Source organism: Coregonus clupeaformis, chromosome 29 (genome assembly GCF_020615455.1).
Source record: "Coregonus clupeaformis isolate EN_2021a chromosome 29, ASM2061545v1, whole genome shotgun sequence".
NCBI lineage: Eukaryota > Metazoa > Chordata > Actinopteri > Salmoniformes > Salmonidae > Coregonus > Coregonus clupeaformis.
The window spans coordinates 54,014,328-54,086,416 of NC_059220.1; the positions used below are offsets into that span (position 1 = coordinate 54,014,328).

Sequence of the window (72,089 nt, forward strand, 5' to 3'; positions counted from 1 at the left end):
CCCCTAGTACCCAGTTTCAAGAGTCTGTTGACGTCTCCCGAGTCCCCAGTGTTTACCATCGGTTCAAGGCAGTGTTCAGCAAGGCCCGGGCTACTGCCTTACCGCCTCATCGCACTTATGACTGTGCCATTGATCTACTCCCTGGGTGCTGCCCTCCTAGAGGTCGGATCTTTTCCTTGTCCTCCCCGAGCACGCAGCTATGGACACCTACATTAAGGAGTCCTTGGCAGCCGGCCTCATCTATGCCTCTACTTCCCCGGCTGGGGCGGGCTTCTTTTTGTTGAAAAGAAAGACGGGGGTCTGAGGCCTTGTATTGATTACCAGGGACTCAACAAGATCACGGTTCGGAATCGATACCCTCTTCCTCTCATGGCCACTGCTTTTGAGCTGCTTCAAGGGGCTTCCATTTTTACTAAGCTGGATCTCCGCAATGCTTACCATCTCGTGCGGATCCGGCCAGGTGACGAATGGAATACGGCGTTCAACACGCCCACGGGACACTATGAATATCGGGTGATGCCGTTCGGGCTCACCAATGCCCCCGCAGTATTCCAAGCCCTGATTAATGATGTTCTCCGGGATATGCTTAATCTGTTCGTCTTCGTGTACCTGGACGATATCCTCATCTTCTCGAGGTCACTGAAGGAACATGAGGGGCATGTTAGCCGGGTTCTCCAGAGGCTCCTTGACAATCACCTCTACGTTAAGCCTGAGAAGTGTGAATTTCATGTTTCTCAGACTCAGTTTCTCGGGTTTATTGTCACTCCCGGGCACCTAGAGATGGATCCCAAGAAGGTCAAGGCGGTCCACGATTGGCCCACACCTGCCACGGTCAAGGAGGTTCAACGGTTCATTGGCTTTTCTAACTTCTATCGGAAGTTCATCAAGAATTTCAGCTCGGTGGTAGCCCCCTTGACGACGCTTACCAAGGGAGGAGGGACCAAGATTCACTGGGGTCCGGAAGCAGCAGGGGCCTTCGAGGATCTCAAGCGCCGCTTCACTTCTGCTCCGATTCTGGTGACCCCTGACCCAGAGGAGACCTTTCGTGGTGGAGGTGGACGCCTCAGAGGTGGGGGGTGGGAGCCGTCCTGTCACAGAGGGGTGCGGATGGGAGATTACACCCTTGTGCCTTCATGTCTCGCCGCCTGTCTGAGGCCGAGCGCAACTACCACGTGGGGGATCTAGAGTTGCTTGCGGTAAAACTGGCCTTGGAAGAGTGGCGCCATTGGCTTGAGGGGGCTCAGCACCCTTTCCAGGTTCTCACAGACCACAAGAACCTGGAATATCTCCAACAGGCTAAGCGGATGAACCCTCGGCAAGCACGATGGTCCCTTTTCTTTAATCGATTCCAGTTCCTCCTGACTTACCGACCTGGCACCAAGAACGTCAAGCCGGATGCTCTGTCTCGAGTCTATTCTCCCGAGGTACAAGAGAAGCCCTTGGCATCGATTATTCCGAGGTCTAGGATCGTCGCACCTCTTCAGTGGGAACTAGAAAGAGGGGTACGAGAAGCTCTTGCCCATGAGCCCGATCCAGGCGGTGGTCCTGCCGGTCGCCTGTCGTTCCTCTCTCGGTTCGGGCCCGCGTCTTGCAGTGGGGTCATGAGTCGCCCTTGACATGCCATCCTGGCAGTGCTCGCACACTGGAGTTCCTCCGACGGCGGTTTTGGTGGCCGTCCATCAAGAAGGACGTGCAGGTCTATGTTGAGGCCTGCCCTGTGTGCAACCAGGGAAAGTCGACACGCCAGCGACCCCAGGGACTGCTCCATCCCTTACCTGTTCCTCGAAGGCCATGGTCACACCTTTCTCTGGACTTTGTTACGGGACTTCCTCTATCCCAGGGCAACACCGTCATCCTTGTGGTGGTAGACCGTTTCTCTAAGGCTGCCCGGTTTATTCCCTGCCCAAGCTGCCCTCGGCTAAGGAGACTGCTGAGCTCCTCATGAACCATGTCTTCCGGATATTTGGCATTCCCCTGGACGTGGTCTCTGACCGAGGTCCCCAATCTCGTCCCGGTTTTGGGGGGCCTTCTGCAGGCTTATTGGGGCCACAGCCAGCCTATCGTCAGGATTCCATCCAGAGTCTAATGGCCAAACGGAACGGATTAATCAGGATCTGGAGACCACCCTGCGGTGTATGGCGGCCAGTAATCCCACGTCTTGGGCCACCTATATCATTTGGGCTGAATATGCCCACAACACCCTCCAGTCCTCAGCCACCGGATTGTCCCCCTTCGAATGCCAGTTCGGTTACAACCCCTCCATTATTTCCAGAGGAAGAGGCGCAAGTTGGTGTTCCCTCGGCCCAGCGCTTTGTCCAACGCTGTAGGCGGACCTGGAAGAAGGCCAGGTGTACCCTCCTTCGGACCTCCCAGAGATACCAAAGTCAGGCTAATCGCCACCGCCGGACGATCCCCTAGTTTCCGAGCTGGTCAGAGAGTTTGGTTGGCCACTAAGAACTTGCCCCTCCGGGTCGAATCCAAGAAGCTTTCCCAGAGATACATCGGCCCTTTCCGCATTGCTAGAAAGGTTAACCCTGTTTCGTGTCGTTTAGTTCTGCCTCGCTCCCTTAGAGTTAACCCCACTTTCCATGTTTCACTCCTTAAACCTGTCTTGTCTTCTCCTTTTGCCCCCCACACAGACCCCCGCCACCTCCCAGGATCATAGACGGCCAGCCAGCCTACACAGTCCGCCGGATACTGGACTCCCGGAGGGTCCAGAACTCTCTGCAGTATCTGGTGGACTGGGAGGGCTACGGGCCAGAGGAGCGCTCCTGGGTTCCAGCCAGGGACATCCTGGACCCAGGGTTGATCCGAGATTTTTCGCACCCTGGGGCCAGGGTGTTCTGGAAGGAACGTCAGGAGTCGTTCCTAGAGGAGGGGGTCCTGTCAGCTTCCTGCTTCCCTGTTTGTCTCCTGGCCTCTAGAGGTCAGCTGTGTTCCCCTTTGCCTTAGTTCTTCCTCATGTGTCCTAATTAGCTTATCCAGGTCACCTGTGCCTTGTTTCCCCCTTGTGTATTTTAGCTGTGTGTTTTCCCCTTGTTTGTCACTTGGTTATTGCGTCCTGACTGTGTGTCTCCTGCTTTGTCTCACCGTGTCTGTCCTAGTAAGTTTTTGAAGTTATCTTTAGTTTGTTTTTCTCCCCTCGTGGAGTTGTTTTGTTTTGCCTCCTGTTTTGTGAACATTAAATCTACTTGCCTGGAGTATTGCCTTGGGTGTTTCATTTGGGTCCTACAACATCTCCTCTGTGGCTAAGGGGTAGTACCCCCAGCTCTACACTTCTGAGACCGGAGTTCTAACCCGGATTGTGACACAAACAAACATCGATACATCAAGCGGTAGTAGCTAGTACTCCGGGGACGACGAACGCCGAAGCCTGCCCGAGCAAGGAGGAGGAGCAGTCTCGGCGGAATTCGTGACAGTACCCCCCCCCTTGACGCGCGGCTCCAGCCGTGCACTGACCCCGGGCTCGGGGACGGCCAGGAGGACGCGGAGCAGGGCGTGTGGGATGACTACGGTGGAACTCAGTCAGGGGGGATGGATCTAAAATGTCCCTCCTAGGCACCCAGCACCGTTCCTCCGGGCCGTACCCCTCCCACTCCACGAGATATTGTAGACCCCCCATCCGACGTCTCGAATCCACGATGGACCGGACCGAGTACGCCGGAGCCCCCTCGATGTCCAGTAGGGGCGGAGGAGTCTCTCTTATCTCATAGTCCTGGAGTGGACCAGCTACCACCGGCCTGAGGAGAGACACATGGAACGAGGGGTTAATGTGATAATCATTAGGCAGTTGTAACTTGTAGCAAACCTCGTTCAATCTCCTCAGGACTTTGAATGGCCCCACAAACCGCCGACCCAGCTTCCGGCAGGGCAGGCGAAGGGGCAGATTTCGAGTCGAGAGCCAGTCTCGATCTCCAGTGGCGTATACTGGACCCTCACTGCGGTGGAGATCGGCGCTCGCCTTCTGCCGACGGATGGCCCGCTGCAGATGGACGTGTGCAGCGTTCCACGTCTCCTCCGAGCGCCGAAACCACTCATCCACCGCAGGAGCCTCGATCTGGCTCTGATGCCATGGTGCCAGAACCAGCTGAAACCCTAACACACACTGGAAAGGGGTCAGGTTAGTAGAGGAGTGGCGAAGAGAGTTCTGAGCCATCTCTGCCCAGGGGATATACCCCGACCACTCCTCCTGCCGGCCCTGGCAATATGATCTCAGAAACCTACCCACATCCTGGTTCACTCTCTCCACCTGCCCATTACTCTCAGGGTGGAACCCCGAGGTAAGGCTAACCGAGACCCCCAGGCGTTCCATGAACGCCCTCCAGACTCTAGAGGTGAATTGGGGACCCCGATCAGACACTATATCCTCGGGAACCCCGTAGTGCCGGAAGACGTGGGTAAACAAAGCCTCAGCAGTCTGTAGGGCAGTAGGGAGACCCGGCATTGGGATGAGACGACAGGCCTTAGAGAACCGATCCACAACGACCAGAATAGTGGTATTCCCCTGAGAGGGGGGAAGGTCCGTAACAAAGTCCACCGAGAGGTGAGACCACGGCCGTTGTGGAACGGGCAGGGGTTGTAACTTCCCCCTGGGCAGGTGTCTAGGCGCCTTACACTGAGCGCACACCAAGCAGGAGGAGACATAAACCCTCACGTCCCTAGCCAATGTTGGCCACCAGTACTTCACACTAAGGCAGTGCACTGTCCGGCCAATACCTGGATGTCCAGAGGAGGGTGACGTATGAGCCCAATAAATGAGACGATCACGGACCTCGAGCGGCACGTACGTCCGACCCACTGGACACTCTGGGGGAGTAGGGTCAGTGCGTAACGCCCGCTCAATTTCCGTATCGACCTCCCATACCAACGGTGCCACCAGACAAGACTCCGGCAGTATGGGAGTGGGCTCAACGGACCTCTCCTCTGTGTCATACCGCCTGGACAGGGCGTCTGCCTTACTGTTCTGGGACCCTGGGATGTAGGTTATCTTAAACACGAACCGGGTCAGAAACATGTTCCACTTAGCCTGACGAGGGTTCAATCTCCTAGCTGCCCGGATGTACTCCAGGTTACGGTGATCAGTCAGAATGAGAAAAGGGTGTTGAGCCCCCTCAAGCCAATGCCTCCACACCTTTAGAGCTTGAACCACGGCTAACAGCTCCCTGTCCCCTATGTCAGGATAAAAAGCGCAGGGACGGAGCTTAGGAGGCGTGCCTGAGCGTTGAGACAATACTGCCCCAATACCGGCCTCTGACGCGTCCACCTCCACTTGGAATGCTAAAGCGGGGTCCGGATGCGCCAGCACCAGAGCCGAGGTGAACAGGTCCTTCAGTTTATCAAACGCCCTGTCCGCCTCAGCCGACCACTGCAAACGCACCGGGCCCCCCTTCAGCAGGGAAGTGATGGGAGCTGCTACCTGTCCAAAACCCCGGATAAACCTCCGGTAGTAATTGGCAAAACCCAAAAACCGTTGCACCTCTTTAACAGTGGTTGGAGTCTGCCAATTACGCACGGCTGACACACGGTCAATCTCCATCTCCACCCCTGACGCGGACAACCGATGACCCAAGAAGGAGATGGACTCCTGGAAAAACAGACATTTCTATGCCTTGACATACAAGTCATGCTCCAACAGCCTACCCAACACTCGGCGTACCAGGGCTACATGCTCGGCTCGTGTAGAAGAGTACACTAGAATGTCGTCAATGTACACTACCACACCTTGCCCATGCAAGTCCCGGAAGATCTCGTCCACAAAGGATTGGAAGACTGAAGGAGCATTCATTAACCCGTATGGCATGATGAGATACTCATAATGACCCGAGGTGGTACTAAATGCTGTCTTCCATTCATCTCCCTCCCTAATGCGCACCAAGTTGTAAGCGCTCCTGAGATCCAGTTTTGTGAAGAAACGCGCTCCGCGTAATGATTCCGTCATACTCGCAATCAGAGGAAGAGGATAACTGTATTTAACAGTGATCTGATTGAGATTACGGTAATCAATACACGGGCGCAACCCTCCATCCTTTTTCTTCACAAAAAAGAAACTCGTGGATACAGGGGAAGTGGAGGGCCGTATGTATCTCTGTCTCAGAGACTCGGCTATGTATGTCTCCAAAGCCGCCGTCTCCTCTTGAGACAAGGGATACACATGGCTCCGCGGAAGTGCCGCACCCGCCAGGAGGTCTATCGCACAATCTCCCTGTCTATGAGGTGGCAATCGCGTCGCCCTAGTCTTGCTGAACACGAGTGCCAAATCCTCATACTCAGGGGGAATGTGCATTGCGGGCACCTGGTTCGGACTCTCCACCGTGGTCGCCCCTACAGAAACACCTAAACATCGCCCGACACACTGGTCAGACCACTCCTTGAGAGCCCTCTGTTGTCACGAAATGGTGGGGTCATGGGCGATTAACCAAGGAAGCCCCAGTACCACGGGATACGCAGGAGAGTCGATCAGATACAACTGAATAATCTCTTCATGACCCCCCTGCGTCCTCATCTTAAGTGGCGCTGTGACCTCCCTAATCAACCCAGATCCCAACGGACGGCTATCTAGGGCATGGATAGGAAAGGGTGCATCTACGGGCAGGAGGGGAATCCCTAACCTCACACAAAAATTACGATCAATGAAATTCCCAGCTGCGCCTGAATCGACTAGCGCCTTATGCTGGGACTGAGATGCAACCTGAGGAAATACTACAGGTATACAAAAGTGAACAACAGAGAGCTCTGGGTGAGTTGGGCGCCTACTCACCTGGAATGACTCCCCAGTGCGCAACCTGTTGCCTCGAACCCCTGGAGACCCTCCCCAGCACCTAGCCGCAGTGTGTCCTCTACGACCACAGTTGGTGCAGGGGACAGCCTCCCTCGGAATCTCTCTCCTCCTCTCTCTAGCGCCAGCACCCCCGAGCTCCATAGGGCTCGGCTCGGAGGTGCTGGGAGATGGAATGGACGGCCCCAACTCTGGACGTCCGCGGGTGGCCAGCAGGGTATCCAGACTGATTGACATGTCCACCAACTGGTCGAAGGTTAGATTGGTGTCCCTGCAGGCCAACTCTCGTCGAACGTCCTCACGCAGGCTGCACCGATAGTGGTCGATGAGGGCCCTCTCATTCCACCCCGCATCCGCCTCTAGAGTCCAGGGCGAACTCCTGTGCGCTCATCTTCCCCTGTCGAAGGTGGAACAGACGCTCCCCCGCCGCTTTACCCTCAGGGGGATGATCGAAAACAGCCCTGAAGCGGCGGGAGAACTGCGCGTAGCTGATGGTGGCGGCGTCTATTCCCCTCCATTCGGCATTGGCCCACTCCAACGCCTTGCCGGAGAGACAGGAGATGAGGGTGAAAACGCTCTCGTATCCCGAGGGCGCCGGGTGTATGGTTGCCAGGTAGAGTTCCACTTGAAGGAGGAACCCCTGACACCCGGCTGCGGTGCCATCATATGCCCTCGGGAGCGAGAGCCGAATCCCACTGGACTCCGGAGCTGGTATGGTGGGGCTGGCCGATGGTGGTGGTAAGGTAGGAGGAGGTGTGGGCAAGCCTCCTCTCTCCCATCGGCGCAGGGTGTTCATTACTTCTTGCATGGCGGATCCGAGTTGCTGGATCCTGGCGTCCTGGCAGCTGACCCGATCCTCCAGCGACTCGGTTCCAGCCGCTGCTCCTGCTGACTCCATAGTGTAAAGGTGTGTGTTATTCTGTCACGGTACTGATGTGGATGCGGTGGTGAAGTCAGGCGCAGGACACAGAGGATAAGTCAAAACAACTTTACTGAAATACTTGAACAAATACAAAATAAATGGCCTCGAAACACCGGAGGCGAACTAATACGCAAAATGCGTAAAAACACTCACAAACAAAAGTACCGAACCTCGAAACGACAGGCGGACAATAACACACAACTACAAAACATAACACAGGGAAACTTATAGGTGACATAATCATGACAGAATACGAAACAGGTGCACTTAACTAGACATGACAAAACAAACATCGAAAACATCAAACTGTGGCAGCTAGTACTCCGGGGACGACGAACGCCGAAGCCTGCCCGAACAAGGAGGAGGAGCAGCCTCGGCGGTATTCGTGACACACTGAATAGCCTAGGGAATCATTGTACCATCTAAATCGCTGTGAAATATATTTTCAATAGCAAAAAATATTGTTTTTACAACTGTTTGAATCTGGTGGACGAAAGTAAATGGCTCAAGCGCAAGTCATTCAAAACAAATAACCCCCCTACCCCTCCCCCTCATCCCATTTCCCCGCAACACGACGGAGACTCATGCTTGAGCCTTTTAATTTTGGTTTTGGTCCAACAGCTTCAAACATCTGTTAAAACAATATTTTTTGCTATTGAAAATATATTTCACAGCGATTTAAAAAGTCTAATGACACCTCTCTTTCAATAGTTAATTTCACATGCTCATCGGAAGGCAAGTGGAAAGACGATCAGAACAACTATATGATTCCCCAATGTATCCCAGGTAACTCATAATAAATATGTACCCTCCTTAAAGGGAAAGGAGAACATTTTGAAATGATCCTTTAAGATACAGCAAGGAGCCAATTTGTGTTTGTCTAAGTCTGTAAGTGTGAATGTACATGTGTTGTACAATATGAATACATGGATGTGAGTGTTCCTTAGTCAACTGTCACTGTCTGTGTGTGCCTCTTGTGTATCTCTGTCCCTCTCTGTCCCTAGTGTGTGGTCGCCATATAGTGAACCTCCCAGGGTTTGGAAAGATTGTTGGGGGAAAGCTAGCTCCAGCTGGATCCTTCCCCTGGCAGGTGTTGCTGAGCGCTAATGGTAGAGGTGGAGGGATAGTGATCGGGGACCGCTGGATCATGACTGCAGCACATGTCCTGAATGGAAATACCAGTGATGAAGTTAGGGTGAGGTGAGTGTGTTAAAGAAAATAGAAGCATGGGTCATCTTTTTGACTTGGCTGCTCATCTGGGTCTGTGCTTGATATTAGAGGTTTTCACAGGTCCAAAAAGTTGGACCCGTTATGAAATGGACCTGGGGCTTTCCCACCCAGACCTAATCAAATTTTTTTTTTTTATATAGAGACCCATTCCAAACGGACCTGAGTACAACCGTATAGACCTATTTTTTTATCTACTTTATTAACCGGAGCTGATAAAGCGTGAGGGGGGAGAGAGAGGTGCCACTCTAGCAGGCGGGGGAGGGTCTGTACTGTGAGCGAGTGACACTGGGAGCAGGGAGTGAGAGACAAGAGACAGCAACTAACCAAGCTGCAATAGCTAGGTTATTTATCATCAAATATGATTACGTAGTACCTGTCTTGACTGCATCAAACCGGGAGAATCAAGTTAAGCTAGCTAACGTTAGCTAGCTAGGCTAATTGAAGCTGCAGTGCAAATAACAACAACTCCATTCAGAATATTAAGTAGCAGCCTACCTGTTGGCTCTTGGTCGTTGTAGCCTATCCTTCTCCTTTAACTTTTATTTATGTCTAATTATATTTAATTCCATCTTCCATTGATTAGATATCTCCTAACTTTTGCCACACACAGAGGCTCTATGACTGTAGCCTATTGACACTTTAAAGACTTTGGATTGGTCAAGAACAAGCTACACGCGCCACGCTCCACTCTTGTGAAAAGCAAGAGCAGCAGTGTAAATTAAAAAATGTCTCTCTCTCTACTGCAGTAGTCACATTCGTATATGTACAGGTCCTTCCGGACAAGTCAGTTAAAATTACACATACCTGAGACCCGTGACAATCATATCATATCAGATCCGACCCAGACCCGTACACTAGTGGAGGCTCCTTAGAGGAGGAAGGGGAGGACCATCTTCTTCAGTGATTTTCAGAAGGAAAAAAAAGGAAAACTATACTAAATATAATCACGTCACCAAATAACTGATTAAAACATACTATTTTGCAATGAAGGTCTACAGTAGCCTCAACAGCACTCTGTAGGGTAGCACCATGGTGTAGCCGGAGGACAGCTAGCTTCCGTCCTCCTCTGGGTACATTGACTTCAATACAAAACCCAGGAGGCTCATGGTTCTCACCCCCTTCCATAGACTTACACAGTAATTATGACATCTTCCGGAGGACGTCCTCCAACCTATCAGAGCTCTTGCAGCATGAACTGACATGTTGTCCACCCAATCAAAGGATCAGAGAATGAATCTAGTACTGAAAGCATAAGATACAGCTAGCTAGCACTGCAGTGCATAAAATGTGGTGAGTAGTTGACTCAAAGAGGGAGAAAGACAATAGTTGAACAGTTTTTAACAAATTAATTTCTTCCAAAATGAAGGAGAAGCAAGAGAGAAAGAGAGAGATTTCATTTTTTTTTTTACCTTCACTTACTTAGCTTGCAAATGCAGCTAGCTAGTTTAGCCTACTCAAACACCCTGCTCAAACAGATGGATGCTATGTTAGCCAGCTGGCTGTGACTATCCAACACAACACTAGAACTCTTCAAAGTCAAGGTAAGCTTTTGGTTTTACATATTTATTGCCACCTGGGCCCACCAGTGTAAGTGTTAAACTGCTTACTGACTTTACACTGCAACGTTACTGCATTATTGTAGCAGGTTTAGTAACTCGTTAGTTCTATTAGCTATATTGACTATGATGTTACATTAGCTAATATGGTGACAACGATGTAGGCTGTGTGTAGCAGTTATGATATGGTTTGGCTTGGAAAGCTAATGTGTTGAGTTGTGCTGCCTTTGATACTGTGAACCATCAGATCCTCCTCTCCACCCTCTCCGAGCTGGGCATCTCCGGCGCGGCTCACTCTTGGATTGCGTCCTACCTGACCGGTCGCTCCTACCAAGTGGCGTGGCGAGAATCTGTCTCCGCACCACGTGCTCTCACCACTGGTGTCCCCCAGGCCCTCTCCTATTCTCGCTATACACCAAGTCACTTGGCTCTGTCATATCCTCACATGGCCTCTCCTATCATTGCTATGCAGACGACACACAACTAATCTTCTCCTTTCCCCCTTCTGATAACCAGGTGGCAAATCACATCTCTGCATGTCTGGCAGACATATCAGTGTGGATGACGGATCACCACCTCAAGCTGAACCTTGACAAGACGGAGCTGCTCTTCCTCCCGGGGAAGGACTGCCCGTTCCATGATCTTGCCATCACGGTTGACAACTCCGTTGTGTCCTCCTCCCAGAGTGCGAAGAGCCTTGGCGTGACCCTGGACAACACCCTGTCGTTCTCCGCTAACATCAAGGCGGTGACCCGATCCTGTAGGTTCATGCTCTACAACATTCGGAGAGTACGACCCTGCCTTACACAGGAAGCGGCACAGGTCCTAATCCAGGCACTTGTCATCTCCCGTCTGGATTACTGCAACTCGCTGTTGGCTGGGCTCCCTGCCTGTGCCATTAAACCCCTACAACTCATCCAGAATGCCGCAGCCCATCTGGTGTTCAACCTTCCCAAGTTCTCTCACGTCACCCCCGCTCCTCCGCACACTCCACTGGCTTCCAGTTGAAGCTTGCATCTGCTACAAGACCATGGTGCTTGCCTACGGAGCTGTGAGGGGAACGGCACCTCCGTACCTTCAGGCTCTGATCAGTCCCTTCACCCAAACGAGGGCATTGCGTTCATCCACCTCTGGCCTGCTGGCCCCCCTACCTCTGCGGAAGCACAGTTCCCGCTCAGCCCAGTCAAAACTGTTCGCTGCTCTGGCACCCCAATGGTGGAACAAGCTCCCTCACGACGCCAGGACAGCGGAGTCACTCACCACCTTCCGGAGACACTTGAAACCCCACCTCTTTAAGGAATACCTGGGATAGGATAAAGTAATCCTTCTACCCCCCTTACCCCCCCCCAAAAAAAAAAATACATATTGTAAAGTGGTTATCCCACTGGCTATAAGGTGAATGCACCAATTTGTAAGTCACTCTGGATAAGAGCGTCTGCTAAATGACGTAAATGTAAAAATGTAAATGTTGTGCACTGACGTCCACAAGCGACGAAGGGAAAAGATGAGAGGAGGAGAGCGCATAGATGCGAGAAGGAATACAACGTGGCAGTTATGAAAAGGTTGTATTTATTCCGCTGTTGAAAGACGTTTCTTAAACAGAAAAAAATTGGATAAACATATCTGAATTTGTCCAATAGAAACTCTTGTTTGCAACTGCTGGACTAATGATTACACCCTATATCAGCTAGATGCAGGCAAGAGTGTGCAAGGCGGTATTGAATGTGTCACTGTCTGTCCATGTGTCACATCACATTTTTATCTCGACCTGTGTACACGTACGTTGTAAACTTTCATTCATAGGCTAGGTTGTAGCAAGGGGCTCCCGAATGGTGCAGCGGTCTAAGGCACTGCATCTCAGAGCTAGAGGCGTCTCTACAGACCCTGGTTTGATTCCAGGCTGTATCACAATCCGGACGTGATTGGGAGTCCCATAGGGCGGCGCACAATTGGCCCAGCGTCGTCTGGGTTTGGTCGGGGTAGGCCGTCATTGTAAATAAGAATTTGTTCTTAACTGACTTGCCTAGTTAAATACATTTTTTTAAAAACTCAAGATGGGTATAGGGAAAATTAGAGTATGATGTAGTAGCCTAAACCTATCGCTGTTCCATTGAACTGGGTGAATGGAATATGAATGACAGTCATCCAATATGCTGTAATAGAAATAAGGCTGTGCTCATGAAAAATAAATGTGTCCTCCCTCACCTTAAACGGCACTGACCGCCACTGACACACACTATTTAGAGATCCGGACCCGCTCGTCTGACTGCTATTTAGGGAGAGTTAGAAAATGACTGTCTGACTGCTGATTAGGGACAGAAAATTACTGGGGGGGGTTGGTCCAACTCCAGGTGTCATAAAAAAAAGCACCCCCTCCCCCCCCATTGAATAAACTCAAAATAATGTTTACGACCACAATTATCAATAACTGTATTTATAAACGTGGATATTGACTTTTCCACTTCAGCTCGGTTTCAGATCTGGACAGAGAAACCATTTAAATAAACAATTTTCTGCCTTTTAAAATAATTGACAGGTTGCAGCATTGACTGATTGATGAAAGAATAACTGTGAAATACACTGAACAGAAATATAAATGCAACATGTTTCATGAGCTGAAATAAAAGATCCCAGAAATGTTACGCACAAAAAGCTTATATCTCTCAAATGTGTGCACAAATGTGTTTACATTGCTGTTAGTGAGCATTTCTCCTTTGCCAAGATAATCCATCCACCTGACAGGTGTGGCATATCCAAAAGCTGATTAAAAAGCATGATCATTGCACAGGTGCACCTTGTGCTGGGGACAATAAAAGGCCACTCTAAAATGTGCAGTTTTGTCACAACACAATGCCACAAATGTCTCAAGTTGGCATGCTGACTGCAGGAATGTCCACCAGAGCTGTTGCCAGAGAATTGAATATTAATTGCTCTACCATAAGCTGCCTCCAACATCGTTTTAGAAAATTTGGCAGTACGTCCAACCGGCCTCAAAACTGCAGACCACGTGTATGGTGTCGTGTGGGCGAGCGGTTTGCTGATGTCAGCGTTGTGAACAGAGTGCCCCATGGTCGTGGTGGGGATATGGTATGGGCAAAGATAAGCTACGTACAATGAACATAATTGTATTTTATCGATGGCAATTTGAATGCACAGAAATACCGTGACAAGATCCTGAGGCCCATTTTGAGGCCCATTTCTTTTAAGGTATCTGTGACCAACAGATGCATATCTGTATTCCCAGTCATGTGACATCCATAGATTAGGGCCTAATTTATTTATTTCAATTTACTGATTTCCTTATATGAACTGTAACTCAGTAAAATCTTTGAAATTGTTGCATGTTGCATTTATATTTTTGTTCAGTATAATTTGCATAAAGGAAGGGACCAGGAAATCTGGTCACAATGCAGACACAGTGGACGGATAACAGACACATTTTAATAACTGGTGTAGACACTTTTCTGGAAATATGGGCACAATTAGAATGTAGACAAGATCAGGACAAAGGACCCATGTTAGCACCAGGTATAAACATCCCTCCCTACCTTGTACCCAGTATCGAAGGCTTGGCTTGACCGTCTCCGAATGTCATTCAACTTTTTGGTGTTTTGTAACAGATGTCTCTTGCCGTTCATGCACACTTTGGATGCTGTAATTATATTTTGGATGAACGTGCTCAGGTAGCCTACAGGAGACTTTTGAAGTAGCCTAATCAGATTAAAACATTGTAACTGGTGTTTATGCCACACATAAAATGTAATACTTTTTAGAAGTTAAATTACAAATATTTAGGCCATATTGAAGCATTAGGTTCTAGGTGCACGAGGAATAGCCATTCGGATCGGAGTGGAGTCAGAGCGTTAATGACGCCCTCCAGCGATTTTTGAACTTTTACTGTTGAAAAGAGACATCCCAAGTATAAATACAGTAAAGTACACACACTAAAGGGTAAAAAAATTAGTTTTGCGCAAAATAGTGTTTTTTAGACACAACTGCATACTTCAAGGAGTAGGGCATTCAAGGAGTTGATGGGTCTGATGGGAATCCGTGATGTCATCGGCCTCCACCTTGCTTGAGGAACAATAGAGGAGCAATAGAGAACAAAAGAGGAAAGGCCACCACTTGTGCCATTTCATGACTTACCTGGACCACCTATTGAGATGTGACCTTTGTTAAATAAATCAGGTGTTATGTGGGCAGCTTGTCTCTCCCTTTTCTGTTTCCCTTCCTCCTTGTTTTGTCCCCTCTGTGTCTGTTGTATCTGTATGTGTGTTTGTCCCCTTTATGTGGGTGTGTCTGGAGTGGATCAGGGGGCGTGCTCAGGATCTGCCTCTCCTGTGCAGCTGCGGGTTGTTTCCAGTGATTCCTGCCTACGCAGCTGCATCCTATTCTCTAATCAACCTGCACTACTAATTCCGGGGCATGGCTCTCCACCGGCGCCAGATCGTTGTTCTTACCAGAGCGGTAACTTGGCTCACCAGTAAAGTTATTTTGTCTTTGTCTTCAGCCTGGCTCTCCACTCTCCTTAACCTGTCATTTGTTTTGTCTTTAGTTTCGGACATACCTCCCAACCTGCCTGCCTTCCTGCCTGTCGGCCTGCCTGCCTGCCTGCCTGCCCGCCTGCCTCAGCCTCTCCTTCCTCCGGAGCCGACTAGCCCACTCTGTTCCTTTACTTCAGTTGTTTTTGGACTAAGACAATTTTAACTTTTATGAAATATTTTTGTTTCTTCCACTCCCTTTGTCGTGTTTGTTTCTCTGAGTGCTGGGTTGAACCATAGCCTAACAGAACGATCTGGCCATGGACCCAACAGAGAGACAGCACGGGGCAAACGAAGACAGCTTCCAACAAGCTATCCAGGCTCAAGGAACGTTGCTAGGACAGCATGACCAACTGATTCGGACTCTTTTGGAAAATAATCATCAACTGCTGAACCAGGTGACTCAGTTAACTACACAAGTCTCTAAATTGTCTGTTATCAGTTCTCCATCTCTCTCTGACCCCCAGTTTGATGCACCCCAAGTTGGTTCCTCGGACATGATGCAGGCTTCGTTCCATCGGGAACCCCCTGTCACGTCGCCTGAACCGTTCAATGGAGAATTGGACAAGTGCCGGGGATTTTTGCTTCAGTGTGACTTGATTTTTCGGCAGAGACCACTGTCATTTTCTACTGATTCCTCTAAGGTACATTATGTTCTGGGGCTGTTAAGAGGGAGAGCTCTGGTTTGGGCTGAGGCTGTGTGCTCAAATCAAACTTTGACTGGATTGACTTTCGCTGATTTTTCTGCTAAATTGAAGACTGTTTTTGACCATCCTGACCATGTGGGTAATTCCTCCAAGATACTTTTTAATTTGAGGCAGGGTTCTAACAGTGTGGCTGAGTACTCTATTGAGTTCTGGACTTTGGCAGCGGACTCCAAGTGGAACAATGTGGCACTTCAAGGAGCATTTCTAAACGGTTTGAATGAAGCCATTAAGGATGAACTGGCTGCTCGTGACGAGCCACATGATTTACATTCTCTCGTTTCCCTGTCCATTAAGCTAGACAACCGGTTGCGGGAGAGGCGTCGGGAGAGAGGCGGTCAGCCGCATCTAGGAGGACGAGTTCCCCAGCCTTCAACCACTCGAGTCTCGCCTCCCGGAGCCGGCAGCTTCTTATTCCTGATTCCATCCCGAGCACAGAGGAGGAACCTATGCAAGTGGGTCGAGCTCGACTACCTCCAGCAGAACGGCAACGGCGCCTCCAGGCGGGTGAGTGCCTGTACTGTGGAGACGCCACACACATTCTGGCTACATGCCCTAAGCGGCCAAAAGACAAGGCTCGCTCGTAACGGTGGGGTCTACTTGCGAGCCCAGAGTTAGATCCTGAACCCATCATTCCCCGATTACAAGTACCTGTAACCTTACGTTTCCAGAGTCATTCCCTGCCACTCTCAGCTCTCATAGACTCAGGTGCAGAAGACAACTTTATTAGCCACCAGTTCGTTACACAAGCTCGTATCCCCATGGAGCCACTACCTACCCCCATTCGGGTCACAGCCCTTGATGGGCGCCTCCTCGCGGAGATAACTCATCAAACCAACCCCGTTTCCCTAGTGATTTCTGGCAATCATTGTGAAAGCATTCAGCTAAGAGTTATGTCTGGCTCAGCTACCTCCCTAATCCTTGGCTTCCCCTGGTTGGCTCTTCACAACCCACAAATTGATTGGACACGTCACACCATTCTCAGTTGGAGCACTAACTGCCATTCAGAGTGCCTTAGGTCAGCGGTTCCCCCCACTAAGTGTAACCCAACTCATCCCTCAGCTCCTCTTGATCTGTCATCTGTCCCCAAAGAATACCATGACTTAGCGGAGGTTTTCAGTAAGGACAAGGCTCTGTCTCTACCACCACATAGGCCTTATGATTGCCCTATTGAACTGCTTCCTGGTGCTCCCTTGCCCTCTAGTCGCTTATACAATCTGTCCCGACCGGAAAGAGAGGCAATGGAGCAGTACATTGGTGATTCTCTGGTCTCGGGCATAATCCGTCCCTCGTCGTCTCCTTTGGGTGCAGGTTTCTTTTTCGTGGAAAAGAAGGACAAGTCGTTACGCCCCTGTATCGATTTCAGGGGTTTAAACAACATAACTGTTAAAAACAAGTATCCCCTTCCACTCATCAACTCTGCTTTTGAACCTCTGCATGGCGCCACAGTTTTCTCCAAGCTCGACCTCAGGAACGCTTATCACCTTGTCCGGATCCGTAAGGGAGATGAGTGGAAAACCGCTTTCAACACTCCACTGGGACATTTTGAGTATTTGGTCATGCCCTTTGGGCTCTCAAACGCCCCTGCTGTTTTCCAAGCCATGGTGAACGATGTTCTTAGGGATTTTTTGAACCGTTTTGTCTTTGTATACCTGGATGATATTCTTGTTTTTTCCAAGTCACCCGAGGAGCATGAGTCACACGTCCGTCAAGTCCTTCAACGGCTCTTGGAAAACAAGCTGTATGTCAAAGCAGAGAAGTGTGAGTTCCACAAACAGTCTACATCGTTCCTTGGTTTCATCATTGAGAGCGGGCAGGTGAAGGCGGACCCCGAGAAGATCCGGGCAGTGACGGAATGGCCCATACCCACCACCCGTAAGCAACTTCAACGATTTTTGGGCTTTGCTAACTTCTACCGTAGGTTCATTAAGGGTTTTAGTAAAGTGGTGGCACCCCTTACTAGACTCACATCCCCAAAAGTCCCTTTTCTGTGGTCCCCTGAGGCGGAGCAGGCGGTAGGGGTTTTGAAGGAACTGTTTTCCACCTCCCCTGTGTTGATACACCCCAATACCTCTCTGCAGTTTGTTGTGGAGGTGGACGCGTCGGACTCAGGTGTGGGAGCCGTCCTCTCCCAGCGCTCCCCCCACTGACCAAAAGCTTCACCCCTGTGCTTTTTTCTCCAAAAAATTGTCACCCACAGAACGGAATTACGACGTTGGAAACCGAGAACTGCTGGCGGTCAAGCTAGCACTGGAAGAATGGCGGCACTGGCTGGATGGAGCTGAACTGCCGTTTGTGGTCTGGACAGACCACAAGAACTTGGCTTACATCCAAGCCACTAAGAGACTCAACTCACGCCAAGCCAGATGGGCCCTGTTTTTAGTAGGTTTAACTTTATTCTTACATACAGACCGGGGTCAAGAAATGTTAAACCAGATGCTTTGTCCCGCCAGTTTGCTGACCCTTCGGAGACCAGCGAGCCTGAGGCAGTCCTGCCTTCCTCATGCGTCGTGGCGGCTGTTCAGTGGGAGATCGAGTCTCTTGTGAAGACTGCACTTGCCACGGACCCGGGACCGGGTGATGGACCTCCCAACCTACTCTTTGTTCCCGAGACGGTCCGGTCTCAGGTGTTGCAGTGGATTCACACCTCCCGTTTGCTGGTCACCCTGGGATGAGACGCACGTTGACGCTGCTTAGGAGACATTTTTGGTGGCCTTCAATGGAAACGGACGTTCGGGCTTTTGTGGCAGCCTGTTCAACCTGTGCTCGGGCAAAGCCTCCCATCAGTCCCCTTCGGGGCTGCTGCTACCCCTCCCAGTTCCCAGCCGTCCCTGGTCCCACATAGCCATGGATTTTGTCACCGGCCTACCCAAGTCTGAAGGTAATGATACTATACTTACCATTGTGGACAGATTCTCTAAATCTGTTCACTATATAGCATTACCAAAATTACCGTCTGCCAGTGAGACAGCGGACCTCCTAGTCCAACATGTATTCCGTCCCCATGGAATACCTGTGGACATCGTATCTGATAGAGGCCCACAGTTTACTTCCCGTGTTTGGAAGGTTTTCTGTTCTGCTTTGGGTGCTTCCGTTAGTCTGTCCTCAGGGTTTCATCCCCAGACCAACGGTCAAACAGAAAGAGCCAATCAAGACCTCGAAGCAACCCTTCGTTGTGTGGCTGCTCAACATCCATCATCCTGGGCCAAACATCTGCCTTGGATAGAGTACGCCCACAACTCCCTCACCACCTCTGCCACTGGTCTTTCACCCTTCGAAGTTACCATGGGTTATCAACCCCCTCTGTTTCCTGCTCAGGAGAAGGAATTGGCTGTTCCTTCGGTTCAGGAGAACCTCCGCCGCTGCCAGAGAGTGTGGCGCGACGCTCGGGAAGCGTTGCTTCGGACCACCGACAGGAACAAGATGACAGCGGATAGGAGCAGGACTCCCGCACCTGTGTTTCATCCTGGTCAAGAGGTTTGGCTGTCGTCTAAGAACGTACCTCTTCGTACCAAATCACGCAAGCTGTCTCCTCGGTACCTGGGTCCGTTTGTGGTGGAGTCCATCATTAACTCCGCTGCGGTTCGTTTGAAGTTGCCTTCAGCCATGAAGATACACCCTACTTTCCACGTCTCCCAACTGAAACCTGTGTCCTCCAGCCTTTTGTGTCCGCCGGCTGTTCCACCTCCACCTGTTCGTCTCATTGACGACCATCCGGCCTACACCGTCAGTAGGCTACTGGACTCTCGGAGGCGGGGTAGGGGTCTCCAATACCTAGTCGATTGGGAAGGTTATGGACCAGAGGAGAGGTCTTGGGTCCCTAAGCGTTTGTGTTGGATCCTCAGTTGATCACGGACTTCCATCACGACAACCCTGACAGGCCTGGTGGGTCGCCAGGTGGCGACCATTGAGGGGGGGTACTGTTATGTGGGCAGCTTGTCTCTCCCTTTTCTGTTTCCCTTCCTCCTTGTTTTGTCCCCTCTGTGTCTGTTGTATCTGTATGTGTGTTTGTCCCCTTTATGTGGGTGTGTCTGGAGTGGATCAGGGGGCGTGCTCAGGATCTGCCTCTCCTGTGCAGCTGCGGGTTGTTTCCAGTGATTCCTGCCTACGCAGCTGCATCCTATTCTCTAATCAACCTGCACTACTAATTCCGGGGCATGGCTCTCCACCGGCGCCAGATCGTTGTTCTTACCAGAGCGGTAACTTGGCTCACCAGTAAAGTTATTTTGTCTTTGTCTTCAGCCTGGCTCTCCACTCTCCTTAACCTGTCATTTGTTTTGTCTTTAGTTTCGGACATACCTCCCAACCTGCCTGCCTTCCTGCCTGTCGGCCTGCCTGCCTGCCTGCCTGCCCGCCTGCCTCAGCCTCTCCTTCCTCCGGAGCCGACTAGCCCACTCTGTTCCTTTACTTCAGTTGTTTTTGGACTAAGACAATTTTAACTTTTATGAAATATTTTTGTTTCTTCCACTCCCTTTGTCGTGTTTGTTTCTCTGAGTGCTGGGTTGAACCATAGCCTAACATCAGGTGTTAAATGAGGTGAAAAGGATTGTTCCTCAAGCAAGGGGGGAAGCCGATGACATCACGACTTCCCATCAGACCCATCAACTCCTTGAATGCCCTACTCCTTGAATTTTGCAGTTGTGTAAAACATATATAATATTTTGCCCTTTAGTGTGTGTACTTTAATGTATTTATACTTGAGATATCACTTATCAACAGTAAAAGTAAAACAATCGCTGGAGGATGTCTTTAAGCTTTCCTGAATAACTGGGCCTGCTGGGAGCATATGTGGACAAATTATTATAGGACGACTTGGGAGAATGATGATCCACAACAGACAGCGCATCTCAGTATCAGAAGTATACTGACCTGCTACTGGCCTGCTAATGTGCCTTTCTAGACCTTTTAAACTGTTGAGAGTAGACCCACAACTGATCCAAATGGAATGAATGGAATGAAACATTCAAATCACAGGGCTTTTGCACCTTTATTCAAATTATATTTTCACTGCAGTTTACAGCCTAGAGTAGAATTTTGCACTGACTTGAAAACAATAATCAAATGATTCATTGCATTGTGGTGTTGCAGGCTAGTCTAGATAATTGTATCGTTCCTAAACAAGATCAATATGGAAACTTTTTGAGATGCTTGTCTCATGTCTTCATTGTTCGCACCTGGCCTCTCCGCTGCCTATCAGTAATTCTTCCTTGTTCTTGTGGATTTATCTTGAAAATTGGTGCAGCTTTGAAATATTTCATGTGTGGTATGATTGCTAGTAAGCATATTTCAGATCTGGACAAACGATCCACCTACCACGATTGTCACTATGAATAGTGGATAGAGGGTAGGATAGACAGTTAGACTGGTAGACTACAGTATATTGACCGGTGGTATAGTTAGCACATGGAAAAGTGTAATGCACAAGGGAAGTACCAAAACGCCTTTGGTAGGGGAGGCGCAATGCAAGGAAATTTGGCTAGGATGGAAGAAATTATATAGTAAAACCTGCAAAAGGCTGCATGTAAACCAGGGAAAAAACGCACGACTCTCCCCTGTGGTCAATAAAAAAACACACAACCTTCCCCAAAGCAAAAAAACGAAGTTAGACAACCATCCCCTATTTTGGACCACCCCCTCACCCCAGTAATTTCTTAACTGTCCCTTAAATGTAATTAATTTACCCTTTCCAAAGGTATATGTTGGAGAAAACAATGTTTAAAAACTCACCCAGTCTCCACCTCTTGAGGTCGCCTCTCTCCATCTTCACCCTGAATACAACAACGTAGAGTAGGACCATGACATCGCCCTGATCCATCTCCAACACCCAATCACATTCAATGCTCATATCATGCCACTGTGTCTGCCAGCAAAGGACGCTAAATACCCGACTGGGTGGAATGGGTAAGCCTAGGTTTTATTTCTAAAACATTCCGATACAAATATCTGCATGTTAACAATTTACTCAATATGTGGATATTTGCTGATTTTGTATTGATTGTTAAAATTGTTAAGTTGAACAGCATCTTATGTATATTACTTTCTTCTGTCTTTCTCTCTGCTTCAGCTTGGTGTCAGGATTTGGCCTCATGGAGCTTGATACATCTACCAATAACCTCATGTATGTTCCTCTACCTGTGGTGAACCAGACAATCTGTAGAAAGTCTATTGAAGGCAGAGATGAAAGTAAAGGAATTCCCAGTCTAACAGACAACATTTTTTGTGCTGGGAATACTAAGGGAGGCAAGGACTCCTGTCAGGGGGACAGTGGTGGTGCTTACATCCTGAAGGAGGGTGATCATTTCTGGATAGCAGGGATCGTCAGCTGGGGGATTAACTGTGGAGAGCCTGGAAGATATGGGGTCTACTCTCGTGTGGCTAACTACCTAGACTGGATCAAGAACACTATAAGGGACAGACAAAGTATGAGTGAGGAACAACCCACTGGGCACAGAGGTCAATTCAACGTCTGTCCCACGTTGGTTCAACTTAATTTCATTGAAATGACGTGGAAACAATGTTGATTTAACCAGTGTGTGCCCAGTGGGAAGCTCCTGTGTGCATATGTTTTCTTTTGTTTTTTGTTCTAAAATGGCATGTTTCTTTCCTCCCTTTAGACAGTGGGCGAAAATCATGTTTGTTTTGTTCACCACAACTCACTAGTCTAGTATTTGACCTTTCCCATGCTTTCTGTGTCCTTCCTTGCACAATGTTTCTGACTGCTCAACCTCTGTTTTTACCTCTCTTCTGTTCTTTTAGAGAAGTACATCTGTGATTCTGATGGTATCTGGAGATCAGTTAATGGTCTAGAAAAGTTGCAGAAATGCATCGCAGGTATTGATTGCCATAAAGTATAGTTTCATCTCTGCAGATGTTGCCCACTATCTAAGGATGTTTTTCAGACACTCATCTGGATTGTCTATCTTCTAGTGTGTGGACAGACAGAAACAAATAGTCTCAGAAGTCTCAGGCAGAAATTTGGGAGGCAGACCAGCGAAGATGGGGGAGATACCCTGGCAGCTTCTCTCAAAACATTCCAAAAGAGGAGGAGCATCCCTGATCAATGACCGGTGGGCCATCACAGCAGCTAGTCTTGTAGATGGCTATGAAGAAAGCACCATTAAATTTTTCGGAGGGCTGATAGATCCTGACGTGGTTGTCATGGTAACAGAGAAGATCATCATTCACCCTGACTACATGAAGGGCATAGCTGGTGAGGAATGCACTAACTACGACAATGACATAGCTCTCATCAGAATGTCTTCCAGGGTGAAGTTAGGGCCCAATGTTCTCCCCATATGCCTGGCTGAGGGTGATGGAGGATTCAAAGAGGGTCAACAAGGCACTGTTTCAGGGTGGGGTGCGACAGAGAATAAAGCTGAAACCAAAATTCTGGATAAAAGCGCTTCTTGCTTCACACAACTGTGGGAAGATACTCCCAAAGTAAGTGTGAGGACATACAGTGGGGAAAAAAAGTATTTAGTCAGCCACCAATTGTGCAAGTTCTCCCACTTAAAAAGATGAGAGAGGCCTGTAATTTTCATCATAGGTACACGTCAACTATGACAGACAAAATTAGAACAAGAATTCCAGAAAATCACATTGTAGGATTTTTAATGAATTTATTTGCAAATTATGGTGGAAAATAAGTATTTGGTCAATAACAAAAGTTTCTCAATACTTTGTTATATACCCTTTGTTGGCAATGACACAGGTCAAACGTTTTCTGTAAGTCTTCACAAGGTTTTCACACACTGTTGCTGGTATTTTGGCCCATTCCTCCATGCAGATCTCCTCTAGAGCAGTGATGTTTTGGGGCTGTCGCTGGGCAACACAGACTTTCAACTCCCTCCAAAGATTTTCTATGGGGTTGAGATCTGGAGACTGGCTAGGCCACTCCAGGACCTTGAAATGCTTCTTACGAAGCCACTCCTTCGTTGCCCGGGCGGTGTGTTTGGGATCATTGTCATGCTGAAAGACCCAGCCACGTTTCATCTTCAATGCCCTTGCTGATGGAAGGAGGTTTTCACTCAAAATCTCACGATACATGGCCCCATTCATTCTTTCCTTTACACGGATCAGTCGTCCTGGTCCCTTTGCAGAAAAACAGCCCCAAAGCATGATGTTTCCACCCCCATGCTTCACAGTAGGTATGGTGTTCTTTGGATGCAACTCAGCATTCTTTGTCCTCCAAACACGACGAGTTGAGTTTTTACCAAAAAAGTTCTATTTTGTTTTCATCTGACCATATGACATTCTCCCAATCCTCTTCTGGATCATCCAAATGCACTCTAGCAAACTTCAGACGGGCCTGGACATGTACTGGCTTAAGCAGGGGGACACGTCTTGCACTGCAGGATTTGAGTCCCCTGGCGGTGTAGTGTGTTACTGATGGTAGGCTTTGTTACTTTGGTCCCAGCTCTCTGCAGGTCATTCACTAGGTCCCCCCGTGTGGTTCTGGGATTTTTGCTCACCGTTCTTGTGATCATTTTGACCCCACGTGGTGAGATCTTGCGTGGAGCCCCAGATCGAGGGAGATTATCAGTGGTCTTGTATGTCTTCCATTTCCTAATAATTGCTCCCACAGTTGATTTCTTCAAACCAAGCTGCTTACCTATTGCAGATTCAGTCTTCCCAGCCTGGTGCAGGTCTACAATTTTGTTTCTGGTGTCCTTTGACAGCTCTTTGGTCTTGGCCATAGTGGAGTTTGGAGTGTGACTGTTTGAGGTTGTGGACAGGTGTCTTTTATACTGATAACAAGTTCAAACAGGTGCCATTAATACAGGTAACGAGTGGAGGACAGAGGAGCCTCTTAAAGAAGAAGTTACAGGTCTGTGAGAGCCAGAAATCTTGCTTGTTTGTAGGTGACCAAATACTTATTTTCCACCATAATTTGCAAATAAATTCATAAAAAATCCTACAATGTGATTTTCTGGATTTTTTTTTCTCAATTTGTCTGTCATAGTTGACGTGTACCTATGATGAAAATTACAGGCCTCTCTCATCTTTTTAAGTGGGAGAACTTGCACAATTGGTGGCTGACTAAATACTTTTTTCCCCCACTGTACCTGTGTTGTCTATTAACAAGCCAATGGTTTTCACTGAGAACATGTTCTGTGCAGGGGGTGATGGGAAGGATAGCTGCATCTTTGCAGATGTTGCCCACTATCTAAGGATGTTTTTCAGACATTGATCTGGACTGATTGTTGACCATGTTTGTAAACCAACTGCCATGATCTGAATAAAGGTCACCAAAATGTCAAAAGAAAACGTATCTTCCACAACTTTGACATTTAAACAGTTATTTAAAAAAATCATAAACAATACATGTATTAGAAAAAGCCTTGCAATTGTATTGATTAAATTATCATGGATTTGACTAATTGATAAGTCCCCATGCTTGTATTGTACTGTACATAATACAGATGTTTTGCTGGAAATCCAATTATTTTTTTCTCAATGAGCAATGTGATCAAGATAAAATTCCTATATAAAATATACACTAAGTGCACAAAACATTAGGAACACCTTCCTAATATTGAGTTGCCCTAAGAATAGCCTCAATTCGTCGGAGCATGGACTCTACAAGGTGTCAAAAGCGTTCCACAGGGATGCTGGCCCATGTTGACTCCAATGCTTCCCACAGTTGTGTCAAGTTGGCTGGATGGTCCTTTGGGTGGTGGACCATTCTTGATACACATGGGAAACAGTGTTGCAGCTCTTCACACACTCAAACCAGGGCGCCTGGCAGCTACTACCATACCCCGTTCAAAGGCACTTAAATATTTTGTCTTGCCCATTCATCCTCTGAATGGCACACATGCACAATCCATGTCTCAATTGTCTCAAGGCTTAAAAATCCTTCTTTAACCTGTCTCCTCCCGTTCATCTACACTAACTTGAAGTGGATTGAACAGGTGAAATCAATAAGGGTTCATAGCTTTCACTTGGATTCACCTGGTCAGTCTACAGTGCATTCGGAAAGTATTCAGACCCCTTGACTTTTTCCACATTTTGTTACGTTACAGCCTCATTCTAAAATTGATTAAAAAATGTTTTCCTTCATCAAACCTTGGGGAGTTTCTCCCCTTCTTCTCTGCAGATCCTCTCAAGCTCTGTCAGGTTGGATGGGGAGCGTTGCTGCACAGCTATTTTCAGGTCTCTCTAGAGATGTTTGATCTGGTTCTAGTCCGGGCTCTGGCTGGGCCACTCAAGGACATTCAGAGACTTGTCCGGAAGCCACTCCTGCGTGTGCTTAGGGTCATTGTCCTGTTGGAAGGTGAACCTTCGCCCCAGTCTGAGGTCCTGAGCGCTCTGGAGCAGGTTTTCATCAAGGATCTCTCTGTACTTTACTCTGTTCATCTTTCCCTCGATCCTGACTAGTCTCCTAGTCTCTGCCGCTGAAAAACATCCCCACAGCATGATGCTGCCACCACCATGCTTCACCGTAGGGATGGTAACAGGTTTCCTCCAGATGTGACGCTTGGCATTCAAGCCAAAGAGTTCAATTTTGGTTTCATCAGACCAGAGAATCTTGTTTCTCATGGTCTGAGAGTCCTTTAGGTGCCTTTTGGCAAACTCCAAGCGGGCTGTCATGTGCATTTTACTGACGAGTGGCTTCCGTCTAGCCACTCTACCATAAAGGCCTGATTGGTGGAGTGCTGCAGAGATGGTTGTCCTTCTGGAAGGTTCTCCCATCCCCACAGAGGAACTCTGTCAGAGTGACCATCGGGTTCTTGGTCACCTCCCTGACCAAGGCCCTTCTCCCCTGATTGCTCAGTTTGGCCGGGCAGCCAGCTCTAGGAAGAGTCTTGGTGGTTCCAAACTTCTTCCATTTAAGAATGACAGAGGCCACTGTGTTCTTGGGGACCTTCGATGCTGCAGAAATGTTTTGGTACCCATCAACTGTGGGACCTTATATAGACAGGTGTGTGCCTTTCCAAATCATGTCCAATAAATTGGATTTACCACAAGTGGACTCCAATCAAGTTGTAGAAACATCTCAAGGATGATCAATGGAAACAGGATGCACCTTGAGCTCAATTTCGAGTCTCATAGCAAAGGGTCTGAATAGTGTCACGAACCGGCTCAAGTTCGTAACAAAAGGGAGACACGTGGAGACAAGGAGTACTCAAAGTATATATTTATTAATTAAAGTAAACTAAATCAAATAACAATGGTGTGTGTAATCAGTAATCAGTAGTGTACGTGAGTGTTTGCATGCATAAATGTAATATGGAAAAGTGTTGAAAAGTGCCAAAGCAAACAACCCAAAAAAGCCTCAAAAATATCACAACCAAGATCAAAGTATCTGCCTGGAGAGAGTCTCCTTAATGAATGTGGAAGAGGTCCATTTATCCTGGGACACACCCGGCCCAGGTGTTTCCCATGTAGCTGACGACCCTCCCAACTCCGCCCACCGGCATCCTAATAAGGAAACAAGAGCAAAGAGAGAATACGGCAGACAGAGTGGGAGGGTCGTCACACCCCCCCCCATAAGACCGGGGACCAACAAGGACCCCGGACCAACGTACCAGCCTTAGCTTTCAGCAAATTCCTCCCAAGTATCTGCATATATCACTACATCGTCCAGATAAACAGCGCACCCGGCCAGACCAGAGACAACCCTGTTCATAAGTCGCTGAAAAGTTGCAGGCGCATTACGCAGCCCGAAACTCATAACCGAATACGAGTACAGACCAAAAGGTGTAATAAAGGCAGAGATTTCACGTGCCCTACTCGTCAGTGGCACCTGCCAATAGCCCTTTAACAGGTCAAATTTGCTCACAAACTTAGCTGCGCCGACTTGATCAACGCAGTCCTCCATCCGAGGAAGAGGAAACGAATCCGGCTTAGTGACATCATTTATCTTACGGTAGTCCGTACAAAATCTGTTTGTTCCATCCGATTTACTGACCAAGATACAGGGAGAAGCCCAACTGGAGAAAGAAGGCTCTGCTATTTTACTCTCCAGCATGTACCTGACCTCAGCATCCAGACAACGCAGTTTCTCTGAAGAAACTCTATAGAACCGTTGACGAATGGGGTCAGCATCTCCAATGTCAATATCATGTTCTATTAAGTTTGTACGTGTTGGTATATCAGAAAACAACCCTGGAAATCTCCGAATCAGACCCACCATCTCTTTCCGCCCATCAACAGGTAGATGAGTAAGAAGACTATCTAAAATCTCCAGTGTCTCTGAATTCTTCAATCTACCCTGCAGTATGCAATCGTCGGGACCAGAAACATCTTCCTGCTCCTGCACAGACCTAGCATGACCAGAATCCAGGGAATAAACAGTATCAGCCAAAAGAACAGCCTTACCGTCCTCTGTAGACTCCCCCTGTTCAGTCTCAGAGGAACGTGCATAATAGGGTTTTAACAAATTTATATGGCACAGTTGGTGTGCTTTCCTCCGTTCTGGAGTGGCAACTAGATAATTTTGCTCAGTGTACTGGCGCACCACTGTATATGGACCTTGAAACTTGGCTTGAAAAGGAGAACCAACAATTGGCAGCAGAGCCAGAACCTGATCACCTGGACTAAAGTGACGAGGCTCAGCTCGCCGATCATATATGCTCTTCATCCTGTCCTGTGAAGATGATAGCTTCTCTTTAGCCATTTCACCAGCGGCATACAAGCGTCGCCGAAAATCACACACATATGATAACAGGGACTGAGGAGGCTCGGGAGACTTCCAGTCATCCTGGAGAACAGATAAAAGCCCACGCACCTTATGTCCAAACACTAGGTCATTTGGGCTAAAACCTGTGCTCTCCTGTGAAACCTCCCCTAGCAGCTAACAGTAACCAAGGCAACCCCTCCTCCCAATCCTTATCCATCTCAGTACAATAAGATCTCAACAAAGACTTAAGCGTTTGATGGAAACGTTCCAGTGCTCCTTGACTTTGGGCATGATAAGCGCTAGCCAAGTTGTGTTTAATATGGAGTTGTTGGAGAACCTGTCCAAAGAGATTAGAGGTGAAATTAGATCCTTGATCACTTTGAATGACCTTAGGGATTCCAAACAGTGAGAAAAACTGAGTCAAAGCTTTTAACACAGACTTAGTCGTGATAGACCGGAGAGGATAGGCAGCAGGAAACCTAGTGGTCTGACACATCACAGTCAACAAATAATTACTACCCTTTCTGGAACGAGGCAGAGGACCAACACAGTCAATAATCAGATACTCAAAAGGTTTACTGAGTACAGGAATAGGGAACAGTGGTACCGGCTTAATAGCTTGATTAGGTTTACCAGTTAATTGACAGGTGTGACAAGTTTTGATGAAATCAGAAACATCCCTCTTTAATCTTGGCCAAAAAAAATGTCGTAATATGCGATTGTAGGTTTTTCTCACACCCATATGCCCAGCAACGTCGTTGTGAGAAGTTGTCAGCACCAACTCACGAAGCTTAACTGGTACCACAACCTGACTAATCGCCTCCCCCAGAAAACAACTACCATGAGACATCCACTTTCTCATCAGGACCTCCTCTTGGAGAAAATAGCCCTGTGCGACATCTCCCAACTGTTCCACAGACACAATTTGGTCCCGCAACTCTTCTAATGTAGGGTCAGTCCGTTGCGCCTCGATTAAATCGGAGCGGGATACAGATAACGGGATAACAGGGAAAACAGTAACAGACTTCTTTATGGTATTCTCGTTAGCCAGCTCCGTGACCAGGTCGTCATGGATCATAGAACGCGTCACTGCACACGCAGAAAACACCTCTGGGAAATTCTGCGCACTCTCATCAGGAATCCCTACAATTGACGGCTTAGTGGAAACCACTAAAGATGGAGACACGATAGGCCACACACGCTCCCCAGCCAAGTTATTTCCAAGGATCACGTCAATACCCTCAATAGGCAATGAAGGACGCACCCCCACAACAACCTCACCTTTTACCAGTCCACAATCCAACATCAGTTTATGCAATGGAACTGACAGAGTGTTCAAACCTATTCCCCTAATTAGAACACTATTCCCCGAATCAGTCTCCGCAGAGAAGGGTAACACAGACTCCAACACAAATGATTCAGAGGCACCTGTGTCTCTTAGGATCTTTACTGGCACTAGGTTCTTACTTCCTACCATAGACACAAAACCCTCCGTAACGAAAGGTAAATAGTCGGGATCAATATAACCCTTCACCTGGCTCCGGGCAGGAGACAATGCGTCATGAGTGAACTGATGTGGAACAGGCGCGGCTAACGCTGCAGGCCTCGATTTACCATAAGCACCTGTACTGAATTTACCCCTAGATCTAAGAATCGGACATTCATTTTTCCAATGACCTAATTCTTGACAGTAGTGACACTCTTGACCAACGTCAGTTTTACCACGGGTATCAGGCTCAACCCTATTTGAATGAAACTCTGCCCGGGAACCGAAGTATCTCGGCGAGCGAGGCCCAAATCTCTGCGAACGCCCCCCACTCACTCCGAATACGGGGTTCTGCAAAAACATTTTTGTGAGTCAACACATATTCATCTGCCAAAACCGCAGCTTCAGCAACAGTCTTTATTTTTCGTTCGTTAATGTACGTCGCCGCTATACGATCAGGGATTGTGTCCTTAAATTGTTCTAACATAATCAGATCACACAGCCCTTGGAAAGTCATAACTGCAGAGGCAGAACACCAGCGATTGAACTGTGAAGATAATATTCGCGCAAACTCAACATGAGTCTGCTGATCATCCCTTTTTAAAGTTCTAAATCGTTGGCGGTAAGCCTCAGGGACCAATTCGTAACTCTGTAACACCGCCGTTTTAACCTTCTCATAACTAACACTGTCTGCTACGCTAAGAGCTGAATATGCTTCTTGCGCTTTACCAGTCAGCACACACTGCAACATCAAAGTGCGATCAGAATCAGGCCAACTCCTAGCGTCAGCAACACGCTCAAACAACGAAAAGAATGTCTCCGGGTCCTTTTCATTAAACTGGGGCAACAACCGTAAATTCCCTACAACATCAAATGTCTCTGGATTACGACCAAAAGAGGAACGACCCCTAGGTAACTCTGGGTCACCTTCCCAGAGCAAACTCTCCCCTGAGAGCTTTCCTTCCCTAACCAACTCTAGTCGCTCTTGTTGCAGCTTGATTTTAGCACGCTCCATATCCTGTTTAAATTCCAATTCTCTTTCATATTTTACACGATCATGCTCCATTTTAGCTTGTTCATGCTCCATTTTAGCTTGTTCATGCTCCATTTTAGCTCTTTGTCCATTTTTTTCATGCTCTAGCTGTAACAGAAGCAGTTCTTTCTGCTGTTCAAAAAGAAGACTACTATGACTAACCGATGGAGCGGTCATTGTAACATATCGGGGAGACAACGTGTCCTCAGCAGAGGCTGCCCCAGTGGTAACATCCAGAATACCACTCTCCATCAAATTGGCCTTCAATATTAACCTAATAGAATTTTTTAGACGTTTATCACTAATTTCAACCTTGTAGTGTTCAGCAACCTTCAACAGCTGTTCTTTAGTACATAATTCTAACAGTTCTTCTGATGGAAAGCGAATGAACTCGTCTACATTAGACGCCATAATCAGGGAAAAAAAAATTAAATATATATAGATCATAATAATCTTGCTCAACCCCTCTGCTGAGCACACCAGACACAAGAGAAATACAATCACCCCGAGCACCACAGAAAAGAGCTGGGATATGGAGCTTCCCCAAAACCTACAATAACTCAACCCTAGTCTTCGTGCAGATTTGCGGTGGGTAATTACGCACTGTAGCCCGCTGGCAAGGAATTAAACCCCCCAGCACGCTGGTAGATTTCCCCAAGCCACGGATGTGCCCCCGAGACAACTGCTCAGTCCACTGACACCACACAAAAATAACAAACATTTAACCATGCCCAACGTATCCCAAAACAAAACACGTCACTAAGCCTATCAGGGGAAAAGCTATAGCTCCGGGTAGCAAATGTCACTACCCTACCCAATCTCCCACTGAGGTACACAGCCGATTGTACTCACCTCAGACCGATGTCCCAACAGCGAGTAGAGCAAGAGTTTCCAGGCTGGGCAGGGACTGAAACTAACCAATGTACTCTCTCCAACGCAGTACAAAACCCAAAGGCAACCAATACTGGCCTATCAAACTCAAACAAACTAACAAAATTTACAAAGAAAAACCCTACAGAATTGGACATTAACTCCACGTTCTCCCAAACACAACCAGTTCAAAATCCCGGACGAGCCCCCCACTTGTCACGAACCGGCTCAAGTTCGTAACAAAAGGGAGACACGTGGAGACAAGGAGTACTCAAAGTATATATTTATTAATTAAAGTAAACTAAATCAAATAACAATGGTGTGTGTAATCAGTAATCAGTAGTGTACGTGAGTGTTTGCATGCATAAATGTAATATGGAAAAGTGTTGAAAAGTGCCAAAGCAAACAACCCAAAAAAGCCTCAAAAATATCACAACCAAGATCAAAGTATCTGCCTGGAGAGAGTCTCCTTAATGAATGTGGAAGAGGTCCATTTATCCTGGGTGTAACGATCCCGGCAGTCTGAGTCGGGTCCTGTCTGTGGACTAGTTTTTCTGCTCGTGATCTCCAGTTTCCCGAGGGTTCTGGAACGCTCCCTGCCTGGTTGCCGGGCAACGTTGCTAGGCGGGAGCTCTCTTGATTTCCGCACCTGCATCCCATCAGCAATCTGCACACCTGGTCCTGATCATCACCCTTCTTAGGCTCTGGCCTAACATCCATTCCCTGCCGGATCGTTAGCCATGAACAGTAGGTTTACCAGAGTATCAGTCTTAGAGCTTCTAGCGTTAGTTTTGTTGTTTTGCACCTTGTTGGTTTGTTGTTTACTTACCTCCGTTTTGTTCCATCTGCAGTCACTCGTCCGGAACCTTCATCCAACCTCTGCCTGGTGGTCGGCGGCTGCCGAGCCATGATGGGATCAACCACTGCACCCCCCAACAACTAATCAACGCCGCCCGCTCTGTTCCCTGGATTATTCAGCATCACTCTTGAATTTGTAAATAAACACTCACCTTCGTTTCAACTTACCTTGTCCTGGTCTGCTTCTGGGTTCTGGCTTTGTAACTCGTGACAGAACGATCCGGCCAGTAATGAACCCAGCGGACCTGGACTCTGTTCGCCATGCCATTACCCATCAGGAGAAGATGTTGGGCCATCATAGCACGGTACTACAGGAGATCGCGTTGTCAGTTCGGAACCTTTCTACCGGTCTGACGGAGGTCCAGAACCAACGCAAGTTTCCGGTGGAGGATCCACTACCGGTTTCACCCATCTCGCCTGCCGCTTCTGGAGCTGTGTCCTTCCGTGAGCCCAAGGTTCCGACGCCGGATAAATATGAGGGGGAGCTGGGAAGATGCCGTTCCTTCCTTATGCAGTGTGGATTAGTGTTCGATCTACAGCCCTACTCTTATGCCACAGACAAGGCTAGGATAGCCTTTGTGATTGAGTTGCTGCGTGGTCGAGCGCTGGAGTGGGCTTCAGCCGTTTGGGAACGACAGGATCCCTGCATGGCTTCATACCAGGGGTTCACGGCCGAGATGAGGAAGCTCTTCGACCATTCCGTCCGAGGGAGGGACGCAGCTAGCGCCTGTTTTCGCTTCGCCAAGGAACTGCAGCGTGGCCGACTTCGTGATCGAGTTCAAGACGTTGGCTGTGGAGAGTGGGTGGAATGAGGAGTCTCTGCAAGCGGCCTTTTACCAGGGTCTGTCGGAGCAGCTCAAGGATGAGTTGATCTCCTATCCGAGCCTAGTGACCTGGACAGCTTGGTAGCCTTGTCTATTCGGGTGGATAATCGAGTCCGAGAGCGAAGGAGGGAGAAGCAATGGGTTCCGTCCAACCGATCAGCTTCTCAGGTTCCAGTCGGGTCGGGGATTGGATCAGAATACGTCGATCATCGTCCACCACACAGGATTAGTGGAGAGGTTCTGTCTCCCGATTCTGAACCCATGCAAGTGGGGGCGGCACGGGTTAACCAAGGAGGAGCGCCAACACAGACGTAGGACTAACTGTTGCCTCTACTGTGGTGGTTCGGGACATTACCTCGCCACTGGTTCCCGGCGGTCGTCAAACTGCGCGGCTCGCTAAAGTTGGGAGGACTTTTAGCGAGCCAGTTTCGACCTCTCAATACCTCTGTCAGACCCCGTTTCCCGGCTACCCTTATGAACAGGAATCAGAGCTTAGCGATTAACGCTTTTATCGATTCAGGTGCCGATGGAAGCTTTCTTGATGCCGAGTTGGTGGAACAGCTGGGGCTTTCAAGGAGCAATTGCCGGGAAGCCATTGAAGCTACCACTCTGGACGGCAGTAGTCTGGCACGTATCACGATGAGGACTGAACCGGTTAAGATGCTGTTGTCGGGGAATCATTCTGAGATGATTTCATTCTTCATTCTGCCGTCTTCCCATGTTCCTCTGGTCCTTGGATACCCCTGGCTGAAGGAACACAATCCCACGTTCGATTGGGTGACGGGCAAGGTAACGAGTTGGAGCCTTGATTGTCATGCTAACTGTCTCAAGACTGCCTGTCCCCATTCGGTTCCCAGTCAGGTGATTGAGGCTAAACCCCCAGATTTGTCCCTGGTTCCCGAGACATATCACGATTTGGGGGAAGTTTTCAGTAAGCAGAAGGCTCTGTCACTCCCCTCCCCACCGACCATATGATTGTGCCATCAACCTGTTCCCTGGAGCTGTCTACCCCAAGGGAAGGTTATACAGTATCTCCCGACCTGAACGTGAGGCTTTGGAGACCTACATCAAGGAGTCCCTAGCTGCTGGTCTCGTTCGTCCCTCGTCATCACCCCTGGGGGCAGGGATTCTTCTTTGTGGGTAAGAAGGATGGCTCTCTTCGACCGTGTATTGATTATCGGGGGTTGAATGACATCACGGTCAAGAACAAGTATCCCCTGCCCTTGATGAGTTCTGCCTTCGACTCCTTACAGGGTGCTACGGTGTTCACCAAGCTAGACCTACGCAATGCGTATCACATGGTCCGGATCAGAGAGGGGGACGAGTGGTTGACGGGGTTTCAATACACCGATGGGTCACTTGAGTATCAGGTGATGCCGTTTGGACTGACCAATGCTCCAGCGGTATTCCAGAGTATGGTGAACGACGTCCTGAGAGATATGATCGGTCTCTTTGTGTTTGTTTACCTGGATGACATTCTGATCTTCTCGAAGGAACCTTCCGACCACGTCCAGCATGTCCGGCAGGTTCTGCAGCGATTGTTGGAGAATCGCCTGTTCGTGAAGGCCGAGAAGTGCGAGTTTCACGCCCACACGACATCCTTTCTCGGGTACATCATCTCCAGGGGAGAGATTAGGATGGACCAGGAGAAGGTTAGAGCGGTTCTGGAATGGGCCCAGCCCGGTGCGAGATTGCAGCTCCAGAGATTTTTGGGGTTTGCGAATTTCTACCGCAGATTCATCCGGGATTACAGCCGTGTGGCCGCTCCGTTAACTGCCTTGACTTCCAGTATCAGGACCTTCAAGTGGAATCCGAGGCGGATCGAGCGTTTCTGGATTTGAAGAGGCGATTCACCAACGCACCGATTCTCTCTCAACCGGACACGGCCCGTCAGTTCGTGCGTTGAAGTGGACGCGTCTGATGTGGGAGTTGGCGCCATCCTGTCGCAGCGATGCTCCACGGACAGTAAACTCCATCCCTGCGCCTACTACTCTCGTCGCCTTTCGCCTGCGGAGAGGAATTACGATGTGGGTAACCGGGAGCTTCTCGCGGTGAAACTTGCCTTGGAGGAGTGGCGCCACTGGTTGGAGGCGGAGCAACCGTTTATTGTCTGGACTGACCACAAGAATCTTGCTTACGTGCAATCGGCTAGAGCGTCTCAACTCCCGTCAGGCCAGGTGGGCGTTGTTTTTCGGACGATTCAAGTTTTCCCTGACGTTCCGACCTGGATCTAAGAACGGCAAGGCGGACGCCTTGTCCCCGGATGTTCTCCAAGACGGAGGAGAGTGGGTCCAAGACCGAGACAATTCTCCCCCGGAACTGCGTCGTGGGAGCAGTTATGTGGAAGATTGAGGAGGAGGTGATGGCGGCCCTTCGGACGCAGCCCGGTCCCGGTAACGGTCCACCCGGTCGGTTGTTTGTGCCTGAGTCGGTTCGTCCTGCTGTCCTCAAATGGTCCCACGCCAGCAAGATGGCTTGTCACCCTGGCGTGGCTCGGACGATGGCGTTTCTTCGCAGACGTTTTTGGTGGCCTGCCATGGCCGAGGATACTCGGGGGTTTTGTTGCTGCCTGTCCAGTGTGTGCGCAGAATAAGAGTACCAATCGGCCCAGCTCTGGACTACTTCACCCCCTTCCTATTCCCCGGCGACCATGGTCGCATCTGGCCCTGGACTTCGTCACTGGGTTGCCCGCTTCTGAGGGGAACACGGTCGTTCTGACTATCGTGGACAGATTCAGCAAGTTCGCCCACTTTGTGCCAATTGCCAAGCTTCCCTCTGCCTCGGAGACGTCCGAGATCCTGGTTAGGGGAGGTTTTCAGGGTCCACGGTTTGCCCAGTGATATCGTTTCCGACCGTGGCCCTCAGTTTACCTCTGCTGTCTGGAAGTCCTTCTGTTTGGCCATTGGAGCTACAGTCAGTCTCACATCTGGTTTTCACCCCCAATCCAATGGTCAGGCGGAGAGAGCCAACCAGAAGATGGAATCCACGCTACGCTGCCTGGTCTCTTCCAACCCCACCTCCTGGGTCTCTCAGTTGCCTTGGGTTGAGTATGCCCACAATACTCTCCCTACATCTGCCACTGGGATGTCTCCCTTCCAGTGCCTGTATGGCTACCAACCTCCCTTGTTCCCTTCTCAGGAGAAGGAGCTCTCAGTGCCCTCTGTTCAGGCCCAGATTCGTCGTTGCCACCGGACCTGGCATCGGGCCAGAAAGGCACTCCTTAGAGTTTCGGACCGGTATCAGCTCCAGGCGAATCGTCGCCGGATCCCCGCTCCCACCTATACCATCGGAGATAGGGTCTGGTTGGCCACACGGGATCTTCCTTTACGGACTGAGTCTAGGAAGTTGTTACCGAAGTTCATTGGTCCGTTTGTGGTGGAGAAGGTGATCAATCCAGTGGCAGTTCGACTCAAACTACCGAGGACGCTCAGAGTCCATCCCACCTTTCATGTCTCCTGCCTCAAGCCTGTTTTCCTCAGTCCTCTGTTGCCTCCTCCGCCTCCGCCTCCTCCTCCTCCTCCTCGGATGATCGGAGGTGGTCCTGCCTACACGGTGCGACGCATCATGGATTCCAGACGGCGGGGCCGGGGTTTCCAGTATCTCGTGGACTGGGAGGGGTATGGTCCTGAAGAGAGGAGTTGGATTCGCGGCGACAGATCCTAGATGCTGACCTCATTCGTGACTTCTACCGCCTCCATCCTGGCGCTCCGGGAGTCCGCCCGGTGGCGTTCGTCGGAGGGGGGTACTGTAACGATCCCGGCAGTCTGAGTCGGGTCCTGTCTGTGGACTAGTTTTTCTGCTCGTGATCTCCAGTTTCCCGAGGGTTCTGGAACGCTCCCTGCCTGGTTGCCGGGCAACGTTGCTAGGCGGGAGCTCTCTTGATTTCCGCACCTGCATCCCATCAGCAATCTGCACACCTGGTCCTGATCATCACCCTTCTTAGGCTCTGGCCTAACATCCATTCCCTGCCGGATCGTTAGCCATGAACAGTAGGTTTACCAGAGTATCAGTCTTAGAGCTTCTAGCGTTAGTTTTGTTGTTTTGCACCTTGTTGGTTTGTTGTTTACTTACCTCCGTTTTGTTCCATCTGCAGTCACTCGTCCGAACCTTCATCCAACCTCTGCCTGGTGGTCGGCGGCTGCCGAGCCATGATGGGATCAACCACTGCACCCCCAACAACTAATCAACGCCGCCCGCTCTGTTCCCTGGATTATTCAGCATCACTCTTGAATTTGTAAATAAACACTCACCTTCGTTTCAACTTACCTTGTCCTGGTCTGCTTCTGGGTTCTGGCTTTGTAACTCGTGACACTGGGACACACCCGGCCCAGGTGTTTCCCATGTAGCTGACGACCCTCCCAACTCCGCCCACCGGCATCCTAATAAGGAAACAAGAGCAAAGAGAGAATACGGCAGACAGAGTGGGAGGGTCGTCACAATAGTTATGTAAATAAGGTATTTCTGTTTTGTATTTGTAAAACATTTGCAAAAATGTCTAAAAAACTGTTTTTGCTTCATCATTATGGGATATTGTGTGTAGATTGATGAGGAATTTATTATATTTAATCCATTTTAGAATAAGGCTGTAACGTAACAAAATGTGGAAAAAGTCAAAGGGTCTAAATACTTTCCGAATGCACTGTATGTCATGGAAAGTGCAGGTGTTCCTAATGTTTTGTACACTCAGTGTATTAAAATGGGCTATACAGTTGATAATACAAATAATGCAATGTTAAAAATACAGATTTCAAATGTATTAAATATGCTTCAGTTACAGAAAAGCATTAATTCAATAAAAAACATGTTTATATTTGCTGCTATCCTCGACAAACTCAAACATTTCTTGCATAATTTATACACCCATAATTTCAATTATCCTCCATGGTCTTCTTGATCCATTCTACGTAGCTAGCTACGCGGGTATAGACCCCATATTGGCCTGGCTCTCCACAGTCAATTCCCCAGCTGGCGATCCCTGCTGCCCAGAAAACTCCCCCATACTTTAGGACATACGGCCCTCCACCATCCCCTGCACAGATGTCCTTTCCACCCTCTGGTAACCCGGCACAGAACATGCTGTCTGTCAAATCAGGGGCTTCTCTCTTCTTCTTCCTCACCTCATCAATAGAGCTTCTGCACTTCACCTGGTCCACCAGGGGAATCCGGACATACCTGAGGTTACTAGGCATTTCATCATCATCTTTGAGGCCAAACCCTGAAACCCAGCTGTGAGAGGGAGGGAGGGAGAGAAAGAGAGAAAAGCCCTGTTTATACCTGGTGCTAACATGGGTCCTTTGTCCTGATCTTGTCTACATTCTGATTGTGCCCGTATTTCCAGAAAAGTGTCTACACCAGTTATTAAAATGTATCTGTTATCCGTCCACTGTGTCTGCATTGTGACCAGATTTCCTGGTCCCTTCCTTTATGCAAATTATTACACAGCTATTCTTTCAAAATAATATTTATTTATTCTAAGACACATATTGATGTAATCAGTCAATGTCTGCCCATGATTTTAGAGGGCAGAATAATGATGATTTAAATGGTTTCTCTGTCCAGATCTGTCTACACTTGTAAGATATCCAGACACAATGTGTGTCTGACTATCTCCGGAGGTGGGCAGGATGATCTGATCACAATCAGATCACAATGTGTCTTTTGATTGTCTACACTGGTCTAAAAATGTGGGCACAATCAGAATGTGGACAAGATCAGGACAAAGGATGCAAGTTAGAACCAAGTATAAACAGGGCTAGAGAGAGAGAAATGACACATGTACTATCATAGCTTCTGTTTCCATTGCATTGAGGTAGTTTTAGGATTTCAAAAAAATACAAAGGAAACAGAAACAGAGAATGCCCAATAACTATACTGTCAAAGATCAAACATTTACTGTACAGGAGAGCCAACTCTTACCCAACTCTTCCAGTGGAGTATTCAGCACCCTTTGCAGGCAGACACACTCACATAATAATAATAATAAGCCATTTAGCAGACGCTTTTATCCAAAGCGACTTACAGTCATGCGTGCATACATTTTTTGTGTATGGGTGGTCCCGGGGATCGAACCCACTACCTTGGCGTTACAAGCGCCGTGCTCTACCAGCTGAGCTACAGAGGACCACATGATGGAACTACTGAATGTGAGCAGGTGTTGGAGCTTGATCAAGGCAATGTCGTGGTTGAAGGATAAACCGTCTGTGTTGTTGTACCCAGGGTGAGGATGGAGAGGTGGAGACTGAAGGAGGTTTTCCACGTTGTTGTCGCCAACGAATGCCTGTTATGAAGTGAAGGGAAATGTGTGTGAATTTCAGTCAGTTACTGCATTTAACTACTGGGTGGAAATAGTAGTTTCTTCAACTATGAGCATCCAGAAGCATGTTTATTGTCTCTCCACTACTTCCTCAATCTTTGTCATCATCTCAGATGTAGGGTCAGGAGTTTTTCTATGATAAGCCTATAATTCAGGACCAGAGATAATCAGAAAAAACTCCTGGCCCAAGTAATTATGTAAACACCACCATAATCATTATTGCACTACCATAACTTCACTCTTCTTGATGACTTGGTTGTTATGTTGATGCACCAGTCAGGATCCAACTGTCCCCGATGACCATCCATCCTGATCGGCCTCCTTCCACACTGAGAAGCATCTGCCAGGGAAATGTTCCTTTTGGAGCTACCTCTCCACCCAGAATCCTTTGGTGCATTTCTATGGACACCATGGGTCTTCCACAGACTGGTGGATCAGGAAAAGCACAAATTATCACTTCTCCTCTCAGCAATGGTTCAGATTCCACATTGGGTCCAATATTACTGTAGAAAAGCACACAGCCAAAGCACACGCACAAAACAACAAAACACACAAACACATCCATAATATATATATTTTAGAATGTTTCTCACTTGTTTTTTGCTCTTCCTCCTCTATGGTCTTCTTGATCCAGTCTACGTGGTTAGCCACACGAGTGTAGATCCCATAGCTTCCACTCTGTCCACATCCAACACCCCAGCTGACGATTCCTGCTGCCCAGAAAGGCCCAGGAAGGATTCCTGCTTTTCGCAGGACGTACGCCCCTCCACTGTCCCCCTGACAGGAGTCCTTGCCTCCCTCAGGATTCCCAGCACAGAACATGTTGTCTGTTAGACTGGGAATTCCTTTCCTTTCATCTCTGCCTTCAATAGACTTTCTACAGATTGTCTGGTTCACCACAGGTAGAGGAACATACATGAGGTTATTGGTAGATGTATCAAACTCCATGGTGCCAAATCCTGACACCAAGCTGAAGCAGAGAGAAAGACAGAAGAACGGAATATACATAAGATGCTGTTCAACTTAACAATTTTAACAATCAATACAAAATCAGCAAATATCCACAAATTCAATAAATTGTTAACATGCAGATATTTGTAGTTGACTGTTTTAAACATAAAACCTAGGCTTACCCATTCCGCCCAGTCTGGTATTTAGCGTCCTTTGCTGGCAGACACAGTGGCATGATATGAGCATTGAATGTGATTGGGTGTTGGAGATGGATCAGGACGATGTCATGGTCATACTCTACATCATCTACGTTGTTGTATTCAGGGTGAAGATGGAGAGAGGCGACCTCAAGAGGGTGAGGTTTTGCACATTGTTGTCTCCAACATATACCTTTGGACAGGGTAAATCACACTTAATAAATACACTTAAACAGCAGTCAGACAGTCATTTTTCCATTGGATTTGGAGAGTGAAGCAAAAATTCTAAATGTGGCTCTACTTGAGCATTTTGGATTCGAGATCAAATGTTTTATATTAGGTGACAGTACCGAATGTCACCTTTCATTTGAGGGTATTTTCATACATATCTGTTTTACCATTTAGAAATGAAAGCACTTTATACATCTAGTCCCCCCCATTTGAAGATTAAATAAGTATTTGGACAAATTCACTTATTAAAGTAGTCAAAAGTTTAGTAGATGGTCCCATAATCCTTGCACACAATGACTACATCAAGCTTGTGACTTTACGAACTTGTTGGATGCATTTACAGCTTGTTTTGGTTGTGTTTCAGATTATATTTTGCCCAATAGGAACTATGTGGTGAATAATGTATTGTGTCATTTCGAGTGTCCCTCATACACCCCCAGAAAATGCATGTTTTGTTGTCACCTCTTTCTTATTCATCATTATTCATGATTAATGATTGTTGTAATCATGGTATCATCAGGATTCATTTAGAAGTATTCAGAAACATCTTATCTACTCACTTAGAAAGAAAATTACTCCAGTCATCATTCCCCATTCAGTTCCTATTGGGCAAAACATAACCCAAAATACAACCCAAATAAACTGCAAATGCAGAATCACAAGCTTGATGTAATCATTGCATGCGAGGAATATGGGACCTAATACACTATAAGTGAATTTGTCCAAATACTTATGACATCTTCAAATGGGGGGACTAGATACATAAAGTGCTTTCATTTCTGGACCCTGTAATAAAAGGTTAGATTCTGTACTCTCGCCTCATATGAAACATTTGATCTCAAATCCAAAATGCTGGAGTATGAATTCCACATTTTATTTTGCTTCACTGTGAAATACATACGGAGGGGTGTACATCTAGCACAGACCCAGATAAGGGGCCATGTCAAAAAGATAACCCATGCTTTTATTTTCATTAATACACACTCGTCTCACCCTAACGTCTTGCCAGGTATGTCCATGCAGGACATGTGCTGCAGTCATGATCCAGCGGTCCCCGATCACTATCCCTCCTCCTTTACCATTAGCGCTCAGCAACACCTGCCAGGGGAAGGATCCAACTGGAGCTGGCTTTCCCCCAACAATCCTTCCAAACCCCGGGAGGTTCACTGTAGGACGACCACACACTAGGGACAGAGAGAGACATCTACTGGTCATCCAGGGACAGACTGACTGTAGATACACACACACACAGGGAAAGAACACATACGATACACAGTAGACACAAACACACACACGCTCAAGGGTGAAACTCTGAGTTACTTGGAATACATTGAGGAATCAGTGAGATTTTCAGGCTGTCTTTCCACTTTCCGTCTGATGAGCATGTGAAGTTTCCTGATAAACGTGTGAGAGAGATGTGATTAAACGATACATACATTAGGCATTGAATAGTTGCAGTTGTTTAATTTACAAAAGATTAGAGACTTGCAGGTTGAAAACCGATGTCACTGTAGTGAAGAATATAAGGATGATTTTAGTCTGACTTTTAGCCCCTTCAGGAAGAGTGTAGAACGGCTCATTGCAGTGGTACTGAATGACTGAGAGGTGCTGGTTCTGAGAGCCAGATATGACCTTCAACCTTCCATTCAGCAACGGTTCAGGTTTCCCACAGCCAATCACTGTAGAAGAGACTGGAACCCAAATCTCACACACAGACACACCCAGCAGCCTGGACACACAATATGTTGGGAAGGGGAGATTTGAGACTGAGTGTGTCTCATCATAAAATAATAATGTTGAGAAATACCGTACAAAAAGTATTATGATCTCATAATTCATACTTAATATGGGTGTAAATCACTGTAACTGAACGTCTGTTTAGTAATATTAAGACAGCTTGAATCCAAGCAGGGGAGACATGGAAAACAACAACAGAATAAACAACAGTAGACTCACCAGAGTGTTGAATAGACCCAGTCCATGACTGTGATTGGACAGGAGAGACTATGGTGAATGAACCTGCTGTGTAAGACTTGAAGTCCTCACTTTGTATATCACAGCCCCGCAGTCTTACGGGTACGTTAGCTGACTCTGTTTGTTTTAGTGGGGAGTTTGACTAAAGAGTCTAAAAGTCATGTTAAAAAACTTCTCTGTTTGACTTGGCCCAGAAGACACATGCATACACACACGATAACATACGCACTATACACACACGTACACATGGATTTTGTGTTGTAGATAAAGTACCAGTCAAAAGTTTGGACACACCTACTCAAGGGCTTTTCTTTATTTTTTCTATTTTCTACATTGTAGAATAATAGTGAAGACATCAAAACTATGAAATAACACATATGGAATCATGTAGTAACCAAAAAATTGTTAAACAAATCAAAATATATTTTATATTTGAGATTCTTCAAATAGCCACCTTTTGCCTTGATGACAGCTTTGCACACTCTTGGCATTCTCTCAACCAGCTTCATGACGTAGTCACCTGGAATGCATTTCAATAAACAGGTGTGCCTTGTTAAAAGTTAATTTGTGGAATGTATTTCCTTCTTAATGCATTTGAGCAAATCAGTTGTGTTGTGACAAGGTAGGGGTGGCATACAGAAGAGAGCCCTATTTGGTAAAATACCAAGTCCATATTATGGCAAGAACAGCTCAAATAAGCAAAGAGAAACGACAGTCCACCATTACTTTAAGACATGGGCAATCAATCTGGAAAATGTCTCACCATCAACTGTTCAGAGGACACTGTGTAAATCAGGACTTTGTGGTCGAATTGCTGCATAGACACCACTACTAAAGGACACCAATAAGAAGAAGAGACTTCCTTGGGCCAAAAAACACGAGCAATGGACATTAGACCGGTAGAAATCTGTCCTTTGGTCTGATGAGTCCAAATGTGTGGTTCCCACCGTGAAGCATGGATGAGGAGGTGTGATGGTGTGGGGGTGCTTTGCTGGTGACACTGTTTGCATGGCTACCACAGCATTCTGCAGCGATACGCCATCACATCTGGTTTGCGCTTAGTGGGGCTTTCATTTGCTTTTCAACAGGACAATGACCCAAAACACACCTCCAGGCTATGTAAGGGCTATTTGACCAAGAAGGAGAGTGATGGAGTGCTGCATCAGATGACCTGGCCTCCACAATCACCCGACCTCAACCCAATTTAGATGGTTTGGGATGACTTGAACCACAGAGTGAAGGAAAAGTAGCCAACAAGTGCTCAGCATATGTGGGAACTCCTTCAAGACTGTTGGAAAACCATTCCTCATGAAGCTGGTTGAGAGAATGCCAAGAGTGTGCAAAGCTGTCATCAAGGCAAAGGGTGGCTACTTTGAAAAATCTAACATTTAAAATACTTTTTTGGTTATGCAATAAAAACATATTATTGTTTATTATTTTATTATATGTTATTTCATAGTTTCGATGTCTTCACTATTATTCTACAATGTAGACAATAGTAAAAATAAAGAAAAACCCTTGAATGAGTAGGTGTGTCCAAACTTTTGACTGGTAATGTATGTGGTAGTAGAGTAGTGGCCTGAGGGCACATACTTAATGTGTTGTGAAATCTGTTGTGAATGTATTGTAATGTTTTTAAAACCTTAAACCTTAATGCCTTAATTTTGCTGGACCCCAGGAAAGGTAGCTGCTGCCAAGGCAGCAGCTAATGGGTATCCATAATAAATAGAAATACACAGCGGCGATTTTAACATGTACATCTTGGTGGAGTAAACGCCCCAATTTGTTTTTAGATGCATGCCAGCAAAGCCACTGCACAACACAACACAACACTAAACAATACATTAATTGCACTATAATGGTGACAAACGGTGCCCACAAACTGTTAGGGCCTACATAAAGCTGTCCCAACAGAAGAGATTTCTTTTCAGCACCATGGAGTGAATCCTTACCACTGCTACACCTGGCTATCAACAGAGCCTTGTCTGGCAGCGAAACAGTTCATTCAGCCTAATTTATTGCCTTAAAAAAAAACATAGCTGATATGGCTGACTTGCTTAAACAAATGTGGTGTCTACCGACAATTGAGATGTACAAACTGTGGCATAAGGGGACGACAAGCGGATAAGATGCAATCCGTAATTTCGATTAAGACATTAATGAGCGAGCCAGGACGGACGTAGTCAATATAACTATTTGTTCAGCACTTTTGAAATGTACAGCAACAGAATTTAGAACATGGGCCATTCTTACAGTATTCTCCCTGTACAACAAGTCAGAACCGTAGGATAAATAAGGGGCATATAAGCAGACAATGAAAGCTCTTACAATATTTGATGATTACATTTCTCTAAAGCAGGCTATAGGCTACATGTGCACCACCAAGTCAGAACAGTAGGCTAAGTTATGAGGGGGAAATGGACCAAATTATTAGGATGAGGCACATGGGCTACTAATAGCTTACTACACAACATACATTTAATATTACATTCTTAGCTACAGTATACATATCTCCCTGGGATATTACATTATTTATGCAGCAGCATACAATACATTTTTGGACTCACCTTGTTGTGCTGTGCTCACTTGAACGGGAAGGTGGCGCGACGGTCCTTGTGGGCAAATTTAGAATCCTTTCCCAATTCAGTTTTATCTGTGCAGATGTTGCCCACTATCTAAGGATGTTTTTCAGACATTGATCTGGACTGATTGTTGACCATGTTTGTAAACCAATTGCCATGATCTGAATAAAGGTCACCAAAATGTCAAAAGAAAACAGCTCTTCCACAACTTTGACAGTAAAACAGTTATTTAGAAAATGTAAAAACAAGAAAAATCATAAACAATTTATGTATTAGAAAAAGCCTTGCAATTGTATTGATTAAATTATCATGGATTTGACTAATTGATAAGCCCCGATGCTAGTATTGTACTGTACATAATACAGATGTTTTGCTGTAAATCCAATCAATTTTTCTCAATGAGCACTGTGATCAACATAAAATTCCTATATAAAATATACACTAACTGTACAAACATTAGGAACACCGTCCTAATATTGAGTTGCCCTAAGAATAGCCTTAATTCGTCGGGGCATGGACTCTACAAGGTGTCAAAAGCGTTCCACAGGGATGCTGGCCCATGTTGACTCCAATGCTTCCCACAGTTGTGTCAAGTTGGCTGGATGGTCCTTTGGGTGGTGGACCATTCTTGATACACATGGGAAACAGCGTTGCAGCTCTTCACACACTCAAACCGGGGCGCCTGGCAGCTACTACCATACCCCGTTCAAAGGCACTTAAATATTTTGTCTTGCCCATTCATCCTCTGAATGGCACACATGCACAATCCATGTCTCAATTGTCTCAAGGCTTAAAAATCCTTCTTTAACCTGTCTCCTCCCGTTCATCTACACTGACTTGAAGTGGATTGATCAGGTGACATCAATCTTTGGGGAGTTTCTCCCATTCTTCTCTGCAGATCCTCTCAAGCTCTGTCAGGTTGGATGGGGAGCGTCGCTGCACAGCTATATTCAGGTCTCTCCAGAGATGTTCGATCTGGTTCGAGGTGAACCTTCGCCCCAGTCTGAGGTCATGAGCGCTCTGCAGCAAGTTTTCTCACGGATATCTCTGTACTTTACTCCATTCATCTTTCCTTCGATCCTGACTAGTCTCCCAGTCTCTGCCGCTGAAAAACATCAAATCAAATCAAATCAAATCAAATTGTATTGGTCACATGCGCCGAATACAACAGGTGCAGACATTACAGTGAAATGCTTACTTACAGCCCTTAACCAACAGTGCATTTATTTTAAACAAAAAAGTAAGAATAAAACAACAACAAAAAAGTGTTGAGAAAAAAAAGAGCAGAAGTAAAATAAAGTGACAGTAGGGAGGCTATATATACAGTAAAATAAAGTGACAGTAGGGAGGCTATATATATATATATACAGGGGGGTACCGTTGCATAGTCAATGTGCGGGGGCACCGGCTAGTTGAGGTAGTTGAGGTAATATGTACATGTGGGTAGAGTTAAAGTGACTATGCATAAATACTTAACAGAGTAGCAGCAGCGTAAAAAGGATGGGGTGGGGGGCAGTGCAAATAGTCCGGGTAGCCATGATTAGCTGTTCAGGAGTCTTATGGCTTGGGGGTAGAAGCTGTTGAGAAGTCTTTTGGACCTAGACTTGGCACTCCGGTACCGCTTGCCGTGCGGTAGCAGAGAGAACAGTCTATGACTAGGGTGGCTGGAGTCTTTGACAATTTTGAGGGCCTTCCTCTGACACCGCCTGGTATAGAGGTCCTGGATGGCAGGGAGCTTTGCCCCAGTGATGTACTGGGCCGTACGCACTACCCTCTGTAGTGCCTTGCGGTCAGAGGCCAAGCAGTTGCCATACAAGGCGGTGATGCAACCAGTCAGGATGCTCTCGATGGTGCAGCTGTAGAATTTTTTGAGGATCTGAGGACCCATGCCAAATCTTTTTAGTCTCCTGAGGGGAATAGGCTTTGTCGTGCCCTCTTCACGACTGTCTTGGTGTGTTTGGACCATGATAGTTCGTTGGTGATGTGGACACCAAGGAACTTGAAGCTCTCGACCTGTTCCACTACAGCCCCGTCGATGAGAATGGGGGCGTGCTCAGTCCTCTTTTTTTTCCTGTAGTCCACAATCATCTCCTTTGTCTTGGTCACGTTGAGGGAGAGGTTGTTGTCCTGGCACCACACGGCCAGATCTCTGACCTCCTCCCTATAGGCTGTCTCATCGTTGTCGGTGATCAGGCCTACCACTGTTGTGTCGTCGGCAAACTTAATGATGGTGTTGGAGTCGTGCCTGGCCATGCAGTCATGGGTGAACAGAGAGTACAGGAGGGGGACTGAGCACGCACCCCTGAGGGGCCCCGTGTTGAGGATCAGTGTGGCAGATGTGTTGTTACCTACCCTTACCACCTGGGGCGGCCCGTCAGGAAGTCCAGGATCCAGTTGCAGAGGGAGGTGTTTAGTCCCAGGATCCTTAGCTTAGTGATGAGCTTAGAGGGCACTATGGTGTTGAATGCTGAGCTGTAGTCAATGAATAGCATTCTCACGTAGGTGTTCCTCTTGTCCAGGTGGGAAAGGGCAGTGTGGAGTGCGATAGAGATTGCATCATCTGTGGATCTGTTGGGGCGGCACCACCATGCTTCACCGTAGGGATGGTGCCAGGTTTCCTCCAGACGTGACGCTTGGCATTCAAGCCAAAGAGTTCAATCTTGGTTTCATCAGACCAGAGAATCTTGTTTCTCATGGTCTGAGAGTCCTTTAAGTGCCTTTTGGCAAACTCCAAGCGGGCTGTCATGTGCATTTTACTGACGAGTGGCTTCCGTCTGGCCACTACCATAAAGGCCTGATTGTTGGAGTGCTGCAGAGATGGTTGTCCTTCTGGAAGGTTCTCCCATCCCCACAGAGGAACTCTGGAGCTCTGTCAGAGTGACCATCGGATTCTTGGTCACCTCCCTAACCAAGGCCCTTCTCCCCCGATTGCTCAGTTTGGCCAGGCAGCCAGCTCTAGGTAGAGTCTTGGTGGTTCCAAACTTCTTCCATTTAATAATGACAGAGGCCAATGTGTTCTTGGGGACCTTCGATGCTGCAGAAATGTTTTGGTATCCATCCCCACATCTGTGCCTCAACACAATCCTGTCTCGGAGCTCTACGGACAATTCCTTCGACCTCATGGCTTGCTTTTTGCTCTGACATGCACTGTCAACTGTGGGACCTTATGTAGACAGGTGTGTGCCTTTCCAAATCATGTCCAATCAATTGAATTTACCACAAGTGGACTCCAATCAAGTTGTAGAAACATCTCAAGGATGATCAATGGAAACAGGATGCACTTTGAGCTCAATTTCGAGTCTCATAACAAAGGGTCTGAATAGTTATGTAAATAAGGTATTTCTGTTTTGTATTTGTAACAACTTTGCAAAAATGTCTAAAAATCTGTTTTTGCTTTATCATTATGTGTGTAGATTGATGAGGAATTTATTATATTTAATCAAATTTAGAATAAGGCTGTAACGTAACAAAATTGTGGAAAAGTCAAAGGGTCTAAATACTTTCCGAATGCACTGTACAGTGGGGAAAAAAGTATTTAGTCAGCCACCAATTGTGCAAGTTCTCCCACTTAAAAAGATGAGAGAGGCCTGTAATTTTCATCATAGGTACACGTCAACTATGACAGACAAAATGAGAAAAAAAATTCCAGAAAATCACATTGTAGGATTTTTAATGAATTTATTAGCAAATTATGGTGGAAAATAAGTATTTGGTCAATAACAAAAGTTTCTCAATACTTTGTTATATACCCTTTGTTGGCAATGACACAGGTCAAACATTTTCTGTAAGTCTTCACAAGGTTTTCACACACTGTTGCTGGTATTTTGGCCCATTCCTCCATGCAGATCTCCTCTAGAGCAGTGATGTTTTGGGGCTGTCGCTGGGCAACACGGACTTTCAACTCCCCTCCAAAGATTTTCTATGGGGTTGAGATCTGGAGACTGGCTAGGCCACTCCAGGATCTTGAAATGCTTCTTAGGAAGCCACTCCTTCGTTGCCCGGGCGGTGTGTTTGGGATCATTGTCATGCTGAAAGACCCAGCCACGTTTCATCTTCAATGCCCTTGCTGATGGAAGGAGGTTTTCACTCAAAATCTCACGATACATGACCCCATTCATTCTTTCTTTTACACGGATCAGTCGTCCTGGTCCCTTTGCAGAAAAACAGCCCCAAAGCATGATGTTTCCACCCCCATGCTTCACAGTAGGTATGGTGTTCTTTGAATGCAACTCAGCATACTTTGTCCTCCAAACACGACGAGTTGAGTTTTTACCAAAAAGTTCTATTTTGGTTTCATCTGACCATATGACATTCTTCCAATCCTCTTCTGGATCATCCAAATGCAGTCTAGCAAACTTCAGACGGGCCTGGACATGTACTGGCTTAAGCAGGGGGACACGTCTGGCACTGCAGGATTTGAGTCCCTGGCGGCGTAGTGTGTTACTGATGGTAGGCTTTGTTACTTTGGTCCCAGCTCTCTGCAGGTCATTCACTAGGTCCCCCCGTGTGGTTCTGGGATTTTTACTCACCATTCTTGTGATTATTTTGACCCCACGGGGTGAGATCTTGCGTGGAGCCCCAGATCGAGGGAGATTATCAGTGGTCTTATATGTCTTCCATTTCCTAATAATTGCTCCCACAGTTGATTTCTTCAAACCAAGCTGCTTACCTATTGCAGATTCAGTCTTCCCAGCCTGGTGCAGGTCTACAATTTTGTTTCTGGCGTCCTTTGACAGCTCTTTGGTCTTGGCCATAGTGGAGTTTGGAGTGTGACTGTTTGAGGTTGTGGACAGGTGTCTTTTATACTGATAACAAGTTCAAACAGGTGTCATTAATACAGGTAACGAGTGGAGGACAGAGGAGCCTCTTAAAGAAGAAGTTACAGGTCTGTGAGAGCCAGAAATCTTGCTTGTTTGTAGGTGACCAAATACTTATTTTCCACCATAATTTGCAAATAAATTCATTAAAAATCCTACAATGTGATTTTCTGGAGAAAAAAAATCTCAATTTGTCTGTCATAGTTGACGTGTACCTATGATGAAAATTACAGGCTTCTCTCATCTTTTTAAGTGGGAGAACTTGCACAATTGGTGGCTGACTAAATACTTTTTCCCCCACTGTATGTCATGGAAAGAGCAGGTGTTCCTAATGTTTTGTACACTCAGTGTTTTAAAATGGGCTATACAGTTGATAATAAAAATAATGTAATGTTAAAAAGACAGACTTCAAATGTATTAAATATGCTTCAGTTACAGAAAAGCATTAATTCAATAAAAAACATGTTTATATTTTATATTTGCTGCTATCCTCGACAAACACAAACATTTCTTGCATCATTTATACACCCATAATTTCAATTATCCTCCATGGTCTTCTTGATCCATTCTACGTAGCTAGCTACGCGGGTATAGACCCCATATTGGCCTGGCTCTCCACAGCCAATTCCCCAGCTGGCGATCCCTGCTGCCCAGAAAACTCCCCCACACTTCAGGACATACGGCCCTCCACCATCCCCTGCACAGATGTCCTTTCCACCCTCTGGTAACCCGGCACAGAACATGCTGTCTGTCAAATCAGGGGATTCTCTCTTCCTCTTCCTCACCTCATCAATAGAGCTTCTGCACTTCACCTGGTCCACCAGGGGAATCCGGACATACCTGAGGTTACTGGGCATTTCATCATCATCTTTGAGGCCAAACCCTGAAACCCAGCTGTGAGAGGGAGGGAGGGAGAGAAAGAGAGAAAAGCCCTGTTTATACCTGGTGCTAACATGGGTCCTTTGTCCTGATCTTGTCTACATTCTGATTGTGCCCACATTTCCAGAAATGTGTCTACACATCAGTGGAGGCTGCTGAGGGGAGGACGGCTCATAATAATGGCTGGAACGGAGTGAATGGAATGGCATCAAACACATGGAAACCATGTGTTTGATGTTGTTGATACCTTTCCACTGATTCCGCTCCAGCCATTACCACGTGCCCGTCCTCCCCAATTAAGATGCCACCAACCTCCTGTGCTTCTATGTACTGTGTCGCCAGTGCGCGTGCACAGCCCAGTGCGTCCTGTGCTAACGCCACACACGTACTGTGCGGAAGTGGGCATCCAGCCAGGACGGGTTCTGCCAACTCTACGCTCCAGACCTCCAGTGCACCTCCACAGTCCGGTACGCCCCGTACCTGCTCCCCGCACCAAACCAGTGGTGCCTGTCGCCAGCCGCCTCCGAGGCTGAATGCCCACCCGGACCCTCCCCTAATGAGTCAGGTTGGTGCGGCCGGAGTACGCACCTTTGGGGGGGGGGGGGGTACTGTCACGCCCTGACCTGGAGAGACTGTTATTATTTGTGTAGTTTGGTCAGGGTGTGAAAATCTATGTATTGTAATTCTATGTTTGGCCGGGTGTGGTTCCCAATCAGAGGCAGCTGTCGCTCGTTGTCTCTGATTGGGGTTCATACTTAGGCAGCCAGTTTTCCTGCCTGGGTTGTGGGATCTTGTTTCGTGTTTAGCCCATAGGACTTCAAGGTTTTGTTGATTTTGTCGAGTGTTTATCTTCACTATAAACATGTACGCATACCACGCTGCACCTTGGTCTGACCCGTCTCTCAACGATCGTGACAAGAAGAACGGAATAGACATAACATGCTGTTCAATTTAACAATTTTAACAATCAATACAAAATCAGCAAATATCCACAAATTCAATAAATTGTTAACATGCAGATATTTGTAGTTGACTGTTTTAAACATAAAACCTAGGCTTACCCATTCCGCCCAGTCGGGTATTTAGCGTCCTTTGCTGGCAGACACAGTGGCATGACATGAGCATTGAATGTGATTGGGTGTTGGAGATGGATCAGGGCGATGTCATGGTCATTGTTACGGATACAAGTATCCTGTGTGTGTTTTTGCGTTTTTCCTCTCCTTCTGCCCTAATCACAGGTGTCCTTTATGTTCCTGATTGGTGGTCGTTGGGGTGTCCCACCTGTCCGACATCCGTTTGGCTGCTGATTGCTGAGGTGGACCAATCAGTGGACATTCCTCTGTATTGCACCACCTGTTTCTGGTTTTTCACTTACACCTCCCATTGTTTTAAAAGCCAGTCAGTTGTGTTTGTTGGGAGAGACTATTTCTGTGTGTAAGTATGGATACTGTGGTGTTCTGTGTACTCACTCATTTGCTGGTTACTCTGTTTGGTAACTTTGATGTGTGTTTCTGGGAAAAGGGGGATTTAAGCAAGTTGCCCTTGGGCATACATTACCCGTAGGAAGAAAATTGTCTAAAAACACTAGTTAGACCTGAGCGGACCACCCACTGTAATTTTTGTATGATTAGCAGTAGCTTAGCGGTTCTTGAGGCAGGCAAGATCAGTTTAGGGTTTTTTTACATTATTGTTTCATTTCTTGGGTCCTGCTCAGCCCTTTTTACCAAACCTTTACTGTGTGTTCAAAATAAACATTTTATGTTTGACGGTAGCTTATGGTTGTCATGTATTTTTTGTTCTCACTGTTTCCATGTCATGATTCTAATTTGCATGAATTATGTTACGGGTCTCTTGTCCATCCACCCTAGACTTTTAAAGCCACGGGGTTCGTAACAGTCATACTCTATGTTGTATTCAGGGTGAAGATGGAGAGAGGCGACCTCAAGACGTGGAGACTGGGTGAGGTTTTGCACATTTTTGTCTCCAACATATACCTTTGGACAGGGTAAATCACACTTAAGAAATACACTTAACAGCAGTCAGACAGTCATTTTCCCATTGGATTTGGAGAGTGACGCAAAAATTCTAAATGTGGCTCTATACTTGAGCATTTTGAATTTGAGATAAAATGTTTTATATTAGGTGACAGTACCGAATGTCACCTTTCATTTGAGGGTATTTTCATACATATCTGTTTTACCATTTAGAAATGAAAGCACTTTATACATCGAGTCCCCCCCATTTGAGGATTAAATAAGTATTTGGACAAATTCACTTATTAAAGTAGTCAAAAGTTTAGTAGATGGTCCCATAATCCTTGCACACAATGACTACATCAAGCTTGTGACTTTACGAACTTGTTGGATGCATTTACAGCTTGTTTTGGTTGTGTTTCAGATTATATTTTGCCCAATAGGAACTATGTGGTGAATAATGTATTGTGTCATTTCGAGTGTCCCTTTTATTGTAAATAACAATACATTTACATTAATGTGGATGCTACAATGATTCTGGATAATCATTAATTAATTGTGAATGATGAAAAGTGAGCAAGTTAGAGGGACAAAGATCATACCCCCCCAGAAAATGATAATATCCCCCATTATTGGTAATGGTGAGAGGTTAGCATGTTTTGTTGTCAACTCTTTCTCATTCATCATTATTCATGATTAATGATTGTTGTAATCATGGTATCATCAGGATTCATTTAGAAGTATTCAGAAACATCTTATCTACTCACTTAGAAAGAAAATTACTCCAGTCATCATTCCCCATTCAGTTCCTATTGGGCAAAACAACCCAAAATGACCTGCAAATGCATCCAATGAGTGTGTAGAATCACAAGCTTGATGTAATCATTGCATGCAAGGAATATGGGACCTAATAATACACTTTGGACTACTGTAATACACTATAAGTGAATTTGTCCAAATACTTATGACATCTTCAAATGGGGGGACTAGATACATAAAGTGCTTTCATTTCTGGACCCTGTAACAAAAGGTTAGATTCTGTACTCTCGCCTCATATGAAACATTTGATCTCAAATCCAAAATGCTGGAGTATGAATTCCACATTTTATTTTGCTTCACTGTGAAATACACTGCTCAAAAAATTAAGGGAACACTAAAATAACACATCCTAGATCTGAATGAAATAATCTTATTAAATACTTTTTTCTTTACATAGTTGAATGTGCTGACAACAAAATCACACAAATTATCAATGGAAATCAAATGTATCAACCCATGGAGGTCTGGATTTGGAGTCACCCTCAAAATTAAAGTGGAAAACCACACTACAGGCTGATCCAACTTTGATGTAATGTCCTTAAAACAAGTCTAAATGAAGCTCAGTAGTGTGTGTGGCCTCCACATGCCTGTATGACCTCCCTACAACGCCTGGGCATGCTCCTGATGAGGTGGCGGATGGTCTCCTGAGGGATCTCCTCCCAGACCTGGACTAAAGCATCCGCCAACTCCTGGACAGTCTGTGGTGCAACGTGGCGTTGGTGGATGGAGCGAGACATGATGTCCCAGATGTGCTCAATTGGATTCAGGTCTGGGGAACGGGCGGGCCAGTCCATAGCATCAATGCCTTCCTCTTGCAGGAACTGCTGACACACTCCAGCCACATGAGGTCTAGCATTGTCTTGCATTAGGAGGAACCCAGGGCCAACCGCACCAGCATATGGTCTCACAAGGGGTCTGAGGATCTCATCTCGGTACCTAATGGCAGTCAGGCTACCTCTGGCGAGCACATGGAGGGCTGTGCGGCCCCCCAAAGAAATGCCACCCCACACCATGACTGACCCACCGCCAAACCGGTCATGCTGGAGGATGTTGCAGGCAGCAGAACGTTCTCCACGGCGTCTCCAGACTCTGTCACATGCTCAGTGTGAACCTGCTTTCATCTGTGAAGAGCACAGGGCGCCAGTGGCGAATTTGCCAATCTTGGTGTTCTCTGGCAAATGCCAAACGTCCTGCACGGTGTTGGGCTGTAAGCACAACCCCCACCTGTGGACGTCGGGCCCTCATACCACCCTCATGGAGTCTGTTTCTGACCGTTTGAGCACACATGCACATTTGTGGCCTGCTGGAGGTCATTTTGCAGGGTTCTGGCAGTGCTCCTCCTTGCACAAAGGCGGAGGTAGCGGTCCTGCTGCTAGGTTTTTGCACTCCTACGGCCTCCTCCACGTCTCCTGATGTACTGGCCTGTCTCCTGGTAGCGCCTCCATGCTCTGGACACTACGCTGACAGACACAGCAAACCTTCTTGCCACAGCTCGCATTGATGTGCCATCCTGGATGAGCTGCACTACCTGAGCCACTTGTGTGGGTTGTAGACTCCGTCTCATGCTACCACTAGAGTGAAAGCACCGCCAGCATTCAAAAGTGACCAAAACATCAGCCAGGAAGCATAGGAACTGAGAAGTGGTCTGTGGTCACCACCTGCAGAACCACTTCTTTATTGGGGGTGTCTTGCTAATTGCCTATAATTTCCACCTGTTGTCTATTCCATTTGCACAACAGCATGTGAAATGTATTGTCAATCAGTGTTGCTTCCTAAGTGGACAGTTTGATTTCACAGAAGTGTGTTTGACTTGGAGTTACATTGTTGTTTAAGTGTTCCCTTTAACTTTTTTGAGCAGTGTACATACGGAGGGGGAGTGTACATCTAGCACAGACACAGAAGGGGCCATGTCAAAAAGAGAACCCATGCTTTTATTTTCATTAACCCTCCCGTTGTCCTAGGGTCAAAATGACCCGCCACTGTGTTGAACCAACTTTATTTAATTTTTATATTTTTGGGATCATTTGTGAGAAGGAGGCAGTGAGACTTTAAGGAAAGTATCACTGCCTCCTTCTCACAAATGATCCAAAAAATATAAAAATTAAATAAAGTTGGTTCAACACAGTGGCGGGTCATTTTGACCCTAGGACAACGGGAGGGTTAATACACACTCGTCTCACCCTAACGTCTTGCCAGGTATGTCCATGCAGGACGTGCTGCAGTCATGATCCAGTGGTCCCCGATCACTATCCCTCCTCCTCTACCATTAGTTACCAGCAACACCTGCCGGGGGAAGGATCCAGCTGGAGCTAGCTTTTGTTGTAGAAATATTTGACTCAAAAGTAGTCAACTCAAAAATATCTCTCAAGAGACTGGAGCTTGTGAATCCAAAAATTTGACTTGATTATTTGCATGTCTCTCTTTGGCTCAGAGATCTCTTTTATACACACACAAATGCACAGTCATGTTTACATAGCATACAAAGCTACTCCCCTTAAGATAACTGATTAACATCTTTAACTGCCACGCCACTATTATTTTTCAAAGTCCAACAACACATGTTGTTTACTCCAAAAGGCCATGGGCGCTTTTGCCTCTTTCCCTTATATCATTATATTGGTGGCGTGGCTCAGACACTTTTAAAAATAATATACATACATTCATTAAAGCATGTTTACAGACTGTATTGGCTATATTCCTTATTTAGACATGCATCTGGATTATAAAATGTCAATCATGTTTACTATATTTTACCTTTGACATTTCCCAACATTTTCCTTAATGATACATAAAATATTACCATAAAATCCCCCCTTTGGGACATTCCAACAATGTCCCAATAATACAAAGATTTACTTTTAAATGAATGTAAGCCTGTGCATTTACTTATTCTTAGCCTTGCCATATGTGGTTACTTTTTATATGCATATATTTAAACCAATATATATTCCTCATTGTTTGACCCATACTGATGAGGACCCAGAGCCCAGTCAGGTATTGGTTAAAAGTCTGGAAGGTTTTCCTCTAAATTAACCTCCACATTTTTCTATTGGGCTTTGTAACCATGGCAAGCCCATCCACCCCCAGGAACAACTCCATACAAACATTCAGAAATCCCAAATGGACAGTACATTGGTCCTCCTTTAACATTTACACAATTTCCCATATTCATTTACATATTGTCCTGGAGCTCCCTGAACTGGATGTCTTTCTTTATAAACATTGCTCCCCACTTTTGTTTAGTTATAGCATTTCCCATACATGTGTTAGTATCCTAACACATCAACATATGCAACTTTGTCTTAACAATAATATCTAGGACATGTTAAGAATGATGTCAATATCTTTAGCTTACATAACCTTTTTCACCCATATCACAAGTATTATAACAATCAAAATAATCAATATCAATATCTAATCCATTAATTGCAATGTCAACATCACTAGGCATTAATATTAATAACTTATTCATATCAATCAGTCCACTTATAATTTATAATCAAATTAATTACCCAAAACAACTTTAGAATGACAATTCTTAGTCACCTTTGTTCCATCATTCAAAGTTAAAACTCTCACCTTGGCACATATTGACACTGGCGGAATGTATATTTATATTATAATAATTCTAGCATTAACTTTCTCATAACGAGAATTACAACAGATCAGTATCTTAATGCATTCCTAGTCTAAATTACTATAAATTTAGCAGTGTATAATACCTCCTCAATCAACATACTACCTCAACTAACAGTCCCTTCCTCTACCGGCACTCAATCTTCTGGCGTCTTCATTATGTTCTTCAGATAGCTTCATAGTTAATCTTGGATTGCCCATGGCAATGTCCCAATTCCAATGTCACACCTGAACCCCCTCATCTCTACCCCCATTCTGTTTTGTCCATTTGCCAACCAGTATACCCAAACTATGAAGAACGTTGCATTGGCATAGACCTCTCTCTTCCTGCTCACTCCACATGGACTCCTGTCACATTCTTGAGAGAAAAGGCACAAAAGAGAAGGCAATTGTGTCAGGAGCTGATGTGGATGTGGTGTAGGAGTCAGGCGCAGGACACAGAGGCTTAGTCCAACAGACTTTACTTGTCATAACGTGACAAAATACAAAATACGGGCCTCGAAACAAACAGAGGCGAGCGATTACGCAAACTGTGCGTAAAAACATCAAAACAAATAAACAGAGCAGAAACTCGCAGCACCTACGGACAGGCGGACAATAACACACAACACAAGACTAACCAAATGAGAAACTTATAGGAGACATAATCAACCAAACAGGAAACAGGTGTACACAATCAGACAAAACCAAACAGACATCGAAAACATCAAACGGTGATAGCTAGTACTCCGGGGACGACGACCGCCGAAGCCTGCCCGAACAAGGAAGAGGAGCAGCCTCTGCCAAAACCGTGACAGTACCCCCCCCTTGACGCGCGGCTCCAGCCGTGCGCTGACCCCGGCCTCAGGGACGACCAGGAGGACGCGGAGCAGGGCGCGTAGGGTGTCCACGGTGGAACTCCGTCAGGAGAGACGGGTCTAGGATGTCTCTCCTCGGCACCCAGCACCGTTCCTCCGGACCGTACCCCTCCCACTCCACGAGATATTGGAGACCCCCCATCCGACGTCTCGAATCCAAGATGGACCGAACTGTGTACGCCGGAGCCCCCTCGATGTCCAGTGGGGGCGGAGGAGTCTCTCTTATCTCATCGTCCTGGAGTGGACCAGCTACCACCGGCCTGAGAAGAGACACATGGAACGAGGGGTTAATATTCTTATAATCAATAGGCAGTTGTAACCTGTAACACACCTCGTTCAATCTTCTCAGGACTTTAAAAGGCCCCACAAACCGCCGACCCAGTTTCCGGCAGGGCAGGCGGAAGGGTAGGTTTCTGGTAGAGAGCCAGACTCGATCACCAGGTGCGTACACCAGCCCCTCACTGCGGTGGAGATCGGCGCTCGCTTTCTGACGACGGATGGCCCGCTGCAAGTGGACGTGTGCAACGTTCCACGTCTCCTCCGAGCGCCGCACCCACTCATCCACCGCAGGAGCCTCGATCTGGCTCTGCTGCCACGGTGCCAGAACCGGCTGGTAACCTAACACACATTGGAAAGGGGTTAGATTGGTTGAGGAGTGGCGGAGAGAGTTCTGGGCCATCTCTGCCCAGGGGACATACCTCGCCCACTCCTCCGGCCGGCCCTGGCAATATGATCAAAGAAACCTACCCACATCCTGGTTCACACGTTCCACCTGCCCATTACTCTCCGGGTGGTAACCCGAGGTCAGGCTCACCGAGACCCCCAAACGCTCCATAAACGCCCTCCAGAATCTGGAGGTAAACTGGGGACCTCGATCAGACACTATATCCTCGGGTACCCCGTAGTGCCGGAACACGTGGGTGAATAGTGCTTTGGCGGTCTGTAGGGCAGTAGGAAGACCCGGCATTGGGAGCAGACGACAGGCCTTAGAGAACCGATCCACAACGACCAGTATAGTAGTATTCCCCTGTGAGGGGGGAAGGTCTGTGACGAAATCTACCGAGAGGTGAGACCATGGTCGTTGTGGAACGGGCAGGGGTTGTAACTTTCCCCTGGGCAGGTGTCTAGGCGCCTTACACTGGGCGCACACCGAGCAGGAGGAGACATAAACCCTCACATCCCTGGCTAACGTTGGCCACCAGTACTTAGCGCTAAGGCAGTGCACAGTCCGGCCAATACCAGGATGTCCAGAGGAGGGTGACGTGTGAGCCCAATATATCAGTCGATCCCGAACCTCGAGCGGAACGTACGTCCGACCCACCGGGCACTGTGGAGGACTAGGGTCGGTACGCAATGCCCGCTCGATTTCAGCATCGACCTCCCACACTACCGGTGCCACCAGATAAGACTCCGGCAGTATGGGAGTGGGCTCAACGGACCTCTCCTCCGTGTCATACCGCCGAGACAGTGCGTCTGCCTTACCGTTCTGGGACCCAGGGATGTACGTGATCTTAAATACGAACCGGGCTAAAAACATGTTCCACCGCGCCTGGCGAGGGTTCAATCTCCTAGCTGCCCGGATGTACTCCAGGTTACGGTGGTCAGTCAAAATGAGAAAAGGGTGTTGAGCCCCCTCAAGCCAATGCCTCCACACCTTTAGGGCCTGTACCACGGCTAACAGCTCCCTGTCCCCTACGTCATAATTTCGGCTCCGCCGGGCTGAGCTTTTGGAGTAAAAAGCACAGGGGCGGAGTTTAGGAGTGGCGTGCCGGACCGTTCTCGAAAGTACGGCCCCCAATACCCGGCCTCTGACGCGTCAACCTCTACCTGAAATGGTAAAGCGGGATCCGGATGCGCCAGCACCGGAGCCGAAGTAAACAGGTCCTTCAGTCTCCCAAAAGCCATGTCCGCCTCGGCTGACAACTGCAAACGCACCGGACCCCCCTTCAACAGAGACGTTATGGGAGCTGCCACCTGTCCAAAACCCCGGATAAACCTCCGGTAGTAATTTGCAAACCCCAAAAACCGCTGCACCTCTTTAACAGTGGTTGGAGTTTGCCAATTACGCACGGCTGACACTCGGTCAACCTCCATCTTCACCCCTGACGCAGACAACTGATAACCCAAAAAGGAGATAGACTCCTGGAAAAACAGACATTTCTCTGCCTTGACATACAGGTCGTGCTCCAACAGCCTCCTCAACACTCGGGCGCACCAGGGCTACATGCTCGGCTCGGGTAGAAGAGTACACAAGAATGTCATCAATGTACACGACCACACCCTGCCCCTGCATGTCCCTGAAGATCTCATCTACGAAGGATTGGAAGACTGAAGGAGCGTTCATCAACCCGTATGGCATGACGAGATACTCGTAATGACCTGAGGTGGTACTAAATGCTGTCTTCCATTCATCGCCCCCTCTAATGCGCACCAAGTTGTATGCGCTCCTGAGATCTAGTTTTGTGAAGAAACGCGCCCCGTGCAATGACTCCGTCATAGTCGCAATCAGCGGGAGTGGATAACTGTATTTCACCGTGATCTGATTGAGACTACGGTAATCAATGCACGGGCGCAAACCTCCATCCTTCTTCTTCACAAAAAGAAGCTTGAGGACGCAGGGGAAGTGGATGGCCGTATGTATCCTTGTCTCAGAGATTCGGCTATGTAAGTCTCCATAGCTCTCTTCTCCTCTTGAGACAGAGGATACACATGGCTCCGTGGAAGCGCTGCTCCTGCCTGGAGGTCTATCGCACAATCTCCCTGCCTATGAGGAGGCAACTGCGTCGCCCTCGATTTACTGAACACGATTGCCAAATCCTCATACTCAGGGGGAATGTGCAGTGCGGGCACCTGGTTTGGACTCTCCACCGAGGTCGCCCCCACGGAAACACCTAGACATCACCCCACACACTGGGCAGACCACTCCTTAAGAGTCCTCTGTTGCCACGAAATAGAAGGATTATGGGTAATCAACCAGGGAAGCCCCAACACCACCGGATACGCAGGAGAGTCAATCAGATATAGCTGAATAGTTTCCTCATGACCCCCCTGCGTCCTCATCCTAAGTGGCGCTGTGACCTCCCTAATCAACCCAGATCCCAAGGGACGGCTGTCTAAAGCATGGACAGGAAATGGGGCGTCGACTGGAAGAAGGGGAATTCCTAGTTTTAAACAAAAATGTCGATCAACAAAATTCCCAGCTGCGCCTGAATCTACTAGCGCGAATGAGGTGCAACCTGTGGAAAATGTACAGGTAAACAGACGTGCACAACAGAGAGCTCTGGGTAAGTGGGATGCCTACTCACCTGGAATGACTCCCCAGTGCGTGGCCTGTCGTCCTCTCCCCTAGGAGACCCTCCCCAGCACCTGGCCGCAGTGTGCCCTCCACGGCCACAGTTGGTGCAGGGGACAGCCCCCCTCGGGCTCCTCCTCCTCCTCTCTCTAGCGTCAGCACCTCCGAGCTCCATAGGGCTCGGCTCGGAGGTGCTGGAGGGTGGAATGGACGACCCCCACTCGGAACGTCCGCGGGTTGCCAGCAGGGTGTCAAGCCGGATGGACATGTCCACCAGCTGGTCGAAGGTGAGGTGGGCATCCCTGCAGGCCAACTCTCGACGGACGTCCTCCCGTAGACTACATCGGTAGTGGTCGATGAGGGCCCGCTCATTCCACCCTGCATCCGCCGCTAGAGTCCGAACTCCAGGGCGAACTCCTGTGCACTCCTCCTCCCCTGTCGGAGGTGGAACAGACGCTCCCCCCGCCGCCTTCCCCTCAGGTGGATGGTCGAACACTGCCCTGAAGCGGCGGGAGAACTCCGCGTAGGTGATGGTGGCGGCGTCTATTCCCCTCCATTCGGCGTTGGCCCATTCCAACGCCTTGCCGGTGAGACAGGAGATGAGGGCGGAGACGCTCTCGTATCCCGAGGGCGCCGGGTGTATGGTGGCCAGGTAGAGTTCCACCTGCAGGAGGAACCCCTGACACCCGGCTGCGGTACCATCATATGCCCTCGGGAGCGAGAGCCGAATACCACTGGGTTCCGGTGCTGGAAGAGGAGGACTGGCCGATGGTGATGGTAAGGTGTGTGGAGGTGTGGGCACCTCTCCGGTGACCAAACGGCGCAGAGTGTTAGACACCTCGTTCATGGCGGCCCCAAGTTGCCGGATCATGGTGTCCTGATCGCTGATCCGTTCCTCCAGCGACTTGGGTGCCGCCGCTGCTCCTGCTGACTCCATGGTGGTGTGTTATTCTGTCAGGAGCTGATGTGGATGTGGTGTAGGAGTCAGGCGCAGGACACAGAGGTTTAGTCCAACAGACTTCACTTGTCATAACGTGACAAAATACGGGCCTCGAAACAAACAGAGGCGAGCGATTACGCAAACTGTGCGTAAAAACACCAAAACAAATAAACAGAGCAGAAACTCGCAGCACCTACGGACAGGCGGACAATAACACACAACACAAGACTAACCAAATGAGAAACTTATAGGAGACATAATCAACCAAACAGGAAACAGGTGTACACAATCAGACAAAACCAAACAGACATCGAAAACATCAAACGGTGATAGCTAGTACTCCGGGGACGACGACCGCCGAAGCCTGCCCGAACAAGGAGGAGGAGCAGCCTAGGCCGAAACCGTGACAAATTTATTGCTTTGATTTGATGCTGGATTCAGGTCTCCTGGCAGAGGTGGTGTTGGACAGGAATGTCTTCAACGCCTTTGTTGTTCCTCTTCAGCCGGGTAGAGGGGTTTTGGTTTTTATTGAGGTTTACACCGTTCTGGACCGAATTATCTCTGCTCTGCATTACGACACCATCCGTAGTAACTTCAGGAAAGGACAGATCATAACAGTTTAGTTGAGTTAATTTCCAATCCAAAACATCCCTATTAACATTGTCTACATGACAAATCATTATGTTTCATCACTCATTCTTAATTTCTATTTAATGCCTGATAGATTTTTCTTTGAGGGGTCCCTGTATTCCAAAGGCTCTGTTTAAACACCCCCTAGTTTCACATTCTCCCTTGAATTCTCCCAAACGATATAACCCAATTGTTTTACTGTAACATTCCTATAATCTATTTGACATTACTCTGGTGTTTCCCTTTTCCTTGTTCCTATTCTAACAATTGCTTACACTTCTCTCCTCATCCTGGTTGATCATAAAATTGTTTATAGTTAGAATTTCCTAAATATTACAAAAGTTGTGATTGAATCCTAGCACACAGTCCTAGTAACTGTGAAGATGTTGAACTACTGTTAACTATTTAAAACGGAGATGTGGTGCATATTAGACTATTTAATTTTTTTAATTTGAATGCAATATATTGTACTCATCTATACCAATCATTGTTTAACGGCTCCTTCAATTCCCTTTCTTCTGTATTTGGTATGGCTCTAACATGTACAGGGTTTAATGCACTTTCCCAAGGAATAACTACTCCAATAACACTTCCCCCTGGAAATCTAACACTAAATACTACATAAAATTGTTTATCTAAGTCTTGGACTGTTCTCCTTATGTCTATGATTCACCTGTCTCTTTCTTTCATTATCTTAAGGTCACACTACCCCATGTGACTTCCCCATACTCTTTGTGCTGGTTCCTCACACACCAATAATATTTTAACCCTTGTATTTTAATAGTGATCCCTTCCTGCATTTTAGTTATGGTTCCTGCCTGTGCAAGAATATACATTCTAATCCTGTCTATATCCCTTCTTATGTCTTGTTCTTCTGCTCTCTACTATTATCAGTACCCCATTCCCCTTATTCTCAGGGAACTAGTCAAGTACAGAGAAATCAATGATGAGGATATCTGGTGCGTCTTGGAGGTCTGGAATCTCTCGGTGGTCTGGAATCTCTCGGCGGTCTGGAAGGTCTTGGGAGGTCTTGAAAGTCTCGGTGGTCTCTTAGTCATCAGTTCCCTCACTCTGGTACAATGGTTTAGATCAAGGGTGTCAAACTCATTCCATGGAGGGCCTAGTGTCTGCAGGTTTTTGGTTTTTCCTTTCAATTAAGACCTAGACAATCAGGTGAGGGGAGTTCTTTACTAATTACTGACCTTAATTAATCAATCAAATACTAGGGAGGAGTGAAAACCCGCAGACACTCGGCCCTCTGTGGAATGAGTTTGACACGTGTGGTTTAGATGATACCCGATCGCGCTCCCCTCTATCCGTACCGCTGTTGGTGTAACCTGGACGACGATGTATGGTCACTTTAGCTGTTAACCTTCTTCCATCATTAGGGTCTCCGGATCAGCCAGAGTCCCTCTCAATCTATCGACATCGGTCTGCGAAGTGTGTCCTTCTATTAGCCTACCCATAGGGAAGCTCGGAGTTACTGCTGAAAAGACACAAGCACAGACAAACACAACAGACAACAATGCTACCCAATGGCGGGCCGTCTTCCTCTCCTGGGGTTGGAACACTCCTATAGTGGGAAATATGGATCTAAGTATCTTTCTCCGCCACTTTTACCATCATTGAGGTAACCAACAACACCTGGTACAGGCCCCTCCACATAGGGTCTTTCCAGCTCTTTCTTCTGTAGTCTTTTGCCATCACATAGTCTCCAGGGCACAGAAAATACTCAGATTATCCTACTCAGTTGGGTAGAGTTATCTTCACCCATGAAAATAAAATCTTAAGAACATTGTTAGGTTAGGTGAGACACAGTATGCTACTTATGTCCTCTCATCCGTCAAGAGAAGCCTTGAGATTATGAAGCACACCTCCTTCCAGCTTGTTGTAGTCCACTTATTTCATAGACAGACCGCCTCTACACCATGCCTCCTATCACAAAAACAAAAAAGATTTAACCTAACCCATAACACATTATTACTACTGCTCATATCCTTAATACACCTTGCATATTTCCCCACAAAACCATTATAAAACATTAAAACCTCTGTAAGCCCAACTTTCCCCCTTGGACACATGCATCACATCGTGATTATGTGTTCAAAAAACAAAACAACAACAATATTGCCTATCAAACCAAAAATAATAACTTAACTTAAAATGACAACTCTTGAGCATATCTTTACTTAACTGTATCCCATAACACTATTCAATGAATACCTCTCCTTCAGGACTAACTCTCTCACTTCATCCTTGTCCTGTTTGGACTAATATATATATACATATATAGGATTTTTCCCAAATTATAAACTTCTTCACAATTATCCTTATTATATCTAACCCCCTAATTCAGCATGCCTCTAGAATGTACAGTGCGGGTGATCAGGTCACACTATAAAGCCAGGACAGATTTCAGAGGTCATTGAAATCATTCAATGAATTGTTTCATCCAATAGTATACTACTCATTAACAACCATCAAGACATTTCATAAATGTTGTATCCCGAGTGTACAGTAAGTCCTTAGTACAGCTCTTTTCAAAATAAATCACACATATTTACTTATCCCTCAGTAAATAAAAACCCAAATTACATGTGTATGCCCCTTTTAAGATATTTCACTTCCATCCCATCAAAAAACCCAAAATAGAAATAAAAATCCTATACAGCTAACATTTCATACTAAGTAGTTTGTTTGTGGTTATTCGAACACCATATAGTAAAACAATAAACAAACAAAAAATGGCCAGGCCTTATTTATAGTCTCAGAAAATATTTCAAAGAGAAGAGAATCACTCCCCCCTTTTTCCTGGAAGAAAAAGTACACATTTAGTTAGTTTCCATTAAGTTACCTCTTAATCAGTCCACACATTCGAAATTCTCACTCTCTTGCCACATCTCCTGATCCCTCCTTTCAGACAACCATCAAGAACATCACTTGTGACTTCTCCCTTCTCCGGTGAATTCCACAATTCAGCGCACATAAAACGAAATAAAATCCCATAAGACTTAAACCCCTAGGCTTTTCCTTAGCCGCACTGCTACCACTCAATCACCCCCAACATGCTTCGTGACGTCAAACTCAAATATGCTATCCCTTTCCTCGTTTGTTGTACTTTCCCACATGCCTGTGGCCCCACTTCTACCAAAATAGTTTACTAATGTGATGATGGTTTCCCCATTACCTTCTGTGGACATACCCCTTCCTTAACTATTATTAGTCCCTCTGATCTGCATTTAATTTGGACCCCCATTCTACACAGTGTATCTCTTTCTACTAAATTAACTGGAATTTGTTCTGACACTAATATACAGTGGGGAGAACAAGTATTTGATACACTGCCGATTTTGCAGGTTTTCTTACTTACAAAGCATGTAGAGGTCTGTAATTTTTATCATAGGTACACTTCAACTGTGAGAGACGGAATCTAAAACAAAAATCGAGAAAATAACATTGTATGATTTTTAAGTAATTAATTTGCATTTTATTTCATGACATAAGTATTTGATACATCAGAAAAGCAGAACTTAATATTTGGTACAGAAACCTTTGTTTGCAATTACAGAGATCATACGTTTCCTGTAGGTCTTGACCAGGTTTGCACACACTGCAGCAGGGATTTTGGCCCACTCCTCCATACAGACCTTCTCCAGATCCTTCAGGTTTCGGGGCTGTCGCTGGGCAATACGGACTTTCAGCTCCCTCCAAAGATGTTCAATTGGGTTCAGGTCTGGAGACTGGCTAGGCCACTCCAGGACCTTGAGATGCTTCTTACGGAGCCACTCCTTAGTTGCCCTGGCTGTGTGTTTCGGGTCGTTGTCATGCTGGAAGACCCAGCCACGACCCATCTTCAATGCTCTTACTGAGGGAAGGAGGTTGTTGGCCAAGATCTCGTGATACATGGTCCCATCCATCCTCCCCTCAATACGGTGCAGTCGTCCTCTCCCCTTTGCAGAAAAGCATCCCCAAAGAATGATGTTTCCACTTCCATGCTTCACGGTTGGGATGGTGTTCTTGGGGTTGTACTCATCCTTCTTCTTCCTCCAAACACGGCGAGTGGAGTTTAGACCAAAAAGCTCTATTTTTGTCTCACCAGACCACATGACCTTCTCCCATTCCTCCTCTGGATCATCCAGATGGTCATTAGCAAACTTTAGACGGGCCTGGACATGCGCTGGCTTGAGCAGGGGGACCTTGCGTGCGCTGCAGGATTTTAATCCATGACGGCGTAGTGTGTTACTAATGGTTTTCTTTGAGACTGTGGTCCCAGCTCTCTTCAGGTCATTGACCAGGTCCTGCCGTGTAGTTCTGGGCTGATCCCTCACCTTCCTCATGATCATTGATGCCCCACGAGGTGAGATCTTGCATGGAGCCCCAGACCGAGGGTGATTGACCGTCATCTTGAACTTCTTCCATTTTCTAATAATTGCGCCAACAGTTGTTGCCTTCTCACCAAGCTGCTTGCCTATTGTCCTGTAGCCCATCCCAGCCTTGTGCAGGTCTACAATTTTATCCCTGATGTCCTTACACAGCTCTCTGGTCTTGGACATTGTGGAGAGGTTGGAGTCTGTTTGATTGAGTGTGTGGACAGGTGTTTTTTATACAGGTAACGAGTTCAAACAGGTGCAGTTAATACAGATAATGAGAGGAGAACAGTAGGGCTTCTTAAAGAAAAACTAACAGGTCTGTGAGAGCCGGAATTCTTACTGGTTGGTAGGTGATCAAATACTTATGTCATGCAATAAAATGCAAATTAATTACTTAAAAATCATACAATGTGATTTTCTGGATTTTTGTTTTAGATTCCGTCTCTCACAATTGAAGTGTACCTATGAAAAAATTACAGACCTCTACATGCTTTGTAAGTAGGAAAACCTGCAAAATCGGCAGTGTATCAAATACTTGTTCTCCCCACTGTATGTACACGTAACTTTTTCCTGCTTTTTATTCTACTGGAACTGTCATATGTATTAACTGCGTTTGTCATGAAAATTCTATTATCTCTGCATCTTTGCCTGACATGGGGTTGGTGAGAGGCATAATTTGGATTTACACATGAGTAAGTTGCTCCAGTATCTATCATGATTGGGGTGCCTCTATTCTTCACCTGAACCTTTAGCATAGGTTCTTCATCAGCCTGCATAGTTACTGCCACTAGCTGACCCTCCCCTTTAGGATTCTCTGGGCACCCCTAGTATCCATTATTTTTCTGGTTTTTTTATTGTCCTTCTGTGTCTTAAATTTCCTTTTTCCAGATAATAATAATAATACGCCATTTAGCAGACGCTTTTATCCAAAGTGACTTACAGTCATGCGTGCATACATTTTTGTGTATGGGTGGTCCCGGGGATCGAACCCACTACCTTGGCGTTACAAGCGCCGTGCTCTACCAGCTGAGCTACAGAGGACCACAGATGAGCGTATAGTGCCTTTTTCTGATAATGTTATAATTGTAGCCTATTGCATTACTTTAGTTTAAAATATACGTTTGTTTATTCAACAAATCTAGAACCCACTAGAAATTGGTGCTATTCCCTCAGCATAATAGCCAAAGCTCCTTGCATCCCCTGGTTCAAGTAACGAAAATAAATTATCGTTCTAGAATTCACCAACTATTCGCATACATCACTGGTGTCACGCAAACTATAGAATAAAGTAATAACAATTCGAATTTGTCAAATAAATGTTTTCCATCCAACTATTCAAACTTGCTTCAAATATCTCTTTCAGCTCGATACAGTCAAGCAAGTACGACTCTCTTTTACCCGAGAACTAGATCATGGCATTAGTAAAGTCTATTCACAACCTAACAATAACTAATAGTATATTTATATTCATATTCTTAAAAGACCTTACTTTCATTCCAGTCTACCTAAACAATTCAAATTATGGCCATAACTCTATCGCAATTGCCAGTCCGCTATTCTAATGTATGTAACTGTCCTTTCTGATTAGACTATAGTCACTCCTCCTTCTTTCCCGTTGAATAAGTGAGTCCTTCAGTCTGAAAAGACGCAGGCTGCTAAATCGTCCAGTCTTATCCTGACTGTTCCTTCAATCTAAACAACCCACAACCATAATTGAACTATACTTAGAAAACCTAGACTCTAATCAGCGATGCAGAATCTATGTTTATTGAAATGACAAGTTAATCCTCCTTTATTCCAAAGATAATGGTCAGTAGTTTTAGTATCTGGCACATACCACACTTTATCAGAAAATAGCTTTGAAGGACACAGATCTCACACGCTCAACGTAAACAACTTAGCAGTCAACGAGTCAAACCCCACATTCATTGATTTGGAAACAGATCTAACGACCTAACCTAATTAATTATATTTTCCCCTAATATACTAAAATTCCTTGACTATATCACCTCTGCTTCTGAAATAATAGATAGTTTATTAAAATGCTTAATTCTACCACATGCTCTATGTACTGTCTCCCATCCCTCACGTACGTCTACGTTTTTGGGTGTGCAAGTCAGCACCTATTATTTTATCCAATCCCTCGTAATAAATTACACTCACATAAAATTCATTCTATTCTAATATATTCACATCAACCAAACCATTCATGTTTCTAATGATTCTTTATTGCCACAAATCAGTTAATCACAATCTAGTCTCAGCGGAACGAACAACAAATTACCCAAATCCTTCCCCTCAGTCATGGAATCCTCCCAGAATCGTATATGCTGGTCACTATTCACTGATCTTACAAAATTCTATGACAGGCATTGTTGTAAGAAACTCCAAGATATTATTTACAAGAAAAGCTTATTATTCCAACGTGTATATATAATTATCATACACACCTCTATATCTCATCATTCAAACTTCAGAGTGCGACTCATTTACACCATTATACCACTCTCATTCCACATTTATACAATGTTGTTCTCAAATGCGCTTAATTACTATTTGTATAACCTACAGGAATATTTTATTCTATCAAAGGGCCCAAATTTGGAATGTTAACCCTATCCCAGTTATTATTTTACTGTAGTCAATTTATCATGATACTACATCACCTCTAAAGTTTCCAAATATAATGTCAGAAACACACCCTAAAATATTGATCAAAATACAATGCATAGACGTCATATGATCACACCGGTACACGTGACCTGTTCCTCCAACAGGATTCCTCATACCCCTCCTAGTAATGTGAATTTTCCACTCAGTTGGTAAACGTATATCCACATCCATATTCTTCTTTTTCCTAATGCGAGATTGAGCATGCCCTTTCTTCACCAGGCAGAAGCTTCAAACGACCTCAAATATAGTTCCTTTCCTTACAGAAAGGCTATTACTTGCAGGATTTCTTATTATTCTCACTCACACAGATGAGCAGCCACTTGTGCCTAAATGAATCAGACAGTTGAATGACTCACAGTAGCCCAAGCAAACCACTCATCCACATGAGATGATCAGACCTACTCTGTCTAACACGTTCTCTATATTTTGAAGCCTTAGTGACTGTTTAACCCGTTCACCTACTCAGGATGACCGGTGTTAACTTCCAATTTATGTCACCTACTCCGGATGACCTATCTTTTTACCTGATCGACCCTTTCTGATTCACTTCCCCGACACAAGAAAGACGATTTTATACAGGATTTCTATTTATTTAGCCCCCTAGGTGATACACTTCCTCGACACACCTGGACTTCTACCCATCCTACGCTTTCCTAAGCGACCTGTAAATTCAGCCCTTTTTTTCTGATACACTTCCTCGACACAGAAAATAAGCGGTATTGCACAGGATTTATATAAACGATACACTTCCTCAACACGTTTAGAGCGGTATTCGTAGGATTTTCTAACATGTTATTGTCTGATCGCTCAACCAGATGGACAACCGCCCGTGCCGAAATGACCCAGACAAAGCGATCAGCAGGATTAATCAAATGAATCAAATGAATTGAACAGACGGTTCAGACGAACAACAGAGTGACATCGACATGTATTATTAAATTCAAAAGCTTCCAGTCTGTAATTTTCTGGTTCTTAAATTTGGAGAGACCTACTTGGTTTTCTGCTTCTGATGCCGGGCCCCGGATCGAACCACACAAACTTTATACTATATAAGTAAGAACTTGGCTTACCTTTTAAAAGCGGCCGCTTTTGTTTGTATGGTCCGTCCACGCCGTTTCACAACTGCAGATGTACACCGTCTCTGGTCCCTGTTTTCAACTCCTGGCAAAGCTCGCCATTCATGTCGTAGAAATATTTGACTCAAAAGTAGTCAACTCAAAAATATCTCTCAAGAGACTGGAGCTTGTGAATCCAAAAATTAGACTTTATTATTTGCATAACAAAGCCGAGCTTGCTCCATGGAGCAACTGTCTCTCTTTGGCTCAGAGATCTCTTTTATACACACACAAATGCACAGTCATGTTTACATAGCATACAAAGCTACTCCCCTTAAGATAACTGATTAACATCTTTAACTGCCACGCCACTATTCTTTTTCAAAGTCCAACAACACATGTTGTTTACTCCAAAAGGCCATGGGCGCTTTTGCCTCTTTCCCTTATATCATTATATTGGTGGCGTGGCTCAGACA

General features: G+C 46.6%; 3 protein-coding genes and 1 pseudogene across 3 annotated transcripts; 1 reads left to right on the forward strand and 3 right to left on the reverse strand.

Moving 5' to 3' along the window:
* Positions 1–21,144: 21,144 nt before the first annotated feature.
* Positions 21,145–22,500, forward strand: LOC123482188 (annotated as a pseudogene).
* A 15,656-nt stretch (positions 22,501–38,156) lies between these two features.
* LOC123481122 (serine protease 30-like) lies at positions 38,157–39,842 on the reverse strand. Its single transcript, XM_045208979.1, has 3 exons — positions 39,825–39,842; positions 39,341–39,369; positions 38,157–38,650 (listed from the first exon to the last, which is right to left on the reverse strand). Exons 1-3 carry the CDS (start codon positions 39,840–39,842, stop codon positions 38,293–38,295), a joined length of 405 nt encoding a protein of 134 aa, XP_045064914.1. The 3' UTR covers positions 38,157–38,292.
* LOC121585381 (complement C1r subcomponent-like) lies at positions 39,501–41,252 on the reverse strand. The gene is made up of 5 exons (XM_045208980.1): positions 41,246–41,252; positions 40,871–41,078; positions 40,331–40,707; positions 39,966–40,163; positions 39,501–39,701 (listed from the first exon to the last, which is right to left on the reverse strand). Exons 1-4 carry the CDS (start codon positions 41,250–41,252, stop codon positions 39,997–39,999), a joined length of 759 nt encoding a protein of 252 aa, XP_045064915.1. The 3' UTR covers positions 39,501–39,701; positions 39,966–39,996.
* A 1,075-nt stretch (positions 41,253–42,327) lies between these two features.
* LOC123482231 (mannan-binding lectin serine protease 2-like) lies at positions 42,328–43,195 on the reverse strand. The gene is made up of 3 exons (XM_045209228.1): positions 43,073–43,195; positions 42,661–42,845; positions 42,328–42,511 (listed from the first exon to the last, which is right to left on the reverse strand). The coding sequence occupies exons 1-3, from the start codon at positions 43,096–43,098 to the stop codon at positions 42,414–42,416; spliced, it is 309 nt and encodes a 102-aa protein (XP_045065163.1). The 5' UTR covers positions 43,099–43,195; the 3' UTR covers positions 42,328–42,413.
* Positions 43,196–72,089: the final 28,894 nt, after the last annotated feature.

Coding starts and splice junctions, on each gene's coding strand:
- LOC123482231 (XM_045209228.1), bottom strand. CDS start 43,098: ATGGACTGGGTCTATTCAACACTCTG. Junction 42,846..43,072: donor TGGGTCTATTCAACACTCTG/GTGAGTCTACTG, acceptor TTGTGTGTCCAG/GCTGCTGGGTGTGTCTGTGT. Junction 42,512..42,660: donor TCTTCCTGAAGGGGCTAAAA/GTCAGACTAAAA, acceptor CACGTTTATCAG/GAAACTTCACATGCTCATCA.
- LOC123481122 (XM_045208979.1), bottom strand. Junction 38,651..39,340: donor TACTCCACTGGAAGAGTTGG/GTAAGAGTTGGC, acceptor TCCCTCTCACAG/CTGGGTTTCAGGGTTTGGCC.
- LOC121585381 (XM_045208980.1), bottom strand. Junction 40,708..40,870: donor TACCAGACTGGGCGGAATGG/GTAAGCCTAGGT, acceptor TCTCTGCTTCAG/CTTGGTGTCAGGATTTGGCA. Junction 40,164..40,330: donor GGAGGAAGAGCAAAAAACAA/GTGAGAAACATT, acceptor CTGATCCACCAG/TCTGTGGAAGACCCATGGTG.